Raw genomic sequence first — 72,089 nt, 5'->3', positions numbered from 1 at the left:
TGCTGCTGTGGTTGCTCCATTTTACTCTCTGTTTGCTGCTGTGGTTGCTCCATTTTACTCTCTGTTTGCTGCTGTGGTTGTTCCATTTTATTCTCTGTTTGCTGCTGTGGGTGCTCCATTTTACTCTCTGTTTGCTGCTGTGGTTGCTCCATTTTACTCTCTGTTTGCTGCTGTGGTTGTTCCATTTTATTCTCTGTTTGCTGCTGTGGTTGCTCCATTTTACTCTCTGTTTGCTGCTGTGGTTGCCTCATCTTACTCTCTGTTTGCTGCTGTGGTTGCTCCATTTTACTGTCTGTTTAATACTGTGTTTTCTCCATTTTACTCTCTGTTTGCTGCTGTGGTTGTTCCATTTTATTCTCTGTTTGCTGCTGTGGTTGCTCCATTTTACTCTCTGTTTGCTGCTGTGGTTGCTCCATTTTACTCAGCTTTCATTGTTTTCATTTATGAATGTTTATTTAGTTGAGTTCAGAAACTGCAAATGTTTATACATGCTTCCCAAAATACAGCACCACTTACATATCCAAAGAAGTTATGCATGCACTGATCTTGTGCATATATTTTCCATTGCAGGTGTTAGATCATTTTACAATTGTCTGTTGTATTAGCAGATTCACTTTGTTGACACAACCAAAATGACAGTCAGCTGTTATCCGTCTCTCCTTGAAGGAGAGCTGTGCTTGCATTATGTATAAACTATGTATAACTGCTTATGTGGTACTTGATACTGACAGCAGTTTCCACATTCTCTGGTGATATCGGTGGTTTTGTAGCATATATGTGTATCAGTGATGTTCACTTCCTTTGTGTTGTGCATATTTTTCCTGCTCAGCTGCTGGATAGGTGTCTGCCATCTCACTTTGTGAGGGATGGCGGAAGAACTGTAGCACTGTGTTGTGGTTGGGTTCTGCTGTTCTGTACATATACTTGGGTGCAGCTGTATGTGTGCTATTACAATTATCGGCATTGCATGCGTGTTTGCAAATAACTGCATCAAAGTGTACTTTGGTTGCGATTCCTGCACTATAATCTGCCCTATAAAACCCTACATGAGCATATGCTGTTTTATGCTGACAAACATATATGTGATGTGTAACTTGCATGTGCTGTCATTTCAACAATATGTATTTACATATGTTATGCACATATGGCTGAACATTGTTTTGAGATTATACACCATAATTATGTGTAAAGCTCTGACCACTACATTCTACGCTCAATGAGATGTAAAGACGGCGTCAGGATTTACATTACCCATAATACAGTGTTGTACTACTTTGCATACACATTGTTGTGCCCCCATTCTATGTATACATGCGAAGGTTTGCTTAATAACAGTCATCTAAACGGGGGTGTATCTATGTGCTTTACATGTCACTGTCACATTATTCTGTGATATTATACCTTCATAGTCTCTCTCTCTCTCTCTCTCTCTCTTTGGTAATGTCGAACTTTAAATTCTTTCTAAAAATTAACAATTATAAAAGTATATGCATTATTGTTGTATATAAACCCCTAGAAAGAGCATCTCTAATGTTGAAGATATCCTGTCCTGGGTATTTAATGATGTGATGATGTGAGGTATTGCCAGCTATGCCAGGAGAAGCACGACAGTGGATGTGTAACATGCCAGCACAGCTCATTGGAATTTTGTAAAGAATTATATGTCATTTTTATATCAAACTGAGTTTTTCAGATGCTTGTGTTGAAAAATGTATTTGTAAAGTTAACTGTGATGAAGATGTGCCAACAGTATGTCTTGCTGGACAGAAAGAAATATACATTTATATCAGACTGTACTGCTGTAACTGAGGAAATGTATATATGTTAACAGAGGATACTGGAAGAGAAGAGGTTAATCTCAGTGCAGCTAACTTTGAAAAATAGAAATTAAATTTCTTAATTTAGGGAATAAATATTTTATCTTACAGTTCTGACTGCAGCCAGAGACAAAATGCCTGTGCCAGAGAATGGTTTATTAGCTCCTGTAGGAAGAGTGGAAGTGTTTTATAACTTTCAGAAGCTGCAACAGATCTTAGCAAAGCTCTATGTGTGTGTATTATTGACACATATGTGTGACATTCTGGGCCAGTTGCTGGGGGGGGGGGTAGCATGGGAACCAGAAGTCAGATAACCAGATGTATGTGATGTCATTATGTAATCCATCAATGAAATGGTGTTTTTTTTAATACTAGATGAAACTGAAGTCTCAGAGATCTCTGTTTAGGAACCTGGCATAAAAGGATCTTTCACCCGCTTCATATTGCCTTGCTCTAGTAAGTAACCAGGGAATAGTAATTCTTTTAGATCAGTCAGGAAAATATAGTGAGATTAGTTAAGTACTGTTTTTCTGTATCTGTGTCAATGTTTTCATCGGTGCTATTTTAATATTTCCTGTCATTGAAACTCTGGTGTTTATTGCAAATAGATATTTAGTATTTTCATGTTCTTTTATTATTTATTATTAAATACATTTAAACTTTTCATTTTGGTTGGTAGTTTGGAGAATATTTTAACCTTTGAGAGTACTTATAGCTATTTGGTGACTCTGTGGCCACACCTGAAAGCCTTACTGCATTGGCCAAACACTATCATTTGTATTAATATTAACTTCACTCAATATAATTGGGTACTCTTGTAACAGCCTTAAAGTAGCTGGCTTTGGAGTATCTGGTGGCAGTGTAACTACTTTATAGTCTGGGCAGAAGAGGACATAACTAGTAAATCTGTGCCAGACTTCTTCCTAGGTGTGTGTGTGTGTGTGTGTGTGTGTGTGTGTGTGTGTGTGTGTGTGTGTGTTTATATGATAATCAAATCTCAAAGAGTGTGTCAGCTGCTTGGAGCAGGGACATAGGGCACTGGTTTTACAGAGAGAGTGGTGAAGGACTTGTCTCAGACAGTCGGATGAGGACTGAAATCTACAGTTGTGCCAGTGGGGAGTCTTACTGGGGACCTGGAGAGAGACAGACAGAGAAACCCAGACCCCAGACTGAGTGTGTTCCCTATGTGCTTTTAAGGGAAATTGTGCTTGGTGCAGAGAGCTGCATCTGGAAATATTGTGTGTATCTATTTTTGTTCCAAGTTAATGTCCCCCTCCAGTGTCAGTGGTGAGGATTCAGGCTCCTTGATTACTGGCTGAAAGAGGGGACATCATAACTAACATCCCCCAGGAGAACATCCTTTTTTTCTCAGTTTCCATTGGCATTCCATAAGGTTCATTTCTAGGTCACATTCTGTTCAACATGTTTATTACTGACTTACATTTAGCAACTACACAGACCCAAATTCTTCAATATGTAGATGACTCTGCATTCATATGCAATGCAAAAAAATACTCAAACTATAAGAGCAAACCCAGGAAGCATTCTCCTTTATTGCATCTTAATTAGATAACAATCACATGCTCTTAAATCCAAAAAAGCTAATCTGTCCTAAAACTGTCTCTGACATATAATCAGTTTTATTGCTATGAACAAAGTATTTTACATTGCAACAGTACAGCAAGTTGTCTTTGTTACATCAGAAATACCATTTTTCATGTAGTGTCATAATGGCTCATGTGAAAAAGAAATCTTGTCAGTCTGAGAAGCTTACTTAGCCATAGCTTAAAACTATTCTCAAATTTGCTCATATATTTTCCTTATCCATTCAACACTACTGATTTGAATCATCTATTCTGCCTGACCTAGCTGCCACACTGGGCATAAATCAGTGGATATGCAGTACAGTAGTCCAGACACAGACAGATGCCACCAATGCCATTTTTGGAGATGATTAGCATACTTTATGGCATACATGAAAGACATATGCAAGGGCATGCAACTGCAGATAGTATGGATTACATGGGCAGGAAACACTCCTGACTGATGTGGCTACTTAAGGGCCCCCTTTATAACTACTGCAGTCAGCATGGGGTATTGTGATGTTGGTGTCTATAGCCATCATACCATTGGCTACAGCTCCTTTGAATCCTCTGTAGATATGGTCCACAGGAGAGGTATGTTGAGGTCACGGATTGCCACTTTGTTGCTGCTATATACTATTGGCAAGTTGACAGTGGCACAAAGGGGCAGCCCTCATGCATGTCCCCCCTGTGGTATCTCTCTTCATCCCATGGTGAGGCAGTCATGATCCTGCAGTTCCACATCATCCCTGCTAACAGATGTTAATGATAGTGCCATTCCATGTAGGGGACAACCTTTTAGCTAGGGACATCCATAATCTACATCATAACCACCTGCAGAGATAAAACTCCAGTCATATGAGTGCCCAAGCAGCTCTCCGACATTTGCTGTGGCTGTGTCTTTCTGCTCCAGTATTGTGCAACCATGCTGCCCCCCTCAAACATCTCCACCCTCTCAGACAGTTCCATCCCACTCTATAGAGTATATCCAACTCCCTCAAACACAGAACCTTGTACTTCACTACTTTTCTACATACCCAGTCTATCCTCCTCCCACCTATGTAGCCATTGATGATCCCTGTCATTGTGACCTACCCACCTACCTGTGCAAAGAATGACAACACTGTATTAGAGGAGATAGGTAATGTCTGATGCACAGTGTGCCCACTCAGTGCCTTGTATTGCATAGCTGAAATATAAAATTGCATGCAGAAGTTTTATTGTTTATCTCCATTCTGGCCCATAGCTGTAGACCAGATGCATCTCTTTGTCAGTGCTGCTCCTTACTGCACACTGCTGCAGTCTTTCATGTGGTTCCAAACAGCTGGTTTTACCAACAGCTCTTCAATCAGCACCTCTTCGACTTCTGGCATTCCATGAGTAAACCCATGCTGCAGATGTTTGTGTAACACCATGTTGTGCAGCATTGCAGAGATGACAAACATCTTGCTAGAATGTCTTTGGAGCATACTGCCAATCACCACCAGCAGTATCTAAGCATTCAGCACTACAAACAGAGGCTCAGTGATGTTGCTGGCCTCTGCCAGTACATTGCTGTATGACATCTTGGCCATGCTCTGTGGGCTGCATATAGGTGTCACGAGCCATGACTAAAGGACATATCTGAAATCAGCTGCAACACATAAGACTGGGCACCTTTATCGGTGGTCAGCAGGCAGTACATGTTCTGACTTGTTTGTACAGAATGGTGGTGGGGATGAGTGCACTTATTGATTAAATGTCATGGTGGAAAATCATCCCACACAAATCTTTGGTTCAAGTCAGATATGTGTCAGATGTAGGAATTGTGGGAACTGCCCATAAGGTGTAGCAACACACTCTAAATGAAGTCTTTGCATTGCACCCCAAATGACAGTTGAAAGAGTGACAACCCTTCTGATTAACATACAGGAAGGGATGTGGCCCATCCAGGGATTTGACTGTGATATAGGTGCAATCAATGGCATTTAGAGCTTTAGGGAAATGGACTATTTCATAGCATGCCATATAGTGCTGTTTCTCTCCTCTGCAATGTGTGGAAACTGATTATGCTCCATCCTATACTACAGCAAGACAACAAGGAACTGGTATAGTATTCATAAGACAGTTACCTGTGAAACAGTATCCTTGTCCTCTGATGACTGCTAGAAGGTCCTGATAGCAAGGATAGTCAATGTTACAAAATACCTTGGTGCCCTAAGGGATGGGTATTCCATATGTCTGCAGTGATTCCATGTAAGGGCAGTACATCTGCTAGATCATATGTGGTGTCTCTGTCTGCATGATACTGTTCAATGGTGTCCCTGTTATGGTATATCAGCCTCAGACTAACTTGTTTACAATGCAGATGGTGAAAATATACACTATCATGGACACTGGCTGTAAGAATGGCTGCTACTAAATGTTTTTTGGCTAAAACAAATACTACTTCTATCATCTTACAGTAGATGGTTTCTCTCTTTGCTGCCCAAATTCTCTCAGCCCTGTTTTATACTTTTTTTGAATCACGATGACATGTTGTTTAATCTCAGTTGTAACAGCAATTACTCCAGTTTCTAAAGTGTCAATCATTCAGATAGCATTTTACAGTCAATCTGAGTGCAATGCCGATCACACTTATTTTCTTGGTAGGTTTTATTGTATGTCTCTGAATTGGCCCCACCTGCACATCATCACTCATTATGCTATTTAACGTAAGGCAGTGTGCTATCTTTTGGAATTCCAGGTTTTGTTTTAGCTACTGTGCTGCTGTAAAAGTGCTAGTATTAGTTACTATGGTCTTGGTTGTTATGTGTTTACATGCTTAATTTTTTGTGTGTTATTTTATTAGTGCTTAAGTTATTGATGATAGTTACACACACACACACACATATATATATATATATATATATATATATATATATATATATATATATATATATATATATATATAGTGTGCGTGTATATATATATATATATATGGTTCCACTTCATATCATCGAATTATCATTTCATTGAATTGCAAACCATCGAGACCAAATCGTCGAAAACCCATTTCATCGAAAACTCATTTCATCGAATCTCAAATCATTGAAAACTATGAAGCAACTACAAATAACATTCCACAATGTTTTTACTATGTTTATGCTCCGCCCCCCACACCCCCCATAATTAAATATACCAACTCCAAGGTCGCACTACAGTGGGGTTAGGAAATTACCTTTTTCCCCCACTGTAGTGCAACTTTGGAGTTGGTATATTATTTAATTACAGGTGGGTGTGGGGGGTGGAGCCCCCCACATGGGGGGTGCAGGGGGGCTTGCTCCCCTGCATACACATAGTACAAAGTGTCTGGGATGTTATTTGTAGTTGCTTCATAGTTTTCAATGATTTGAGATTCGATGAAATGAGTTTTCGATGAAATGTGTTTTCGACGATTTGGTCTCGATGGTTTGCAATTCAATGAAATGCTAATTCGATGATATGAAGTGGAACCATATATATATATATATATATATATATATATATATATATATATATATATATATATATACACCCCGGGATTCATGAAGCTTGCGCCAGACGCAGGCGTAGCATAGGCGGTATAATGCCAAATATGGCCACTGAGCGATTCAGGTACGATCCAATTCCACTTGCACTACCAGCGTACGCCAGATCTGCGCAGCTCTCGGTGCAGGTATGCAAATCACCCCATGCGCAATACTGCAGCATGCAAATGAAGGTACATAGTGATTCATGAAGTGGCGTAGGCATAGCGTAAGCCTACAGAAATGTAAACCAAAAAAAAATGGTTTACATTTTGCCAAACAGAACATCGGAGCCATGAAAGCGGACCAGACTCATGTATTACAAAGTTAACATATGCCAATGGCTAAATATACAGCCAATGGCATAAGAAAAGATGCACAACACATAAAAAATAACATTTAATGTCATGGCCACAGTAATGCAAAATACAACTGCAGGGCATGTGTGCGCAAACGGGAACACAAGGAAAATATATACAAATGTCATAAAATAGCAATGTAACACAAATCATGATTTCACCATAATATTCAATGGTATGCATGCTACACCACAACCAAGCTGTAAGGGTTGCTAAGGGCCTGTGACAGTGTTCAGCGCGGTAACTATGAATTAGTAGTCAATGGCATGCAAATGAGGCAAGTAATAGTGAATCGCAAACGTCCTGCCGGCCTAAGAATGTACCATACGGCTCAGCGCTACAACACCGAGGAGTGGTCTGGAGGAATACAAGACATCAGCAGTGGGGTGTCCATGTGTCTGTGTCTGCTATCACCACCCCATCGATTAACCAACTGTCCCTCTGTGGAGCAGAGCCAATTGTGGGATCCATGTGTGTAACCACTGTTCCCCACCTACTCTGCATGGATTTCCCGGTGTGTTAATGAGGGTCTCCATATAATGTAATCAGGGATGTAGTGCCAAAGCATGGGGAGTACCCATGACAGGTATCTGCCACCCCAGCATTCTCCAGTTATGGTTGTATCAAGGTGTAGCACATTACAGTGTATGGCTCACTGTGACATAGATTCCCAATGCTGGAGCACATCCATTAAACATCACTTGGACATACCATTAATTGGTATCATCCATATGTAAACTAACTGAGTTACACATTTGATTGCAGTATGGAGGAACAGCCATAGTACAGTCCACATACAAAACACCATAACACTTGTACAAATCCCAGATGACCAAGTGGTAAAGCCACTGACTGTGTCGTGCATGTTCCTGGTTCCACGTCCTGCAAGGTCCGTTACATAATCCCGATGGCACGAATAATGGATGTTGGATGCAGGTCATTAGAGCACGTTTAATCACATGTTACCTGGTTTATGCAGTGGCAAGTGACGGTAAGCGTCGTTTAAACATGACTACACGGATATGCGCAAAACAGGTCTAAGCTTTGCCGAATTCCACGTAGATCACGGTCAAAGATGTCCAGAACAGGTGAAACCAGCATTATTCACCCTTGTACTAATAGTGCCTGTTTTGAGAGGTAAAACGACCACTACCAGGAGTAGAACACGCAACCATGTACACAATCACCTACCACTAAGCTACCCGAGATGTACCAACGGCAGGTGTGTATTGTGACAGGTTAAAACACAAAAGGGCGGAGTTCAGGAAACAGTATACACCACCATGTACCCAACAAAAGGTTTGTACACTCTCTCTCTCCCTGTCTATATATATATATATATATATATATATATATATATATATATATATATATATAATAGGGATAGAAAGGGTGATAGATGTATGTCGATATATACGGATATACATATATCTGCAAATATATAAACAGGTTAACGACTTGTACACAACCATGGAGGTACAAATAAATAGGATACTGCCAACTACCGAATGCTTTACATACCAACACGTGTAATCATGAGGCTTAAAGACTGAAACACCACAGTACCGGAACACTATAACAGCAAATAATATTATCACGATGTTAGGGGACATTTAGTTATTGCTGCTGGTGCTGCGGTCCAGGTAGGTACTGTGTTGTTCCGATTGCTGTAGTGTGTGTACGTGCGTGTTGAGAGTGCGGTGTGTGTTTCCGTGGGACTGTAATGTGTGTGTGTGTGTGTGTGTGTGTGTGTGTGTTTGCATCGTGTGTCTGTTCGTGCTAACTCAGAGGTAGATTATTACAGTAGTTGTGGTCATAGCCAGCCTTAGGCATATGGTTACCACCTGCCCCACTTTGAGAGGGACAGTCCCTCTTTGAGCAGTTGTGTCCTGACAACAAATATTAAAAAGGGCAAATGTACCAAGATTGTAGGACATAATGATGTCCCATATATTATGTAATAGTTGCATTAAGTAGTTATTCCTGTATCTAAAATATGTAAATTGTACAACAAACATAATAAGCAACTAAAGTGCTACAAGAATAAGGTTTTATTTAGGACAAAAGTAAGTTCTATCCTTTGTACTGACAGTGGGTATGTGTCGGCCTCTAAACCCCGATGTGTATCCTGCAAATGTTCCACTATGGCCATTTGAAAAGGTGGCAACCCAAGCCAAAGAGGTTCAGTCACCAACACAACTGCAATGAGTGCAAATATCTGTGACAGAAATACACGAGACAGCTTTCATGTAGCAACATTTCATTACATATCGATGTATTTCGGAGGGATTGAAGGATCAACATCACCTGCATGCTATATAGGAACCAATTAACAATGGCTTAATGGATAAGCCTGCAATAACCATAGTATTAGTCTACTAAATGACAGGTCTTCAATTAGGGAAGGAGCCCACACACACATATGGAATATGTCTAAATGCAGTCCCCCACAAACCGTTCTCTGCTATGTACACCCACCTACATCTCCCCCACACCGACACAATTGCATTACAGACTGTAATAACATCACAAACATCCACTCACTCAATGACATCTGCAGAAGTGTTAACATACCTTGTGAAAGACACACTTGTAATGGTGCCATGTGAAATCATTGCTGTTGTACAATGGAACAGACGCCGATGTTACAGGTTTTGTTTGCAATAGTCTCGTATCAGACGGTTGAGATAACAGCTACATTCACATGAAGAACTATATACTCTAGCCATCACACACAATCCACAGGGGACATGAATTCAAAATATCTGTGTCTCTCCATATAGCAGTTGCTATTCATCATAATAAAACACATCCAGACCGTCTCCCTCGAAGGTAGGGCAAAAGGACAACGCCCAAGTGGAGTATTCAGTTATACCCCACTGTTGCCGTGTAATTGGCCAATGGAGTAGCTGCACAGCTGATGTGCATGTAATAATTTACTCCGGAACACCAATTGGTGGCAGGATACCACATGTTATAGGTATCTACGTATAAAACGATGGCTTGCCATACATTCAAACCGTATGCTCATACCATAGAACCGTTCAAAGAGGAAAGGAGTAACACAGATATTATCTTAAACTTGGACCACTAAGAAGGTATGTAAAGCACTCAGTATGTTAGTGTATGTAGTGCCTGTTCTGTATTAATGAAAGTGTATGCAATGCATACAGTGGGAAAAGGTATTATGTAGTGATGTCTTGTTGAGCATAGTAACACTTGTAGAAATTGTGTGTATTGCTATGGGCCACAAGGTAAACACCTCATACACCACAAGGGATGCTACATAAGGGCTTTAAACATAACAATTCCACTCCAGCCGCTGTCGGTGGTAGGGTTTGTCCAACAAGTACGTGCCATAACAGGGGATAGTATATGTTGATATACTGTAACAGTAGGCATATGTATGGGCGTATAACGAGAATAACATGCCTAAGGTGGTCCTGCTGGGCAATTATGCTTTGCATTATGGGATATGGTTTCAAAAATGTGAAATGTACAGTATTGTAGGTAGATATGTCAAATATTTTACATAGCATTACTGTTATATTATGCAAACATAAGGTATGCCTATTGGAATGTACAATACACAATAACAGGATACATATGGCTTGTAGTCACCAGACAGTGTAACAGCATGATAGCTAATTGAAATGGAAGAGCTACTCAATTATCCATGCACAAAGGACATGTGATAGCTTCATAGGTTCATAGTTAGGTACTATGTTGTCTGGCCAAGTCCATTTGTAAGCCCAAATACAGTGTTTTCACTGGCGGCACCTCCCTAGGTTAGTGTCCTGTGCCTGTGAACAGCAGAGCCATTTGTTTCCTGTACCTGTGTACAGTACAGCCACTGCAGTGATCCCTGGTGTACATGTCTGTTCCCCATCCACCCATCGAGGTATCTCATGAAGAGTGCTAGTGAGGGTCCCTGCCTGATGTACATAAGAATCATGTTCCAAAGCATGGTGAGTGTCCGTTTCAGGAATGTATCCCTCCAGCACGTGCTACTCATCGTTGCATTTGGGTACATATCCCAGAGCATGTTGCTTTCAGTGGCTTTTGCTTATGTTGCTTATGTGGAGCATATCCATCAATATTGTTGTGGACATGGGCCTTGTATGTTTAGCAGAGGTCACCTCTGAGTATGCAGTATGCAAATGAGTACAGTTGGGGTTTCTGTAGTTGTGCTGCATACGTCATCCTTCGGAGGTGAGTAATCCTGTTGGTGTGTTAATGTTGTGGTATTTAAAGCCGTTGCTGTTCCGTAAGGTACACCCCAAATGGGGTGTTGTATCCTTGAACGTGTTTCATAAGTCAGGAGTATAGAGGTACAATGGCAGCCTTTGTTCCGGCTACAAACCCATTACAGATTAGGGTGGCCATGTAGAAGGATATATCCACGCCACCTTGGCAATATGCTTATCAAAGGAGTGGGTGCTATCTACGTGCGTACTAAGATCCCTTATAATGTCTTATGTATGTAGGGGACTACCACCTATGTGATAGTCACTGGGTGATTGTTGTAATCCAAAGGGGATGTTTATGCACCTTGTGGCATGCTGCTTGAGGCCATGTTTCTGACACCAGGTATCCGTCACAGTGACACCCTTATGGAGGGTGTGTGTATTAGCTGGTGAATCAATCATGGCCCCTAGTTTGCAGTCGTTAGGAAACCTATTCAGGGAAAGTCCTTCTGTGCTAGACTGTATCTCAGGGAAGCATATAACGAACATGAGGGGCCCTATGACCGAGGACTGGGGTACGCCAATTGTAACTGATGTACAGTAGGAACTACGGTATGCTACCCTCACTACGTGTGTCCTGTCCGTGAGCCACTTTGCATAACATCTCGAGACGTATGGGTCGCTGTGCAGGTGGATGTGTATATTGACAATACCAGAATGGTGAATGGTGTTGAAAGCCAATGAGAGGACAAGGTAGGCTGTGTGGACCTCCTTGCCGTCATCTACTACCTTGGTAACTGTCTCAAAGGACTCCACCAGGTGTAGGAGCCATGGTGTGGCCCTAACAAATCCAACCTGGGTGGTATCAAAGGTTTGGAGGCCAACAATGTCTCTGTGAATGACTTCCATGATGATGTTCTCCATAGCCTTGCAGAACAGTCTAGTCAGGTGTATAGGGCAATAGTTCCTCTGGTCCATTGTGGCACCACCTGTGTGGAGTGTGATAACTGTTGCTGTGCGCCATTCAGGGTCCACAATGCCTGATACAAGGCTATTAGTGAATCTGGTGCCCAAGTGGGGAGCCATGTCGTTCTGAGGTTTGTGTAAATCGCAGCCTGGGATGTTGGAGAGTCACATGGAGTTTGTGTTCCAGGCTTTAGAGAGAGCAGGTTTGAACTGCGTAGTTGTGACCGCAGGGACTCTGCATTGTTCCTGTATATATTTGGGCCCTTTAGGGTGTGAGAGGGGTGTAAAGTTAGCTGCCAGGATGTTGCCAATATCAGTCGGTTCTGTAATGTTTCTGCCTAACTGTTGTATGTCAGAGCAGATGTGGGTAATGCCATCGAGAGTAGTGACATACCTCCATAACGCTTAGTGGTAGTCCTTGAAATGTGTCTCAGTAATGTTTATGTAGCTAGCTTTGGAGGATGTGATAAGGGATCCCAGATTCCTACTGAGGCTGACCAGGGAGCTACCCCACCCATGGGAGTGTACCCTACTTTGCAACAGTCTCCTCCTTCTGTCGTACATTATGTCCATGGCAGTGGACCCCCAGAGTGGCGTCCGTTATCTGGTGGGTACCGTCATGGCTCTGTTTGGGATAGCATGATCCATGCAGTCATGTAAGTGCTAATGAAGTGCAGTTGCGAATGCTTCAGCGTTTGTAACTATATTGTCCATCTGCACGGGTGTCATGGCGTTTACTACTTCTGTCATACTAAGCCTGAAGTTGGCTTTGTAGAAATATTGTAGTGTGTTTTCCATGAAGGGTGTGGTGCTGGGATGTGGATAACAAGGGTGATTAGCATACGTTCGGAACTGACCGATGGGATAACCCCAGGTGTGGAACACCAGTCACACATGTTGGTAATGTCCAGGTCTAGGATATTGTTGGCCTTGGTGGTGGTGTATATAGGTTGATCCAGCCGACTGGAGTTTATGAATCCCTGAACGTGTTGGTCTAATGTGTCGGTACATGAGTAGGTATCACAGTTAAGTGTGGGATAGTGTCAGTCTCACATCAGTAGTTCTTGTTTGAACCCTACTTTCCAGTACACCAAGAAATGAGGGCCGTTAACCGTGGGTATGGTGTGGAATCCGTAGCAAGCTACAATTTGTACAGCAGTTCTGGCCACAGTTAGTTGCACTTGGATTACCTCTGATGCATTGTGCTAAGCAACCAGCATGGAGGTGTGTACATCCTTGTGAAATATGGACACACCTCCGCCGTGGGTGTTCCGGTTCTGGTTACATGACTGAAAGGTGTGGTCTGCGTAATAGCCTGTCAGTGCAGGGGTGCTCTCTGGAGCCTAGAAGCAGGTCACAGTCACTGCAGAGATATCGAAGTGGTCCATTATAAGGAGTGCCTCGGCTGAGTGCATTTGAGATGAAGATGTCAAGCATTGAGTAACATTACCCTCAGGTTTTGCTTGCCTGTACCTGTTCTGGTGGTGAATATGTTATTTGAAATGTGTATAAAACAGGCAGTATAGGAGCAGCAAGAGCCTTAGATGTTATCCATAATCCCAGGGCTGACAGGTGCAAGTCATCTGTACCAAAGTATTGTGGTTTGTCGAGCATGTCATTCAAAGCAGACAGATACTGGATACCCTTGGAATGACACCAGAAGCATAGGCAACTGTTGAAGTTAATAATTCTGTCATTGTACTGTGTCATCAGTCTGGACTAATGCAGAATGCTTCTCAGGGCTTGGGCGATACCTTCCTGGGCTACAAGATCGGAGAGCTATTGCATGTCCCTGTACATGTAGTCCAGGAATTTACATCCCAGGGCATTCACACTAACGTGGAGAATGACAGTCATATTGTACCTGTTGAGGAGTGACCTGAGTGCATAGGTTATGTTGTGGATCCTGTTACCCGACAGCCAGATGATAGTGACTATCACCTTGTGTAGCCTGCTGAGTGGGACATCAGTGTGACCACCTACAGAGTCACCTATGACTAGTGTGTTGGGTATGTTATAACACTCTATTGGCTGTAGTTGATGGGCACACATGAGTCTGTGGGCTATAAGTAATTGGTGTTGTGTTTGGTGATGGGGGCTGCCTCTGTTGCCTACACAGAGTAGTATGGAGAGGTTCCGCAAATGTTGTAGTCTTACTATGTGTAGCCTGTGGTGGTGGAGATCTAATGAGACTATGTGATGAGTGGGGTTTACTGCAAATGTTTAACATCCCCACATGATTGTCAGGTCAAGTCTGGGTTGGAGAGAGCATTACCTCCAGCATGGCTACATATGTGCATCTCCCACAGGCTGTAGTATCGTATGTTAGGAGGTGAACATTGACTGTGTACATGAGCCAATTGCTATATTGCCTCATGTTGCCCATATTCATCATATAGACAGGCAATAACACTGGTAATTGACATTTGGACATGCCTGTATATTCAACCATTTCTCACAAGATATGTGAGGTGTTGTACTGTAAGCATGCTGGAAATGTTAAGACAAACAGTGTTTACCTGTAGGAAAGTGTTTTTTTTCCTGCTACTACCTGGGCAACTGTCCGATCTAGCTAAACTGCAAGTATTTCTGCTTCTTGAACTGTTTTAAACTGTTTAAAGTTGTTTTTGCACCTGCACTTTTAAAGTTTGTCCTGTTTGTTGCATTTATCTGTTGAGGCTACACACTCAAGTGTGCTAGCCTGTGTTACATATTTATTGCATTTTCCTGCTGTTTGTTGCAAAAAAGAAAAAAAAACAAAAAATTATCCTTGTTTCCCTTCTTTCCTGACCTAGAGTAGTTCAAATACAGGCTTTGCTGTATTCTGGACTTTTGGAAAGTTCCTGTGTTGCCCATTTCCTTTCTTGGATAAAGGGAGGCTTCTTTGTTCACCAGTGGCAGTGGGGAGCTTTGAGCAGCCTATCTATCCCTGGAGGAGTGTTCCCAGCACAAGAATCTGATAGTCTATTGGCCGTTTTGGGCCAATTTCTAGCTCTTTCAAGTCCCCCTGTATAAAACTGGCTTTGGCGCGGTTTTTGCGCTTGTTACTACTCAGCCAAGCTCCTTGTGGTCCTGCAGAGTGGTGCTAGCAGTAGAGAGGCTAAAAGAGCTACTGCTAACCTGATAAAAGTGTTTTTCTTTTCCTGCTACTACCTGGGTGACTGTCTGATCTAGCTAAACTGCAAGTATTTCTGCTTCTTGAACTGTTTTAAACTGTTTAAAGTTGTTTTTGCACCTGCACTTTTAAAGTTTGTCCTGTTTGTTGCATTTACCTGTTGAGGCTACACACTCAATTGTGCTAGCCTGTGTTACATATTTATTGCATTTTCCTGCTGTTTGTTGCAAAAAAGAAAAAAAAACAAAAAATTTATCCTTGTTTCCCGTCTTTCCTGACCTAGAGTAGTCCAAATACAGGCTTTGCTGTATTCTGGACTTTTGGAAAGTTCCTGTGTTGCCTATTTCCTTTCTTGGATAAAGGGAGGCTTCTTTGTTCACCAGTGGCAGTGGGGAGCTTAGAGCAGCCTATCTATCCCTGGAGGAGTGTTCCCAGCACAAGAATCTGGTAGTCTATTTTCCGTTTTGGGCCAATTTCTAGCTCTTTCAAGTCCCCCTGTATAAAACCGGCTTTGGCGCAGCTTTGCGCGATTTTGTGAATAGCGCAGCATTGGGCAGCTCTGCTTAATTGGGTTTAAACCATTCTCGGCTCCACAAAGTCTGCTCTTCACTTTTTCCCTTAGAACTGATCTAGTTCTCATAATAAACACCCTATTCATACTCTAAAGCCTGGCACTTGCTCACTAGAGCAATTATATAAGTCAGCACTAAAAAATTAAAAGCACTACACCCTCACAAACTCCCCTTGAGTACCTTGTTCCCCACTGGCCCTTTTTTTCAATTATAAAGGAATTCCCAATACTATTCTAGCATGTCCAAAGGTCAGTTGTCAATTTCCTCTTTGGTCCAGCTGGTGAATCTGGGAATCTTGAGGCAATGTTACAACTGCCTCATGTACACAGACAACCCTCTCCTCCTCCCAACAAATTCCAACACATGTGAGAGATGCAACCATATAGCCAAACTGGAGGCTAAGCTCTCTCAACTCAGTACTGGCGTAACCAGTCAGGAGGAGAAGGAAACCACACTCACTACAATTCCAGTCTTACATAGACCTACCACGACAGCAAACCAAACACATAAACACACAAAAACATACTCGGAGGCTCTAAATAAAAACCTGCCTAAGCAGCAGAGACCTCCAAAACAGACACCCAAGCAACCGCTACCCCAAAACAAAAGACGTGCAACGCATAGCTCAAAAAGCCAGTGTGCCAAACAGTCACAGCCCTTAAGGCTAAACAACACACCTGATACACTTGTAATAGGTGACTCTATCATCAGGCACACTGACGTCCCGCTCACCAGGCTGAACAAGGAGAAGGTCACGGTGAGTTGCCTGTCGGGCGCTAGGATCCGGCACATAACACAAGCACTCAGGTCACTCCAAGGCAAGTACAAATATGACTCAGTCATTGTCCATGCTGGTGTGAATGACCTGAGATGTACCTCCCTGGACTACATGAAAAGAGACATAGAGGAGCTCTCTGAGCATGTAACCCAGGCTGGTATGATCCTGACCTTGAGTAGCATCTTACCCTCACCAAGAATGATGCCAAGAATGATGCCACAATATGAAGACAATATGATCCAATTTCAACAACTGGTTTAAGTATTGGTGTCATTCAAAGGGGATCCAATGCCTGTCAGCCTGGGATGACATGCTCGACAAGCCACAATGCTTCACTAGGGACGGCTTGCACCTGTCAACCCTGGGCTTTCGGATATTGGCAAAGGCTCTTGCCACCCCCATAGTGCCTTTTTTAGGCAAGGCTCAAAAGACAAACCCACCTCCATAGGTATCACAAGGGATAAGAAACTAAGAGTAATGCTACTGAATGCCAGAAGTCTAAACCTCAAGATGCACGCACTCAAAACTCTCCTTAGCATGGAGAACATCGATATCTGTGCAGTAACAGAAACCTGGTTCAAGGCTCCCGAGTGCACCCCAGCACTACCAGGTTATACCTCATACCATGCCTTTTGGCCCCAAAACTTGGACCGAACCACAAAAGGAGGGGGAGTATCAATATTCGTCAAAGATACCCACACCTCCAGGTTGGTGGCACAGCACGAAGCATCAGAAACTATCTATGTGCAACTAACAGTGGGTAAAACTGCCTTCCAGTTTATAGCCTGCTACAGACCACCCTCCCAAACCCAGGAACCCCACTCGGCTTTCCTGAGAACACTGGAAAATATGAAGGTCTCTCCAAACACCATTATATTGGGCGACTTCAACTACCCAAACATAGACTGGGCGCATTACTCTAGCTCCAACACCCTAGCCCAAAGGTTCCTAGAATTTATAAACTCAAATGCTATGGAACAACTTGTTACCACTCCCACAAGAGGGGAAAACATACTGGACCTGATCATCACCAACATGGGGGCTCTATGCTCCAGACCAGAAGTGTATCCCTCACTGGTAAGATCAGACCATAAACTAATCTCACTGGATATTCACATCCTGACCCCAGCCCCTGTCCAGAAAACCACAGTGAAAAACTTCTCTAAAGCAAATTTCACACTCCTCAAAACCGAGGTGGAATCCTTCAAAGCCCCCGGGCCTGTGGAAAATACGGCCCAGACCGCAGAATCCTTTATAAACGCATTCTATGAACACCTTCAGGAATGCATGGATCATGCAATCCCAAATAAAACCAAGACCCAATCCTCCAAAGGCAGGCGTCCTGTCTGGTGGACCCCAGCCATAAACAAACTATACAATAGAAGGAGGAAGCTACTACGTGATAGAGCAAAATCCTAAAAAGGGAAGGCATCTCTGATCAGTATTAGCAAAGAACTATGGGCACACATAAAATCATCTAAGGCCAGCTTCGAGAGAAAAATTGCACAGGACACTAAGGATAATCACAAGGCTTTCTTTAGTTATGTTAGGAACCTGGGTGGGAATTCCCAGATATGCTCAGAATTAGTCCAAAATGACAAAAAATACACCGAACCCACAGACATTGCCAACATCCTAGCTGACAGGTTCAGCGCAAACTCCCCCCCTCCCCAACAAAAGGGCAAATATCTATCCCAGCAGAGTGCTGCCCCCCTGACATCTCAGATGCTCAGGTAAGAGCCGCCCTCTCCAAAGCAAAAAACACAGCATCAATGGGACTAGACGGTGTCCCGGGCTGCGTCCTACATGAACTCCAAGAAGAGCTAAACCCAAACATAAACCTACTGTTCAATCTCAGCCTTACTTACAGGATATGTACCCAAAGAGTGGCATACAGCAACAGTGGTCCCTCTCCACAAAGGTGGTGCCTCAACGGATCCTGGAAACTATCGCCCCATAAGCCTGACTAGCTTGGTCTGCAAAGCTATGGAAAGGATCATCATGGACCTCATAAATAAAGATATTGGGGACCTACAGACACTGGATCCTACCCAGTTCAGCTTTAAGGCCAGATTCTGCCTCTTAAACCTGGTTGATTTCTTTGAAACAGTCACCAAGGCCATTGACGAGGGGAAGGTGGTCCACACAGCCTACCTGGACCTCGCAAAAGCCTTCGATACAATACCCCACTCGGGCATTATAGATAAGCTCACCAGCTTAAATATAAACCCCTATGACACTAGATGGGTTGCAAACTGGCTCAAGGACAGAACCCACATGGTTAGAATTGCTGGAGCCATGTCAGACTCCAAACCAGTTACAAGTGGCATCTCACAAGGCTCAGTCCTGGGACCTCTCTTGTTCGGTATATATTTCTCGGAGGTACAAGCCAACAAGGAAGGACTGTGGCTGACCAAGTTTGCAGATGACTGCAAACTAGGCACCATAATCGACTCTCCAGCCGACACAAGCATCCTACAAAAGGGCCTCATAGAAACAGGCAACTGGTGCCAGAGCCATGGCCTCAAGCTAAATGCCAAAAAGTGTATAGTCATCCTCTTTGGCAAAAACAAAGTGCCCACAAATTACCACACAGGTGGTAATCCATTAAGTACTGAAGAAGTAATTAGGAACCTAGGGACCCAAGTTGACAGCAATCTCTCATTTGAAAACCACGTGGCCAAAGTGGTTAGAAAAACATTTTATATAGCCCACCTAATCATGAAGGAATTCACATCTAGATCAGGGGAGGTCATCATGCCTCTTTACTCATCCCTCATCAGGCCCATAATTGAGTACAATGTCCCTTTTGGGATGTACCTTACCAGACACCTGCAGCAACTGAAAAGACCCCAAAAGTACCTCACTAAGAGGATTAAAGGGCTCAAACAGATGCCATATGCTGCCCGGTTAAAGAAATTCCAGCTCTACTCAGTGGCATACCACCTGCTCAGAGGCGATCTGTGCCTGACGTATAAAGCCATGTCCAACCCGGAATTAATGGACATGCTGCACCTCAGAAAATGCAAATCCCATCGAGCTACGTGCTTGAGAGACTTGAACCTCAGCACTGAAATAAATAGGACATGCTGGAGGGACAGATTCGTAACCCAGAGACTCCCTTCACTCTGGAATAAAATCCCAGTCCAGGTTAGGCAGAGTCGCTCATTGACTCTCTCCAAGAGGAATCTTGATGAGTGGATGGGAGATTGTAGGTTTACCCCAGGTATCACTTCTGTGTCACTGTTAGACAGAGGCACAGTATACTAACCTCGAAAAAGGGCATAGCAAAATTCATTTAAAATGGGTGGCGAAAGCCAAACACACTCTGGCTAGGCTTATAAATGCCCTAGGGCAGATAGCCTAGTATGAACCTATGAACCTAAGGATTGAGTGAAATAGTAATTAGTAGCTCATGAAGTGCTTACATGTTCTAAACAAGTGCTGAGCATGAATAAGCAATACAGATAAGGTGTTGGATAACATAAACTCACTGCCTCCCCAACAGGTACACAATCACATATCCATGAACACTACAGAGCCCCTGTAACCATAACTATGATGGTACAAGGTGCACTCAGGCTGCATGTGACCTGTTCAAATCCCTGGTCGTATAATACACATATGGCAAAACAGTTTGCTCTACACATACACTTCCATGTAAAACATACGTTCATGGCAGTCTGTGAAAATACTGAATGGATCACACTAACAGTTATCACAACCCACAAAGTGGTGACGCCACTCATAATGGGAGGCACTGCACTATTACCCTACTGAGTATGGTCTGAAAGTCTATGAACCTTAATCAAAGTAGATGCTGTTAGCAGTACAGATGTAGATGACAGAACAGATGAATTCACACTGCATAGCATACCTGTGACAGGTCATAGGACATAATCACCCATACTGTGTTCCACCTACACTCAGTATACTACATGTACCTTCGTATGTCACAGGAGTGTTCTACCAGTGGCCTATTCACAGAAGCAACACTACAAAAGATGTCTGAGTGACACGTGCATATCACACCAGTGGCAGCTACAGTAAAACAGGGTTAATGTTTTGTACTTCCCCGTCATTGTAGCCCACACCACACAGATAAATGGGAGGCATCTGCATATGTGAGTATGTGAATGGCCATGACCTAGGAGCAATAGCTGACCCAGTGTTGTGGACAACATACAGAATGGGCTTTGTGGGTGAGGTGCGTGACATATGTGCACAATCTGACAGCTGCTTATTGCATTGTCACCGCTATGTTAATAACTCTGTACCCATTAACTACCACCTAGGCAGCGGTCAACATTATGGACACTGTGTGTAAGGGATGGTGCTGTGCAGTTTACCTCCCTGAGCTAGTGACATCATCAGGCCTATTAGGTAGTCATAAGAGGCAACCCAAGTCATGACAGGGTGCCATCCATGAGCATGGAGATCATTGGACAGCCATACTCAGCACTCAAGTGAATAATATTGGATCACATATCACCTTTAAGGGGTATTGGCCATGCTTGGATGGGTGACACCAGCCTTCACAATACTCATCTCCACTATGCAGCATGCTGCCTACTCTGCATAAAGACATGTGCAACACTGTGATGTTGGACATGTTACACGTACATATCCTGATCTGAAAGACATACGTCATGGACAGCCACCTTTGTAGTACAAGGGTCACCACATGCTGGACTGATCCGTGTGCCATACATGTTACATACTCCTGCCATACCATGCAACCCTGTCCAGCAAAGCTGCACATGTCATCTCTGTCATACATGGTGCGATGACCGCATGATAGATGTATCATTAACTGTCTGGATCAGTAATGTGGCACTGCTTCACCTGTCGGCGGGAACATGGCTGTCGGATACAGCTAGAAAACCTTACATCCTATGCCCATACATGGCCCAGGGCATACACACTACTACATGATCTTGGCTGTACATGCTGTAGTTGACAACCATCCCTGCGAATACCATCCGGCTACCCATTGTCCCATGTGTATCAATGTGCAACACAGGCAATACGTGGCAGGAAGTTGAACTGCTGTACAGTGCCGTGTAGATGTGTATGGCAAAACACATGCATGTAAAGGTTTCCGTGCGCATGTCTGCATTGTCACTGCCCATGTCCATTAAGGCAGTGTATGTGATGATATGTGACATATACACAGCATCAAGGTCAACAGCATTAATGTGCACACATCCAGGCATGTGCTGATAGGTAAGAACATCAGTACAGGCAAACAGACATGCCCACATCAAGACAGCATTCACATGGAGTATGAGCAATGTAATGAGGTGACACACATATATGGTGATAATATCCAATCCTCATCGGGTGTTACGTGTGTGTGAAACAAACATTTCAGTCATGTCAGTGTCATGATGATTTGCAAAGACAACTGTTCATAAGTACTAAATGTAATACACATGTATGTGCAGCTGTATCTCTGTGCATCTCTGAGATGCTGTGACCTGTCTCCATCATTATGTCTTCCAGATAATGCCTCGATCACGACTGCCGGCATATAGCTGCTTGGAGGATGATGCCCTCATACCATACCTCCAGGATAACTATGAGGTACTGTTCAGCCATGTGCCACAGCATGCCCAGCAGCATGATGACCTGTGGCAGGAACTTCGCAGGAGGGTTAATGATGTGGGTGGCCATAACCGCACCTACCAGCAGGTGCGCAGACACTGCATGGACCTGAGCCAACATGTGAAACAGCGTGCCAATGCAATCGCCAGGGAACAAGGTAAAACAGGTGGTGGGCCACCAACCCAGCCCCCACTTTCACCTACCAAGGAGCTACTGGCCAGCCTGGGGACCCCATCAGAACAGCATTCACAAACTCTAGCTGCCATCGTGGAGGTGGGTGTCTCCCAACCACAGAGCCTGGAGTTGCCTGGTAAGTCACTACTGCACATATAAATATTATATCCCATTTAGTCGCATGTGTCACTGTACACTATGTAATGTAATATCATATGCAAGGTATGTTTACACACATGCCGCATACTATAGTATGCTACCCTGTGTATGCACACATTTGCATACTCCACAGTATATGCTATTGTACTGGTGAATGTGTTAATATGCATATTGCACTCTGTAGCTGTCATACAGTCATGGATAATGATCAAACTGCTGTGTCACCCCTATATAGGTACCTCTGGCATGCCACAGAGACAGCAGGCCATTGCAAGTGAGACAGTTATCAGTATCAGGCATGTAAATGCACAGATCTATTTTCCATGTGGCCAGTTAACACATGTACACATAATGTATGGTCCAGTCATGATATACAGGTCGCAGCTTTCATCAATCACACTGGCTACCCATGTGCAATATATACAAACCAAATGAAACACCAACATGAAACCATAGTAACTGTCATTGCTAGATGTGTGGACAGCTGTGCATACAACAGTGGAGGTGTTGTTCAATGTAGGAATATGTACTATACATCAGAACAACACATGTGGGGTACACAAATAGTACTACACAGTGAGCTGGGATATGGGCAGCCCACATGATTCACCGTTGTGGAATGTGCCCCTGCAATGAGTGCAGACATTGTGATGTGCCATCTGACATGTCCCAGACATGTAGTGGTCTGGCTGCAACATTGTCACACTATTCCATAAAACATACCCAGCATACCAAACATACAACCCTTTGTCTGTATAACCCTGTAGACACTGGAGTATCTGACATCTATGGGTGTATGTCATATGGGACAACACAGACATGTGACATAGATGGCCATCACACACATCCGGCCAACACATGTTCACACATGGCCATGGAGGATGGCCAGAGACATGTAGTAACACACAGTAGATGTGATGTGTATGTGTGTACACCCTGTTGCACATTGTCTACACATGGTCTAACTATAGCCTTTGTTGAATGGTTATATAGTAGATGTGGAACACTGGACATCCTAACAGCTTGTGCACAGCTTGTGGAGGTGTCACCTAATTCGACCACATAAGATGTGTTGAACATCATGACTGTGTCACAGCATGAAAGTAGTTACCTGTACAGCTTCCACATACATACACAGACACCACATCAGGCCAGAGATACCGTACATTTCTCTTGCTGCTGTTGGACATCACTGTCAGCCATGCACCTCGTGTGTGTGGTAAATAAATGTCATGTGGGACATAGTGTATTGACCAGTCTGCCATGTGTGGACACAGTTGCCAGGCAGCTAAGAAATGTTAGCAGTTGTGCAGGTGTGTCATCCGTATGTCTTCCAGTGACCTGTCACACATGACACAGCATGGTTTAGTGTGTATACACCTCAGCGACGTGGGTCACAATCCACAGTATGTATGTATTGTGTATGCACGCAGTCATGGCTATGCACTGTATGTGCTTTCCACACTGTATAGCAATAGAGATGCCTCATGATTTCATGCAATGGCACTGTGTCTGTACTTCACACTGTATAGCAATATAGATGCCTCATACTACCCTCAATGGTCATGCACATCTGCTAAAAGTGCATTCTATCTGTAGGGCATACAGACAACACTGCAATGTGACACCATTACACCGCTGTACATGTGTCAGGACACCATTGTGTCAAACATGTATGCATGTCACTGCACACATCAGCAGATTACATGTCATACTACATGTTAATGTCAAGGACATATGCCTCACATCAGACATGTGTACTGTTAACCTGTGCTGGTCCACATGGTGTATCACAGGGATGCATGCTTACTACTATGATTGTGTGAAATGCATGGCTTCTGCTATGACACATGCTTGCTGTTGTGTGCCACCCATGGATGTAATCTAACTAACACTATTAATGTCTGAGCTGCATGCTGTCTGCTGTATCACATGCATGCTGCATGCCTTCTGTCATATCACATGCATGGTTGTCTGTATGTGTCTGCGTGTGTGTGTCTGTGTGTGTCTGTGTGTGTGTGCCTGTGTGTGTGTGTCTCTATTGTAATGTAGAGTCTTTGTTTGCCTTCACAGGTGATGTAGGTGCGTTGCCCTCCTGCGGTCTATCTGATGTTAGTGTCCCCACAGACTCTAGCAGTGATGAACATATGCTTGAGGTACAGGCAGGGTTGTCAGGGGCTGAATCTGTGCCATTGGTTGCCATCCCACCTATATCTCCCTCTTCCCCGCACACAGTTCTCATGCCAACACATACCCCATCACCAGTGGCCATAGAGGAAGGACAGTTACCATGTGTTAGCTTGGAACAGGAACGTGTGGTGGCTATGGAAGGTGTGTCTTCACACCATGGTGTCAATGAAATGACTGCAGATGTGCCAAACAGGCATGTCACCAGTGCTGCTCATAGGAGGACCTCTGGCCGACATGCACCTGCATGACAGAGCACAGCAGCTGGTGTCACCAGACACATGTTTCAGACTGTAATGGTGACACAGGCATGGGCTGAATGGCAGAACAGAGAAGGGCAGAGGCTTCAGAGGGCTGCTATCCATTCTTTAAATGAAAACATCCAGGCATTGGCAAATGCTCAACAGCAGATTGCTGACATTTTGGACAGGCGATTGGGTGACATGGTTGGAATCCTTGACCATGGCGTGGCAATCCATGAGTGTGAGCTGTCTGTGCTGGAACATCTGGTAGGAGTGAGGCGTAGGCCACGTGGACGTAGCTACACCACCTGGTGCAGGTTTACGCGAACGAGCTACCTCACATGCCTGCTCCCATAGTGCCGGTAGCAGCAGCAGTGCAGCTAGTGCTGTGCTGTCCACACCAGGATACAGCAGGCCATGTGGACATGGCCCTGGATGGTCCCAGTGGGGACATGGTTCCAGTGGACATGTGTCATCGGACAGTACCCAATCTGTACCTCTGTCTGGTAGTGCCCGTGCAACCCCTGGCAGGCACAGGTCACATGGCCGTGGCCGGACACAGTGAGCTGTAAATCCTGGCCTGTACAATCTGGAGCTGTCAATAATACCCCTGTGTAGGCCGGATACATGGCAGAACTGTGTGCACACATACACGCGCACACCAGAAACATCTGTAGGGCACCGCAACACACACATGCATAATAACCACACATGTCCAATTAGATCACAGGCCCTAACCCACACACATGATGTCATCCACTGGTGCAGCCTAGGCCCCTGGCAAACATTATCACCCTGTGCATATGATGATGCTTGTGCCACATCCCTGTCATCCACCCATCAGTGCAGGGACATGCTCATATGGTCTGATGCACAGGGTGAACAGAATAGTGAGATAGGTGTATATTACAATTGTTGTGTACTGTTGACACACAGCAGACATACCATGTAGTACATGATTAGAATGCATTGTTTTATGTTTACAGTATGTGTCTTGGTAACAACAGTAACAGCATGTTGGTAATAATGCCCTGTGTCCCTCCTTAAGGTATGATTGCATGTGCCATTACGTAACAGTGTTTGCAGTTAGAATGCATTGTTTTATGTTCACAGTATGTGTCTTGGTAACAACAGTAACAGCATGTTGGTAATGATGCCCTGCTTTCCTCCTTAAGGTCTAATTGCATGTGCCATTAAGTGCCAGTGTTTGCAGTTTCACATGTGTAAATGTGGAGTACTCACAGGCATGGATGGAAATACCAGCATGCTATATGTAGTCTCAACCTCACTGTTAGAAAGGCTGACATTCCATAGATCTCTACACATCTACTGATCCAGGAGCATGTGAGCTGTGTACAAGGCTACAGTGGCTAGAGATGTGACATCCATACTGGGTGACATCACAGGTACAGCTACATGGTGCGGGGGTTTACACAGCAGTCTAGCTGATGTCAAGGGTAGGGGCCAGTTGACAGCATGAGGCCTCACTCTGTAGCAGTAATACACTTTCACATTACAGGATGAGAACACACACAGACATACACAGACACACACAGTAACACGCCCACACTCACGGGGTCAACGACACTATAACCCACACTTGATAGTGTTGAGGTGAAGACCCCTGCCTATGTGGTAATCACTATTACAGTACTGTTCACCCACATGACGCAACACAGAGAATGAACATGTACAGGTAGTCAGTAATGCCTAAGACTGACGGCATCAACAGGGTAGAAGATTGCATCACCTTGAGGGGTTAGGGGCCCTATCTGTTCTCAATGGTAGCATACATCCTCACTCTATGCACCAGACAGCCATACACACACACACGCACACACTGGAGTCCACAAATGTCATACACATACAAATAGCTAACGTGTGTGATACACACACCACTCCTGCCTATGTCTTGCTTTCTACACTGCAGTATGTACAGATCTCTACAACAGTGTACAGGGGTGTGTAACAATTGGGATGTATTCCCCACCATACATGGCATATATGGTCACACAAGCAAACACACATGGCAGTACTGTGAATCAATCACCTACTATCTTATGATATGTCTGACAGACATGCAGCAGTATTGCCCGCATTACAATGTGTACCGACGCTACCTTCAGCAATTGTGCTGCTATATGCACACGGGAGGACTTACGTGTTACAGGTGTCAAGTGATTTACAGTCAGTGACACCCTGACCGCTGTGTAGGTTGTATGTCTTCACCTTCAATTACCAGAAACATAGCTTACTGTTTGCACATGTTATGGTAGGATGGCTTGTGACACACCTGTGAGCTGTCTTCAGCAAACATCCATCTGCAAAGGTGGCCCACCACTTTATGTACACAAATCCATCCATACCTGATATACATCTTACTGTACTGTCAGTATTTCACTATATACAGATGTCAATGATGGGGCTGCATTGCAACTGCATGTTGTAGTAAGACACAGATGAACTGCAAACATCAGCTACTGCTCATGCATGGTAGCTGAATGCACACCACTACATGTACATGTGTATAGGTCCTACATTCCTGTCATGTAGCCATGTTTGTATGCATTGCAATTGGTGAACAAGTGTGATGACATACATGACACATGGACTGTTGTATGATATGATAGTTGTCATGGGTAACCAGTACAGAGGGAATGTTAACTCAATCAACATTGCTACCTTATGTACTGTTAGCATTCAACAGCCATGGACCTACTGTCCATGTGCATGCGTGTAATCGCTGTAGCCACGTGTCTGCACGAAGGACAGCAATAGCTATGCTATGTACATATGTGTTGTGTGTGTGTGGGGCATGTACACATCCATGGCAGTTACATGTATGTCACATCCAATCATGTGTGTTGCCTGGTGTACAGCAACAGTTATCTGATACAGCTGTACAAGACCCAGGGTCCCTGTTATGTGTACAGCTGACCTGGTTATGAATAGTCATATCAGTGCATTGCATAACACATGATGGAACCATGTCAGTACATGGGTAGTCTGCACAGTTGCTGTAGAGCTAGGTACAGTCCACTGGTCATGAGTAAAATGGTGTTGTACTAATGTATAGATGTGTGTTGCTGGTCCAAGGACATGGTGATGTGTGAAGGCTACATACTAGAGTGCGGCATTTACCACTGTGATCTGCACCTGACACATCTGTGATGACTTTTGAGAGTGTACTGGTCAGTACATGTGAGTGGCCTTCATATACATGGGGACACTAACACCTGGTCTGTAATGGTCTTATGGCCCACATGTTTGTATCTGAGGTATACAGTGGTAGTGCTATTGTGCACAACTGAGCCTTATGCTACGTGTTCCTCACTGCACAGATGTCAGTATTCCCCATTGTTAGATCTAGATTGGCAGCTATGATTACAAATGCTACACATCTATCACTATTTAGCATACACATACAATGCAGTTGTCCTGTAGGTGTCAGGGTGTTTACCTGGTCTCAGGTTCTTCATCTATGTATGGTACTACATGTGCGAAGTACCCACTCCTTCCAGGACAACTCCATGGGTGGTATTAGTGTGCCAGTTTTAGATTGGTACAGCTAAGGTGATGGACAGCAGCAGACGTTGTGTAGAAGACCAGTGTCAGACATATGTAGTGCAGCGTTCATGCTAACAATGATGACTATCGACACACTGTGCCCTTCCGTGTTTAGAATCTGTGTGCATACAAGACAGCCCTTCGCTACTAAGTGTGTGAGCATGCCCAGTACGCCGTTGGGTAGATGGACACATAGTGCATTCCAAACTGACATGTCATACTAAGTGTGTGAGCATGCCCAGTGACACCTTATGTCGGTTGTGTGCCTCTGTGTATGGGCACGACCATTGTTATCCTGTATAGCGATAGTGGTCATCCAGGCAACAGATGGCCATACCCCACTTCAGGATGGATTCCTACATTTAACACACTGGTTCACAGGTATGTACACCGTAATTGCCAGCATCCATGTCGATGTCTGCATTCCTAGAAGGTCATATTGACTGTCTTGAAAGGTGTACTGTCTGTGGCGCGACTCATATCTATGTAGTGTTGTAATAGTGTTCCATCAATAGCCAGTTATCCTGCTCACTCCACTGCCGTGTGTTTGTCTCTGTCTGCCTTGGGACAGTAATATGCTTTTAGACTGATCACACTCCATACAATCCCTATCAGCGTCTTTGCCTTTGCTGATTATGTCACCCACCTAGAAGTATGCCTCTGGGAGTGCTGTGATCCAGTAATTTCAGTAGTGCATTCTGTAACTGCGTAATGCTGTAGTGTGATAAGGTAGTCAGGTCTATGTTCTAATCCCAGCCCTGCCGTGTGTATGTGTTTCCAGCTGCCTGGGGACACAGTAATGCTTTTAGACAGCTCACTCTCCATACAATCCCTATTGGCGTCTTTGCCTTTGCTGATGATGTCACCCACCTAGAAGTATGCCTCTGGGAGTGCTGCGATCCAGTAATCTCAGTAGCACGTTCTGTAAATGCATAATGCTGTAGTGGAATAAGGTAGTCGGGTCTATGTTCTAATCCCACCCCTGCCGTGTGTGTGTTTCCAGCTGCCTGGGGCAGAGTAATACTTTTAGACAGCTCACTCTCCATACAATCCCTATCGATGTCTTTGCTGATGATGTCACCCACCTAGAAGTATGCCTCTGGGAGTGCTGTGATCCAGTAATCTCGGTAGTGCGTTCTGTAACTACGTAATGCTGTAGTGTGATAGAATAAACAGGTAGGTGCTCAATACCAAGGCATGACAGATGTGTGTGTTTGCTAGTCATACCCTATGTGTTGATATCTGTGGGTGGCTAGCTTCAGGATGTGTTGAGTGTGTTTTGTTGCTTTCCTATATAGTATCCGCAAATCTCATAATCGCCCAAGACACTAGGTTGTCAACACATACATTCTCCAATAGGTCTGGTGAGTAAATATCAGCAGCCCTACTCTTACCCTTAATACAGTCTGACCTATATGATGCAACAAAACACACTTGCCTTGATAGTAACACCACTACATAATGCAGGTGGCACATGTGGTTTCCTTTTCATTCTTGTCTAATGCTTTGGTGTCATGTGGTCTGCTGTTGTGATATAAATGCAATATCTACGTGTGTGTGTGTATGTATGTATATATATATATATATATATATATATATATAAAATATACATAGATATAGATAGACAGACATAGATATATATGTATGTGGACATTAGCACTATTGAATGTTTGTGCTGGATGATCTGTACGTGATCACCTCAGATGTATGTATATCTGCCATGGCGTAGTGGTAAAGCACATCGTCTGTGGTATACAGGGTCCCGGGTTCTAGTCGTGTAGACACTGGTTATTTTGTTGCTGGGAAGACCAAGGGACATCGAATACGGTGATAGTAAGGCACCTTTAACCAGTTGTGTACAGATCTGAGCGACAGTATGCAGTGGTTATTAATTTGGAGGGTCAGTATGGGTCATATAACTATGCATTAGAAGACTATACTATGCAAATGAGGTTGACAATAGTGAATCCAGTTTATCCCCAGGGTGTGATGCAGATCCCAGGAGTGTATGTGTGTAGATAGCTGGGTGCAGGGCTCGAATATAGGTGAAAGCATGGGAGGGAGGTCAGGCATACTGTACGTACATTGGAGACCTGTGCCTCAGGATTGCTTCTGCTTTAGCATGCCTAAGCAAGGGGTGTGTCTATACCTGCCTGGTGAAATTGAGAGGGACAACAGCAGTAGTGGAGTAGTCAAGGAGAACAGGCTGCACAAACAGGTGATAATCAGCACAATCAGCAGATTACATGGCCAGCCCACCCCAGAACACTACGGTAATGTGAGCAAGCACCATACACACAGGTTTCTTCCACACTCTACACCACCGGTGTATACAAGCAGGGACATTTCTCAACACAGTCCAACCAAATGAGAAGGGCTGCAGCAGACAACATAGACCAATGTGTGCAGGAGGCTGAGGGTGGTGAGGATGTGTATGTTGCCGAACAACCCTTAGTAAGGTGACATAAGACTTTACAGACCCAGGGTAACTTACCAGGGGCTACATGAGCTGGAGATAGTGAAGCGCTATGGGGTGGACAGAGACCTCCTACAGCAGCTTGTAGAGCTGTGCCGGCCACACCTGACACATCGAACAGGCCTAGGGAAACCCATCCCAGTGGATACCAAGGTATGTATTGGCCTAGGTATACTAGCCACAGATACCTCCCAAAGCACAACTGGGGATATCTTGGGGATCTCACAGGCATTTGCATCCAGAGTATTGCACCAGTTCACAGACGCCATGTCACCACATGCCAGTGAGCACGTACATGTCCTCAACACACGTGATTTGTTGACCAGCAATATGCGTCTCTTCCACCAAATGGCTGACTACCCTGGGGGACTGGGTGCTATAGCCTGCATGCACATACACATCAAAGCACCACCCGGTGAGTGGGGTAGGGCCTATATTAACTGCAAGGGCATACCCTCCAACAGCTAGGCCATATGCGATGGCCAAGGCATTAAACTGAATGTGTGTGCTGTCTGCCCTGGAAGCTATGACGATTCCAATATATGGCATCTGACGCAGCTGTACCATACCTTTGCCAATATGGACATCCCCTACAGTCTCCTAGTGGGGGATGCTGGGTAACCACTAGATTTGTGGCTGATGACACCCATCAGCAATGCACACACACCTGAACAACCACACCATAATGAGGCAGACGCACAAACAAGACATATAATTGAGCATGTGTTTGGGATGCTCAGGTCATGGTTCTGGTGTCTGGAGTCATCCGGTGGAGCCCTGCAGTATTCATCAGCTACATGCACCCAAATTGTTATGGTATGTGCTATGCTACACAATCTGATCCTGCGGTAACAGTTGCAGCAGGAACAGCATGGGGCAGGGCCACACAGCCCCCCACCAATGCCAAAGCCTGTACAGGCACAGTGTGACTTGGAGGAGGAACTACCTGAGCTGGGCCCAGCAGGCGAAAGGGCCGTGCACAGTATGACCTGCCCTTGGCAAAGAGGCAATACATGGCATATGCACTGACACAGTAGGTACCCAGGGATTTCACCCTCTCTGACTCGCACAGACAGTACAATAGATGCCAAACATGACAATACCTGTGCTCAGCCATGTATAGAAAGTGCACTTTGTGCATCCGACATAGGCAGCCCTCCAGCACCATCCTCAGGTCTGGAACACCCCCAAGGTAAGTCAATTGACCTACCAATTGGCAGTTGTATTAGAATGTGTATTTACCCGTTGCTATGGTATGGATGTGAGCATACAAGGGAATTTGGTGGCCGACTGTTAGGGCAGCAGACAGTACATGTCCATAGTGGCACCATGACATCTGTAGCACATACCGGGATCACAATACTAGCCAGTAGTACACAGGGTGTCCTAACTCACTGCCGGTTATGGGCTGAACATCATGTGTGTCCATACAGCCCACACAAGTCTCATACAACTGGACAGGTGTAGACCAAAACAGACAAATGCTATACAATGGCCTCTGGATATGCCCAATGAATGACCCTAACCCCCACAGACACACACACAGACTACAGCAGGCCAGGCAGTTGGATGTAGGTTGTGAAGGCTAGGACATCTAAAACCACTATGCTGGTAATTAAAGCTAGGATCTGACGTACACTGGTATGCCTCCAACCAACAATTTAGGTAGGTCCACACACTGAAATGGAGTACCTGGCATACCAGTACAGTAGTAGCAAATGTGTACAACTGTCAGCTGTGCCCCCCTTCCAACGTACACATGTGAGAGTCATGTGCGCCACCCCTGGTGCTGTATAGGACTGTGGATACAGTTGGATGTCCCCCCACGCTGTGCAGAAATGTAGCAACAGTCAATGTCACATGACCATTAGCTACCCTGAAGACACAGCATGCCACCTGTCGGTGTACAACGCAGGGGTCGGCACCACAGTACTATCTGGACATGTGACACGTGATCCAGTTGACCATACTTGGCATGCTCAAACACATGAAAGTATGATGGTAATGTCAGTCGACAACATGCGTAACAGTCATACTGGGCATGCTCACACACTGAAACACAGGACGTCCAGGTTTGCAAACACCAGTGGTCTGGACATATCTGCCAGTACATTGCTATACTGCTGGATGACTGTGCTGTTTGGTATGTGTGTGGTACTGTCTATTGTCTGTACATATGCCATGGTGTATTGGTAATTCACATGAGCTGTGTGTGCAGGGTATTGCTACCAACATGTGCAAAGGACGGCTCTTTGTTTGCGGCCAGAACAACGCCTTTGGATACGGAGTGGGTAAGGCACATTCCAGCAGGAGGGAGCAGTTTGCACGGTGTTAAGCACTGCTGACCTCTGGTTACAGCTCCTTATACTTGTTTAGACTCCACATTTCTTTAACAGTGCAATACTGGCATACTGGTAAGACAAACATGCTTACACCCGCTCGCTCACTCACTTGCACCGACATTTGTGCTTACATTTGTCACTCATGCTGGGTAGGCGCAATCCCTTGTGATGCCTATTGCATCGGACTACATAATTACAGTGTCGGGTATGTCTAACCATTAGGCGATGGCAGGCATTCGACTGTACTGACTCGGCAGCCTGTCCAGTGACAATCATATTATATGCGTGTTCCTCATACAATCTGCTCCCATCTGGTTGATACATGGGAACCGATACTTTGCAATGCTGACATGTAAATGTGTTTGGGTAAACGCATCTCTCTCTGCCAGGTCATGCTACCGCATACCTATTGTAGGTTTTCCACCTTTAAGATTGGAGGACATGAGACTCTAGGAGTAACACCTTTCCCACTTTGCATGGGACAGTCCCTCATTAGGCATATGTGTCATGCGAGAATACTCTAGCCATTGCAACTGTCCTGATTAGAGGACATTATTTTATTCTACGTGTCTGTAATAGTTGCATGTAATGGTTATTGTATACATGACACGTCGATATGTTATGTGAAGTAGCATAAGCAACTTGACTGCTGCTAGACTAAGCTCCGATTTGTGCTAATATGTATATTTCTGTACTATGCATGGCTGTAGCTATGCTCTGCCCTGGTACGTCTGACATTTCTACAGAGCAGGTCCCACTTTGGCCATTCGGAATGGTGGCAGCCCTATAGGACCTATATGTAGAGCTGTCACATTTGGCAAGGCAACACATACCCAACAGCCAGTAGTAAACTGACTACTTCACCGGTTTGCATACGTTAAGGTTATTCTTGTAGCATTATAGTTGCTAATACTGTTTCCTATAACATGTAGCTGTTTCTGATACAACAAAATCATTTTATGACACCACTACACACAATATATGACCTCCTTTCCCGAAATCACAGGCCATGTGCCGTAACATTCATTTTGCAGGACACAACTGCCCAGAGGGGTGTGTCCCTCACAAAGGCGAACAGGTGGTAATCCAAATCTATTATGCTATCATCTACCTAAGGTGGTCAGCGGAATATGCACTTTCTGTCACTAGCAGACCTCACATACCAATGGGGGAGAATTAACACTGTATCAGGGACACTGCATAACACCCTGAGGGACACATTTAGATGACTGGTTCTATTAACCTGACGCATTGACAGTCACAGGGCATATGTATTTATTCACGTTTGTCGAGGTACATGCTGTTTATGACTCATACATGTCATCAGTCATTACCTGTATTCCACCACCTGTCCACCTAATATCACTAGTTCTGGAAGTGTTTAGTTGGACTTTGTTACATTCCGATTCATAAATATGGATGTCCATGCTAATCGGGTACACAGCACTGATATAGTCCCTATGTGTTCCCCCAATGGTTTACTGACTATCCAGATGTGCTCTTCAGGTTTGGGAGGTATAGGCGTGCTATGCCCACATAGGAATATTAATTACTTCCACTGGGCGGGCCTACTACATCTCTGCCAACCAGCACCTGCACACTTAGGCCCATTATTGCATACCCATGATTCACCTACCTGACACCCCTCTACAGCACTCATGACAAATACTTATTGTGAGCGCAGCTGCGGTATGAGCACACCCCTACACATTGCCCACTCTCCCCCATCTCGGGACAAATGTCGTACATTTTGTCAACCCATGTGTTATTACACTTGCACAACCTACTGTTCCATGTACACCTACATCCTGCTCACATCGATAACTAAGGGTTCACACGTAAAGTGAATTTTTGGTGTCCCGCAAGGGACCCCGTTATCCATGTTTAAAGTGTAGACCTTGCAGATCTCTCCCACTAGTACTTTCCTGCCGGTGGTTTGGAAAGCAGCAGTGTATTTATCTTTATTGCCTGTCTGTATGTCTGACTGGCCTAGCTGGGCAGTGTGGGAGGTAAACGTTTGTTTATTGGACCTCCCAGTAACATATGCCCGGTCTGAACATAGGTTACCTGTAATTGCTGTAAAGTAACCTAGTTATGTACATGTGTATATCTACAATAACATATATTTTTTTGTGTATATATTAACTAATAACTGTTGTATGTGTGTATAAATATATATATATATATATATATATATATATATATATATATATATACACACACACACACACATCTTTGTGTCCGTTAACCAATACATTTCCCAGACATACACACTTACACATGCGTATTGGGTTTTATCTCTGCTTCAACAGCATACTACTGTTAGTCATTATGACACCGACACTTTACTCCGGTTAACTTGTAATCAGTATACAGCATGTTATACAGTGGACAGATGTTGCACTTTGTTCATGTATGGAGTACCGCTGATAAGTGTGATGTGATAGTGTCATTTGACCTATTCCTCGTCTGCACAGCCTATTATTCCTGCTACTGTATTCGTTTGTGCACATTCATATTATTTATGTTAATAAATGGAGTGCATGTGTTACAGAGAACGTACGTCAACATATTGATGTCTGCATGTTGTGTCTTTTGGCTTTTCCCGGTTAGGGGTCACCACAGCAGAACTCCGGTCCGCTAAGGATTGGCAGATAGGTTTTACGTGCCAAGATGCCAGCCCTGACGCACAACCTTCAACGAAGGTATGCCCATTCACGCATGTCTCCACGCAGAAGATGCTCTAGCTGGGAATCGCACCTATGTACTAGCTGACCTGCACGGTCTGCTCCATTACAACCGGCACAACCAACCCTGGCACTCCTGTGTCCATAATTGCACAGCCATAGTTTCTCCAGCCCACCTGTGTTGCATTTCCACACGTAACAGCCATTATCCACCTGATATCGCAGCCATGACAAACCTTTACACATTGCCCTCTCCAGAGCGTTAGGGGCCCTACACATTTTGTACCACCTCATGTATTCACAGGGTCTCCCTCCATTTATATTTGCAAATACTTGCCTTTCCTGGTGTTATGGATTACGAACATTTTGCGGGTTACAAGTGTAGGTGGGGGGGTGTTTCCCTTCACATTTGACTATTTAATTCATATATACGATTAATATTATTCTGGACATCACTTATGAATTCACTACAGGTCAACAAATGTGACAGTTGGTGTACATATGTGTACTGACCTCTGTGATACTCCGGGACTAATTTCAACACTGACAGGGACAAGGCAATGACAAATCAGGGACAATCACGGACACTTCTACAATATTAGTGCTATTAACTTGAAACGTGTTGACAGATTCGGAGAGTTATTCTCATTCAACACCTTTCCTCCAAAGGTCACTGGTTTTGTGAGTGAGTGATTAAGAGGCTGGCCAGTTATTGTGAGAATGCTCTGACCTTTGGTAGGGTTGCCTCATTTTCATATGTACAGGATGGAATATATTCTGAAGACACCAGATTGTTTAGGCCAACACATACCCACGGTCAGTGCAGGGTTTAGAACATTCAGTATTTTCCTAGCTGAGAGCCTATTCCTTTAGCACTTTAGTTGCTTATTCCATTTCTTGTACGATTTACGTATTTTATATCCAGAAATAACTGCTTTAGGCAACTGTTACATGAAGTATGGTATATAGTTATTTCCTACAATCACAGGACATTTGCCATTGTATCATTCTTGGTCAGGACACACCCACCCAAACAGTGACTGTCCCTCACACAGTGGGTCAGGAGGTACCCTGTTTACATCAGCACCTTAATCACCTATTTCCAAGTGCCACTATGCGAATATGTACAATATATTCTCTTGATTGTTCATGTGGGGAGACGTGCATCACGGGCAGGTGTTTCATCCTGGGTAGTAGGTTCTGCATGACTGTCTAGAGGCTGAACAGTCTCGTGCACTACTGCACATACAACTTGTGTCCAGATGTCTACAGGACTGGACAGTGTCGTGATACCAAGTTTGATCTTTACACAGGATACTTATCCCATGAGGGATATCCAAAAATTGAACAAGCCAAATGCCGTCCTTTCTTTGGGATTTACGAAAATGTGTTAGGGTTTTACATGCAAGGGATACATAGTTTGCAATCGTGACACTGCCTACTCCATATGAGTAGAGGTCACTATGTGTAGAAATGGCTGTGCCAAGCTAGTAGCCCGAGTATGGCTGGATTTGGTGGACGTTCAGGTATGGGGGCAGGTTGTGTGCTGTGGAGGGGATGATGGGTATTCAATTATGCATCCAGGTGCATTGCATTTGGATGGGCCAGTTCCATCCAGACCACTCTGTGGGTATGTGCCGGTGACGTTTTTGTACATGTGTATCGCACATTTTAATATTCATATGTTTGTGTGATTGTGCTCTACAGTATGGCCTGTCAGGTTGTATTGCAGATGTGTATGCTTTTTCTTTGTGTTTTTCTGATTCACCCGCTGCTCCCTCATACACCCTCCAGTTCACCTATTGTGCATCCAACACAGTCTCACCTTTGTGGATTATACCATTACCCACCCCCCCCACACACATTCCTGACACTCCATCCCTTCTTTGGTTGATGGCCCATGACACGGTCAAGGGAACACATTGCATACACTACATATGTCAGGTACCTGTATGGTTATGAGGACTACCCTGGCATTTTTCACCTTCCACATGCTGTATATCACGCACATAGGTACACGCACATACTTATGACATGGTAGGTACACCCAGGTAATACTGTTCAACTGTGACATCCTGACAAGAACGGCTTGGACCGTATATGGGCAGATTTTGGCAGAATGCTCCAACCATTGGTAGGGTTGCCACCTTTTCATATGGCCTGGATGGGATATATTCCTGACAAATCAGGTTTTACAGGACAACACATATCCACGGTCAGTACTATGGATAATACTTTTGTTTTCTGCCTACATGTTAGCTTATTGTAGCAGTTTATATGCTCCTTCTGTTTCGTTTTCTTGCTTATTCTATTTCTTGTAACATGTGGTATGTTACATACGGACATAACTATTGTATGTGACTATTACATGCGATATAATTATGTCATACGGTCGTAGGATATTTTACATTTATAATGGTTTTGGTATGGACACAACTGCCCAGCTGTGTACTATCCCTCACAATGTGCGACAGGTGGCAACCCCTGACCATTGGGCTAGACATAGCTATTGGCGGCATGCTAACATGATGTATAACTATCTACACTGCGTTAGAATATGGGCACACTGTTTTAAATGTAATTTGTGAGATGTATGGAGACTCTATATTCGCTACCGTGCATTTGTTTGCTTCTTAATTTTGTATTCGCAAGAATCATCTTGCATGCTTTGCATACTTTTCAGTATCCACGGACACTGACAGGTGTGATTACTATTGCAGGCAGATTGTTATATTCAAGCATTTTAGGTTGTACGTAGACAGCTGACATTTCCACACCTCCGTGCGGCACCAACACGCCCTATGCACTCGTTTCCTATGCACGTGGCTGTGGCGCAGCGCGCCTTCATTAATATGCATATGGTGCTACTGCGCCATCTACATGCCGCACGGTCGGTGCAAGCCTAACACCGGCCTTGCGCCGAGCTTCATGAATCCCAGGGATAGTGTGTGTGTTTGTATGTGTGTGTATGTGTATACTATTAAAAAAGGAAGGAAGAAATAAAAAAAACTTACAAACTTCAACAGCTAGGAGGAAAAACAGAGGCAAAACCAGTATTTGAGTGCTTTCAAGAACTTCTTCAGAAATAAAGATATCCACACAAATACTTCAATATATAGGAAACCAGCAGCCAGTAAATATTCACGCAAACAAATATCAAAAACTCGTCAGCAATAACCAAGGAAATGTAGCAGCAATCAAGGAAATGGAGTAGTAATAAAAATGGAAAAAAAAGCAGCTCAGCTACTACTTAAGGATTCTGGATGTTTCAAAGACATTTTGTTAATGATTAAAGCTGAGTTACTAATGTAATATTTATCTAAGCCACCTAAGCATACATATTAAGGGACTCATTCAGACCAGGGAAAGATTCAGCTTTAAGGATCAGCTGCCCCCTGAAGTTCCAGCACCTTCAAAAGTATGTCATAATCGTCAAAGAAAATATCTATTTGTGCTAAAACAAAAAAAAAAAAAACTAAAAAATTCAAAGTAATTGCATAGCAGACCATGTTTTGCCAAGGCATTTTTAGTGCCCATGTTCCTTATGGTGGCACGCGCACACACACATACATATACACACATGACAAGTAGCATGAACAAAAATGTAGAACAGCACCACAGCAAGCCAATAAAAAGCAGATGGCAAAGAGCAATGTAAAACCCAGAATTTTATTCGAACACAGGTGATCGCTTTCGCGATAAAATCGCTTCTTCAGACCATACAAAAAAATCAGCATCTCAAATATTTAAAATACAATCAATTAAATATCTACCAATAAAAACATTCAAGTATAATAGCCATACAAAATTTAAAGGCACAGCTCTCAAGACAGAAACCATAAAAATCTATTGCCATAAAAACGCACATAGCAGTATAGCCGCCAGCAAAGGAAACCATTGTACATCTCTCCTTCATTGATCTAACCAAGACATTCAACTTGGTCAGGAGGAAAGGCCTCCTCACCCTGCTACAGAAGACTGAATGTTCCCTCAAACACCTGAGAATGATTGCATCCTTCCAGGAGGACATGCAAGGTATCATACAATATGATGGTTCTTCCTCAGATCCATTCCCAATCAGGAGTGGAGTGAAGCAAGGGTGTGTACCTCCTGCTTCAATACTCTTCAGCATCTTTTTCTCTCTGCTACTGTCCCAAGCTTTCAAGGAGTCTAAAAATGTTGTATACCCATCTTTTCAATCTCGTACACCTCCAAGCAAAGACCAAGGTGCGGACAGTATTGATTAGAGAGATGCTGTTTGCAGACAATGCTGCCCTGACAGCTCACACCGAGGAAGTACTACAAGGTCTCATAAGCTGCTTCTCTGGTGCTTGCAGAAGACCAACAATCATAAGGCAGGAGGTCAGCAGCACCCCCCCCAACATCTTCATTGGTGATCACACTCGAGGTGAAGAACTTCACTTACCTAGGCTCCACCATCACCAGCAACCTCTCCCTGAATGCTGAGCTGAATACCTGGATTGGTAAGGCATCAACAGCAATGGCTTGGGTAAGAGAAAAGTTCTGGCACACCTCTAAATTGAACACCAAGATGAAGGTGTACCAAGCATGTGTGCTCAGCACACTGCTCTATGGTAGTGAAACTTGGACCCTGTACTCCTGCTTAATGCACTTCAGCTATGCTGACTCAGAAGGATCCTGGGCATCACTTGGCAAGAGGCAAGACTTCACCCCAAGCGAGAACACCCTAGAGCAGATAGGGTTACCAAGCATGTTTTTTTTTTTTTCTGTTATCCCAAAGGGACTTATGCTGGCTTGATCATGTCAGCCATATGCAGCATGGTCCCATCCCCAAAGACCTTGTGTATGGTCAGCTAGTCACAGCAGGCACTGTAGTTCGACTGACTTTTTTCGTGATGTAAACGTCATAGTCTCTTGAGACAGAATGGCCAACTAACATAAAACCATAACACACACACCACGTTAGTCCACTGTATAAAATCTGCCTTGTTGACATTACTATTCCTGGGCATAGCATGCATTAATACGGTTATACTGCCTGTTTAATTACTCCAAAACGTCATAGTGTAGTGTATGACACTTTGGAATTCCACCCACTGTGAATTCACCTCTCATTTGCAAGGATGTTTCAAGTTAGATATCTGTACTCAAATGCATACAAAGTTGGAAAGTTGAAATGATGTAACAGAAGTACCAAAATGCATTTTTATTTCAAAAGTCTATTCAGACCTTAGTTTAGAATGCAATGAGCTTAAACAAATGCAAAAATATATACATTATAAAATATATATTTTCTGTACTGTTTATTGTTAGGGAAAAGCATGTTTAAGCTACACTGACAGCATGCTGTGTTGATGGCTTGCATTTTCTAGAGAAATGAAAGGGAATGCAGTGCTGTCTGTTGTCAGTGGTAGATTATTTTGTCAGCTGCAGACACCTTTTCTTCATTATTCAGACAGCTGGACAGGAAGTTCAAGTCTTTCAGTTAAAAGTAACCCAATTTGTCCTCATGGGTCTTTGATGTCTGGATGTCAGAGAGACTTACTTCTCCCCCGTAACAAGGAAGCTTCTGATGTATACGTGCATGTATACATTCACCACCACCAACATCAATCTAAAAGGTATAAACAAGTCCAAATCAGGAAAAGGAAACAAAGATACAACTTAAGTTAATCAGATGCATGCACACATTATGCAGCAGAAATGCTGTAAATGCTCTGTTTTATCCATCAGCCACCATATAAGGCTATCCAGGTACAAATGTAAAACTTCTACTAGGCAGAAAAAATAGACACTTTATTACATATTTTAAATACACTAAGACTAGTAGATATGGAAATCCCCTTAACACTGCAGAACGCATATTAAAGTTCAGATTTTCTGACAGGCTACCATTGTATAAATCATCAGCAGAGATGCTGTAAGCTAACCTTTCAAATGTGGGTGGAGGAAGAGTCTTTAATATTGACAATACAGTTACAAATAATAAAATGGTAACTGTACCAACTTTTTATCCATAGACGTACCAAGAAGAATGCAAAGGTGTAGGGGAAAATAAGGCAAATTGTATACAAGCTGCACACAGAATTGTCTCTCAAGCTAAGAAGGCAAGGATCTAAATGTTAACTATGTAAACATGTATACATTAATCTGTGCACATTACAATCTTTCTATGCTATTACATGTGCAATAGCTTGCCTTTCAGAAAGCGCAATGTCTACAGGCGCTGTTGAAATTCATTGCTATGGATAACCATTTAACACTATAAACATTACTCCTCTAGCTAGATCATTTGCTATACAGCCCCCCATCATGCTGAAACAAGATGAACTGTAACATGTTATGTGGAACTGTAATACGTTATGTTGCATTAACACCTGGGTAATGGATGAAAAGGCCTACCATAGACCTGCCCAGTTAACAAAACCACTTTCCCTAGAGTATATGCCATACATTAACACTTTGCTGGCACAACTAATGGCTGGTCACCCCAATTACCTACAGGTAGGAGAGGAGAAAATTTAGAAAACTAGTACTGAACAACTTTGACATGAAGTTCTCAGGAAAGTGAGCTCTTGAATCTTTATATGGTTAGCAACCACAACATATTAATTCCTAAAACATATTACAACATTCCCAAGTGAAAGACCAGTACAGGTAGAGTTTTAAATTGAATCCAGAACAAAAACTGCTGTTTAAAAAAGAAATAATTAGTAGAGCATACAAAATATTGCATGATAACTAGAGGAATCAATCTGTGGAGATTAGAAAGGATTGGGAAGGGATAGTGGATAAGCAATTCACAAAGAAACAATGGGAGAATATATGTATGGCTTCCAAATGTGCAAAAAAGTCTAGAAGTGTTTGCATAGGTATTTTTATATTCCAAGCAGACTCCAAAAAAAAAATCCTAGGCTAGATTGCAAATGTATGTGTGATGGGGAAGAGAGGTAACAGACCATATTTATGGGAATGTAATGAGTTAGCAGACTTAAAATCCCCTGCAAACCTCTGGATGAGCAAATTGGTGAACTATTGAGTTGCAATACAGGATCTGAACTGCCTAGACATAAGTAAGGCCTTGTTGAGTTTAACTTTGGTGCATGCCCAAAAAAAATACTAGAAAATGGAAATCAAAGTGTAAACCAAATGTATTAGAAGTGGTGAATATAGTAGCAAGAGATAAAGAACTACACATAGGATCTTCAGAAAGGGGTAGGAGCAAACTATGCTGGAGAAAAAAAAAAAAAAAAAAATAAAAAAAAAAGAGGGAAATGTGAGAATATTCAGTAGGCAGAATAATGTTTTGGAGGAATGAGGTTTAAGGGAAGGCAGGAATTGAATGAGCTGTGCAATGCTCAATTGGCAATGACTGTATAGAAGACTATGTGATGCATAATGTTTACAAATGAAAATACGTCAATATGGTTTGTTCTCATTTATATAAATGTTTGTCTAGGTCATAAGTAATAATTCAATAAAAATATGTTTGTTGTTTAAAAAAAACAATTACAAAATGTGAGTTAAAGCAATTAAAATCACCAATGGACAACTTGTGCAAGTAATCACAAAATATGGGTTAATGCAAATTAACACCAAGAAATTATAAGTTAATGCAATCAAACACCAATGGACTACAAGAAATAGTCATAAATTATGGGTTGTAATGCAAACTAAGATCAATGAGCAACCAAAATAACATATGGGCTAATGTAATCAAACACCACTGTGCAAACCAATCAAAATGATTTTTGGGTTGATGCAACTGAACAACAAAAGACAAGTGATCACAAAACAAGGGTTAATGCAAATGAACACCACAGAGCAAGTGATTATAAAAATGTGGGTTAATGCACATAATTGCTCTCACATGTACAACAGAGGTGCAAGGCCAAGATTCAAAACTCAAACCAAAAAACGGCCAGCACTCCACGCGGCAATAAAACACACTTTATTTGTAGTTGTTAAAAAGCTTGTAGAAACATAATTTAAGTAAGGCAAACCTGTTTCAGCCAAAAGTCTTCAGTGCAAAAAGCAATATACAAATAAATTAAAGCACATATACCCCAACTTACTCAACCCTTTGAAACAAATATGCTCAATGGCAGTAAATCTAAATGAAACAGTAGAATGTTTAAGGGTATGTTTATACAATGCACTAGATGTTCAACAATTCCTAATATCACTAAAATATTCAAATATACAAATTTTAAACTGTTTGGAAGTTTGTTTTATAAAAAGGCAGAACAACTACATTCAACTAAATACATAACCCATTTAGAAATACAGGTATTCATAAAATGAATGTCAAAAACATCAGCTGTATTAGGAGATGAAAACATGCTGGAGGATGCTTTTGTTGGAAAACAAGTTAGTACAGCTGTTACAACACATTGTACATTTTCTTATAGATGGGGAAAACCAACACATTGTACATTTTCTTATAGATGGGGAAAACTATTGTACAACAGTCTGTTGAACAGATGGGGAAAACTATTGGTAATTTTGGTTTTGTTTTGATCCAGTTGTACAACAGTTTATTGAATGGATGCAATTAGTGGGCAGTTTTCCTTCTCGACATTGCTCAGCTTGCAAGTTGGTTATGAAAATAATTTTCATCACCTAATACAGCTTGTATTTTTGACATTCATTATATGAATACTTGTGTTTCTGAATGGGTTATATATTTGGTTGAATGTAGCTGTTCTGTCTTTTATACAGGACAAACTTCCAGACTGTTTAAAATTCATATCTTTGAACATTTTAGTGATATTAGGAATTGTTGTATATCTAGTTGTATATAAACATAACCTTAAGCATCACAGTGCATTGATTTACTGCCACTGATCATATTTGTTTCAAAGGGTTGAATATATTGGGGTGGCATGAATTACTACATAAGAAGAGTTGGATTATTAAGATTAGGTGCTTTGTTTTCTCTGGGACTCAATCATGTGCTGTAATTGGTTATTTGAGGGTGGGGTGATGATAAAGTTATTTCACTGCTGATGCAGAGTGCTGGCTGTTTTTTTGGCTTGAGTTTTGATGCAAATGAACCCTAATCCAATCATCCAAAAGTAACTAACCCAATTAGAGAAAACACCAAAGTTGTGTGTGTGTGGCACAGCAAACCTTTTACCAGTCAACACTTGTTGGGGATTACTCCTTACACACACTGCCAGACAACTGATGTAATCAAATTACAGATCACCGTAGCTCAATTTCTGCCAGGATAGACCATCCCCAAGAGTTCTAGTCCAGTTCATAAAATCAGTTTTCAGCAGTATTTATTTTGATCGAGGACTTCAGCATGGACAACAGAGTATACCAGAAAACAAACCAAAGACTTTTACCACAAAGTAAAATTAACCTCAGGAAGGCAGACTGCAAATGGCACACTGCCTTGGAAACCCCTAGAAAAAAATATATGGATCAATTGGCTACATCCCACAACAACAAGCCTTTGTGAAAAAACAAGCATGCAGATCAAATGGCGATCACAATACATGAAGAAAATCATACAGTGTTAACGAATTACAGAGGAGGACAGCAAATGGAAACCAAAAGGGCACTCAGAAGAGTAATATCCAGTTTGAAGGATGGACAAATTCAGTCAGGAGATCAGATATTCTGCAACAGTAAGGGGGAGTAAAATGAACAAAACAGAAGAGGGGTGTGAAAAGAGGGATTATGAAGTATGCCTGCTAGATGGCATACTTTTTCCTCTACTTGTAAAGGAAGGGTTAAGGGTCAAGGTCTGGTGGTCAATAACCAGAGTGGGGTGCTATAGTTTTCTACTGAAAATGCCAATGGGTCAAAGTTCATCAACCAACAGGAGATAAAAAGAAGAGGGGATGGGGGAAGTTTGTGGAATGGCAGCTTGATGCCTATACTGCAAGCCGGATAAGGACTTTTCACACCAGGGTAGCACCTCTGTCCAGCACTGCCTTGTGTGCCATCTGAAGCTGGGCTAAGTGGGGGAGCAGTCACATTAGTGACTGCATTTCCTAGGTTTAGCCTAGGCAGCATCCCCCATCATGGAGTTTACTTTCTTGTGCATCAATTCCCTTCCCAGCTGGTTATCCAATCCTCCTCATAACTACTGTCCATCCTCTATCTGTATATCCATTGCAAACACCACTCCTTGTTCTCCCTTGTCTGTCTATATTCTCACTAAACCCCCTCCACCCTTTTATCAACATCTCCCCATTGGTCTTTGTGTTTTATGTTTGAGAGCCCCCATTTCCTTCTTTTCATCCTCTGCTTCTTCTGCCCTTCATGAAAAAAGGGCACCTGCCCCCCAATTACTGCCTTCCCACTCCAATGTTCCTTTCCTGTGTCCTGCTTATGTCCCTCTGCTTGCTCATCTCCCTTTCTGACTTTGCTATACTCCCACTTCAATGGTAAAAAACTTCACAGGAACATTGTTAGATGCCCATTATTGTCTTTCTGTAGCATCACCGATTGCATCTGTGCATGCACAAATCTGACGCACGTAACAAGCTTACTACTATTTGAAAACTCTAACCAGACTCATGAAAACATGTTTCTCCTCACTGGAACTGTCATCTCCCCATGCAGATTTCTTAAGTTACTTAAAGCTCATGGTGCAAAATTCCTTCTTCTAAATTGATAATTATCTTCAGGCTGCATCACTTCTCTCTGCAACTGAGGTAGTCCTTGCAAGGTCATGCAAGGTATGCTCATGAATCCCAACATTTATTACAGAAACAAAAAGAATTGCAGTAAAATAAACAAAGATAACATCAAATGGTAACATAAGAGGTGTAAAAAACAATATACACTGCTTTTGATAAGCAGAGGAGTTCAACATTAACTGATATAATTAAGTAGATGGGAGGCACAGTAAATAGATATCCAGGATAGATAAAGGGACTGGAAACAAAATGGTTATGTCCTAGAAGTAATCTGATATAAAGGCATAAAATAAAAATAAAGCAACTTTTAGACATGCATAAGGGTTCTGGAAGGGTTACAGATATCTGAAAAAGAACTACACAACCATAATGAGGCCTGTCTTAATAAGCTCAATGTAAGGTGAACAAAAATTCATATATATTTGCACTTACAGTGTGCAATGGTGGAAGGAAAGGGTAAACAGTATATCTAGCAAAGCTCATTACCCCCCTAGTTTTTCAGGCTTGCAATGATTATAGTTATACTCAGATACATTTTCAGCCAACTGATTTGTTATAGCTACTTCACAGCAAAGTAAAGGAAGCAATTATCCCAACCCCCCCCACACACACACTGACAACTGTCCAATATTCACCCTTTCCTAGACAGAAAGCTTCAGACCAACATGCATCTCAGCCTCCACATCTCTATGCACCCATCTTATTTACTCAAGTTTAAATTAATGCTGTTTTCTCCTTAACCAATTACCTTTGTGCAACATGAACCCATTAAAATGGAATGTCAGTGAGTTCCAAACCATGGTTTAGCTGGAAGCATTCAAGTGAACCTAAACTTTTTGCAATGGGTACCCCCTTGGGGGCCCCACCCCCTAAATTATATATACCAATTCCAACAAACACAACATTGGGGAAGGGCAAATATGGTTTCACAGAAAGTAGGTTTCCAGCTGAATCACTTGAGGATTGTCTCTTACAAAAATCATCTAACTGAAATATCATATTCCTATTCTAACAGCCATGGACTGAGGACTCCTATCTGGCCCGCACTTTACCATCACCTTCTCCTAACTCCTTACACTAACCCAGCTCTTCCCAAACTGGTTTCTGAGCTACTTATCCAACAAGTCTTTCTGGCAGACAGTGAACCCTCCCTTCACTCCGGCATTCCCCAGGACACTGTTCTTGGGCTGGGCATTTTATTTTTATTATTATTTTTTTATTTATTTATTTAATTTTTTTTTTTAACTCCCTGCCTTCAATGTCTCGCCAACATCTTTATCTGCGCTGATGGCCTAGTTTCACAAAATATGAAATCCTTCAGGATCTTTCCAAATTCCACACCTGTCTAGAGGAGAATAAACTCATTTTAAACCAGAGTAAAACAAAAAATAAATCTTTAGACCTTTTGCAAGACAGACTCCCCATTAAGATCTTTGACCCTTATCAGCATCACTCATTCCAAGTCACTCCCACCTTCAAATACTTGCGTCTTCAAATACTTTCATAAAAGTTCATCAAATCCAAAATCAGCCACTTTTGTTGCATGTAGAAAGATGTCAGATTTCTTATCCCTTACAGTTTTCTGCTACTGGTAAAGGGATGTTCATTCCAGAACTAGAACACAACCTTCCACTTTTCAACACCTTCTGTGCCTTCTAAGTGGCACACATCACAAAAGGTTTCTCGTCCATGGAAAAAAAGAAAAAAGGTCACTGTCCCCCTCATTAGTCACTCATTAGACCCATAATAGAGTACAATGCCCCTTTCGGTATGTACCTCACAAGACATCTACAACAACTGGAAAGGCCACAGAAATACCTCACAAAGAAGATTACTGGCCTCAAACAGATGTCCTATGCAGACAGTCTCAAAAAACTCCAGCTTTACTCCGTCACATATCGCTTACTTGGAGGCGATCTCTGCCTGACATACAAAGCTATGTCAAACACAGAGCTGTTGGACATGCTTCACTTAAGGAAATCCCAAGACCTCAGAGCTACACGCTCTGGGGACCTAAACGTTGTCACTGCAATAAACAAAACATGCTGGAGGGATAGGATTTATGTCCCAGAGACTTCCCATACTCTGGAACAAACTACCCATCTATATCAAACAAAGCTCCTCATAGCACTCAAGAAAATTCTTGATGACTGTATGGGAAATAGGAAATTCACCCCAGGGATCACTTCTGTGGCTCTGCTCGATAAGGGCACAGAAAAATAATTTTCTTGGGTGGTGAAAGCCAGGGTACCCTCTTGGCTAGGCTTATATAGGCCCTAGGGCCAATAGCCTAGTACCTACCTATGAAACTATGAACAAAGCCTCCAGCAAATATACCACATTGGTTGGATAAAGTCACTCTAAAAAAAAAATTGCCATTTTATCCTGCTATCACCACAACTACATCCATTCATGTGAATAGTGGCTGCCTATATAGGAAAGATCTGGTCACCTTCTATTTATTTTTTCATATTATTTTTAATCAGGTTAAACACCATCTGACACTTGTTTTTGAACTGTCCAAATCACCCTCTACTATGAAATTAAGGGATAAAATCCAGACTACAACCCATATGGCTCAAGTTGAAATAGTAGTTCTAGCACTGATGAGCAATGAAGGAGGGAGGGGTGGGAGAAGTCAACACTGGCTTGCCTATCTTGTAGTAAGGACTGAATGGTGAATTTGATAAGCTGGTTAACACCTGTCAGCACAGGCTTGGACAGCATCAAAAGGCCACAATTAAAGACATGGGCTTGGCAATCCCAAGCAAGTGAATGCAGCCCTCATTTGCTTGTGGGTGGAAGAAAGCATATGCATGGGGAGGGTGCACGATTCCCCACAGTAATGAAAATGCTCAGCTACAAATTTTACTCTTTAGCATTTACTACTACTACTTTTGGCTGTTCCTGTTAGGGGTTGCTACAGCAGATCATCTGCTTCCATTTTTTCCTGTCATCTGCATCTTGCTCAGTCACACAAACCACCTGCATGTCCTCTCTCACTACAGCCACACACCTTACCTTAGCCCTTCCCCTCTTATCTGGCAGCTCCATCCATGGCATCCTTCTACTAATATACCCAGCATTCCTCCTCAGCACATATCCAAACCAATGCAATCCCGTCTCTCTGGCCTTGTCTCCAAGCTATCCAACCTGAGCTGACCATATGATTCCTAATCCTGTCCATCCTCATCACACCCAATGCACATCTCAACATCCTTAACTCTGCCACCTCCAGCTATGAATCCTGTCTTTTCGTCAAAGCCACTGTCTCCAACCCATATAACACAGCTAGTCTCACTATCCTCTTGTAGTTCCCTGCCTGTACTCTATTCTTCACTGCTCTTCCACACTCACCATTACTCAACTGTTGAGCCCAAGTATTTAAACTCATCCACCTTCGCCAACTCTACCCCCTGCATCCTCACCATTCCTCTATCCTCCATCTCATTCACACACAATTCCATTTTAGTCCTGTTGACCTTCATTCCTCTCCTCTCTAGAGCACATCTCCACCTCTCCAAGGTCTCCTCAACGTGCTCCCTACACTCACTACAGATCACAATGTCATCGGCAAACATCATAGTCCATGGGGACTCCTGTCTGATCTCGTCTGTCAACCCATCACCGCTGCAAATAAGAAAGGCCTTAGAGCTAATTCTTGATTAATTCCACCTCCACCTTGAATGCACCTGCCACTCCTACTGCAGACCTCACCACTGTCCTACTTCTTCTGTACATATCCTGTACCACTCTTACATACTCCTCTGCAATCCTGACTTCCTCATACAATCCACAACTCCTCTCTAGGCACCCTGTCATATGCATTCTTTAAGTCCACAAAGACACAATGCAACTCCTTCGGACCCTCTGTATACTCCTCCATCAATACCCTCAGAGCAAACATCGCATCTGTAGTGGTCTTTCCCAGCATGAAACCATACTGCTGCTTACTACTACTCAGGTGTAGTTACAGTTCCTCCTTGATGGACATTCAGAAATGCCTACATGACAAAAGGTTTTAATCTGACATACAGGAGGCACCTATGGTGTCCGGTAATTTTGGGAACTTTCAGTTCCATCTGCAAACTACAGGCAGACTGAATAACTGCAGTGGCACTCCTGACCTACAGATGGAGCTGTGGTGATGGCCGGCTTTGGCTGAACTTGAAGGGCTACATGGAAGGGTTGTTAACCCTTTAAATTGTCAGAACATGCAATGCTGTGTCCAGCAATGCCGAGAAAGAATGAGCAAAAAATCAGGATTTCTATTCCCTTTTCCTCTAAGGTATGGCAGTCAGAGTGGATACATGCACGTTCAGGGTGCTGTGGGAACTTTCCTTCCACATCAGTATGCAGTGAAGCAAGTTTAAAAGGAGGAGACTGGTGACAGTTACTTGTATCCCATTTTTTATGTTTTTTTGTCAGTTCTGGAATCGGCATCACTAGTTCTGACATCTCAATAGGGAGTCAAACGGCTTAGCACTTGTTGAATTACACAAGTAATATGTAATGAGCTTTATTAACCTCCAATGTCATTGAACCTTATTCCCTACTTGTATAGAAAAATCAAAATAGTTAACTGCCTAACTTAGTTGATTAACCCTAGTGTAATCAAGGTATTTGGTGTTTAATAATTAGGAGATTTACCCAGAAGAAAAAAAAAAAAAAAAAAAAAAAAAAAATCAAACTAACATTTTGGTAAATTAGATCAATTAATTCAACAAAACATTCTTACTCATGGAAAAATGTAAAGTATCTCACTAAGAAAACAGTCTTTGTTTGTGGACAAATGTAAAATATCTCTCCAAAATTTCTACAATTATTACCAGCAAAACTAATGAATTAAACAGCCTGTTGTAACTGACCTACTTCCAGATCCAATCGTTCATCCAGAGATATATATATATATATATATATTTTTTTTTAACGGATTAATTTGTTACTAATTTGTTACTAGCTTGTGGGCTTAATTCTATAATATTTAGAGAAGTAAATCTACAAACTCAATGTACTTGATACTTCTATAGAACTCAAGTGATTTACTGGTGGAGGAGGTCCAGAGAGAGAAGAGATATTGCACAGAAAACATACTGTCATAACCTGCCTTAAAAAAAAAGAAAGTAGATTAAAAACAGAATTAAAGACTTATGGGCTGGAAACGAGGCAAGTATGACAGTATGGAGATGCAGGTTAAATAACTGTACAAATAATCTAACAGGTAAGGAAATGAAACAGACTAGGCAGACTAAGGGACCTTTCTCAACCACTAAAATTTAGGTATTCATGAACAGGCAGAAAGTTCAGGGAAACATGGCATGAATTCAAGAACTCATGCGACAGATAAGGTCATTTTATGAAGGGTGGGAATATGCTGGCTAATGCTCTGGACGTTCAACAGGTAGAGAAACAGGCAAAAAAAGTTGTGCCAAGCAGTTTTTAAATTCGGCTGGAAAGATAGTCATCTGCAAAATATCCATGTCTAGTCTTTCTACCTTAACAAAGTGGTTTGTTCCATTAACAACTTGATCGCAAAATGAAACTGCTTGAAAATGTGCAAAATTCTTCCCAGCTTTCTCTTCTGCAGCAGATCTGATCTACAAACAAAACAGAAAGTGTTGACAGTCACAGCAAATCAGACTAAGGTAATACATGGTTCATACATTTAGCATAACATGTTTCTTATTTATTAGCAAGTACATTACAATGTTTTGAATTCAAAAGATCAGAGATGTGCCCAGTGCACGAATCACAAAAACAGTTATGTTAGTTTTCATCAACAACGGACAACTGTGTCCTGCTCCCCAGTTACTCAACTGGAATCTTACAAAAGGACAAACTTTGAAATGCACAGATTACAACCAGGACTGTACAGTTTCATTCATAAAACTGTTACAAACTGCCTGTCCAGTTTCATGAACAGCAGAAAAGGGTTTGCTGCAAAATCATTTAGGAGTTTCAACCCAAGTGCGTCTTATTTCACTTTCATACCTTTAAGAGAGCATTAGTAAGACGCTGTCCGGTTCGATTCTCAGCTAGTGCGTCTTCTGCGTGGAGACATGCGTGAATGGGCGTACCTTCATTGAAGGTTGTGCGTCAGGGCTGGTAACTCGGCACATAAAAATCAACTACCAATCATTAGCGGACCGGAGTTCCGCTGTGGCGACCCCCAACCAGGAAAAAGCCGAAAGACACAACAACCTTTAAGAGAGAGCATTACTAAAGCAACATACTGTCATGAACAATAGCTCGACAGTGGTAACTCAAATCCAGGGACAGCATGCTTTGCTCACAAGGGTGTAGCAAAATTGATCATACAAAAATATCTACAGTCAATCTCTGCACTGCCAACACTCAACTGGTTTAGTAGTAATGCACAACGTTTAGTAACAGTTTCATCACTGCTTTTAAATATTAAAATGCTAGTCTACTTGAGTTCTAGTGCTGCCTTCCGGATCTGTCCTAATTATAACGGAAACAGTGAAAATAATATGGTTCCCTGCAGTGTGATGTAAACACTGAACTTTACATACCAATACAAAATGCAAACACAACCCCCAAAAACAATGTCTAAAAATGAAATTCATTCATACTAGAAACCAGCCAGACAGAAAACATTACTAAAAAAAAATCCAGTTCCTGACATGTAGATGTACTGTGATGTAGGGCTACCTAGAGGCTGCTGTGAGATCCATAGAGCTGTAAGGTCAGGGAATCACACATTCCTACAAGAGGAAGGGATGCAGAAACAGTGCAGCAGACACATTTGACCAAGAGTTATTTGACAGACTGAAGATTCCAGGGGGGGGGGGGGGGGGGCAGAAAAAGTGACTGGGTTTATGGAGACCGGAACTTAAACAAGAGATGTGCAGGCAAGTGGAAAGCCTTGAAATTTGTCAAATATATGTTAAGGCACAGTTGAAACTACAATACCAGACAATGTTAAAGAATCTATTCTGAAATATTAAAGTGAAGGTGAATATTTTATTTTACAAATGTACTGCGTTATACAACACTTGACAAATGTTAAAGATGTGAATTGTATCTCATTATGGGAGTTAGGCCAGAAAGATTTAACACATTGTGTTAAAATGGTGAACAATGTTATGATGACTTAAAAACACCAGAACACATTATGATAGGACATACGACATCAACCTTTATTAAAATTGTGGTATGTAAACATCTGCACTCTTCCTAGAGCTGTCAAAAGCCTTTGATATGGTGAACCACTCAAAACTGTTATACTCTCTACAAAACCTGGCCTTAGACAATCACTCTATTGCCTGGTTTAAAAACTACCTAGAGGGAAGACAACAAGCAGTTCAATGACAGAAAGGCCCATCCTCTACTCCCAGTATCCACAGGAGTTCCACAAGGCTCAATTCTAGGCCCCCTGCTATTGTCCATCTTCATCAATGACATGTACACTGCCAGTCTAGATGCCAGCATCGTTCAATATGTGGATGATTCTATACTCATCTGCTCTGCGCCCTCAATGGCTGAATTGCAGAAAATTACCCAATCCACCTTTACTTCAATTGAAAACTGGCTCATTAACAACTGCCTAATATTAAAAGTTGTTACTTTTCACCCCCACTCATATCAAATCTCTTCCAAACTTTAGTATCACTTCCAGCAATGGCACATTAATTGCCCCTGACTGCCATACTAAACTGCTAGGAGTGGAAATTGATAACCTAAAATATGACCTGTATGTAAATCAGATAATTAAAATTATAATAAAATAATTATTATAAAAAGTCAAATTAGAATCCCTATATAGGATCAAACCCTTTTTGACTTCACTAGCCAGGACCACCCACTGCCTGTACCCACTTAATCTTTACCCTTCTCTATGCCTTGCCTATATATACTAAACTATGTAAAAACAACCTGAACAAGCTTGCAATCTCCTACAATAATATTGCCAGATTTGCAACTGGGTCTGCCTTCAGAACCCATCATTGCAACAATCTTAAGCAGCTAGGATGACTAGAATTGCCAAATCTAATACTATTTAACCAGTTTAACGGTTGCCCACAAGATCCTGTACCAACCTACTAACACACCAATACTTAAACCTAATCACCCCCTATAAAAACCTCAAGACCCTATGCTCATCAAACTAATTGTACAAATAGGTAAAACTAAATTTGGTTGGTGACTCCTTGTTCGCTAATACTGTGGGCAAAACCATGCAACTCCCTCCCAAGAGACCTAACCTCCCTTTCCTCAACAACACTATTTAAAAGCAAATTGAAACCATACCTTAAATCACAGTGGTTATGCCCTTGCACTAACCCTGACTAACTCTGGGTACTATCACCATACCTGTTATAAGCTAGTTACTTTTCTGTTAACTGCAAAGAGAGCGTTCTCCTATATTTAAAAATATTATCAGTGATATCTGTGAATGGCTAACCATAGCTGAAATGTACCATGATTCTGTTTACAGAAATGCAACAAAATGTAATGAATGGCATAATTATCTGTAAATGTACCTGCATTTGTAAATGGCACATAGTATAATTGACTGTTTTGTGGAGCTTTTCTCCCAGGGCCTCTACTGAAAATGGACATATACCCAGTTGGACTAGCCCGGTCAACAAATGTAAAATAAAATAAATAAATAAAAATACATACAAGAAACTGGGCTGCCTTTAGAAGAAACAATCCTTCCTATCACATAATGCCAAAGCTACCATTGCTCGCACTAATCTCCTTTCAACTCTGTTATATGCATCCCCCATCCTAACTAACCTATCCAAGTCTGAACTAAAACTTTCTGCATGCTATAATAAAAATTGTAAGATTGACCACTACATCTGCCAATTGAACCCATCACTGTCTTTCTCTCAAAAAACTCAACTGGCTGGAATTTCCCCACCTCCTCCATTAAAACCAACTTGTACTTGCTCATAAAATACTAAAATCAACCAGACAGGATACCATCACTAAAAAAACATAATTATGCCTCAAACCACCTCAAGACCTCTCTGATCAAGTGACGAGCTTCTACTTAAGGTCCCCAAATCAAAACTCAGCTGGGGATTCTTTATTTTCTACTTATGTTGCTAAATCATGGAATGTTCTCCCAGCAGCCTTAACTCTTGAATCCTTTCACACAGCTTTCAAAAAAAGCTGTTAAGTCACACTTACTGGATCACTGGACCTGCCTCTGCTCATCCCCTGGCTGATCCTGCTTCCTCCTCACTTACCCTGCCAATAACATTGTTTACCTACCTTTAACTACCCTACTGTTTGATACTAATCTCTACCGTGTTAACTAGCTAGGAAATCTACCCAAGACTACTTATGTATTATATATCTTAATCTGGTTTATACTGTATAATGAACCTAATTGTTATTTTATGAAGAATTTCTACTTATACTATTGCAATGTATGTAACTATTTCATGTATAGCTGCAACTCCATGCATGTTCACTATGTTTTGATGTTGTCTGTGCCTTATCTTGTTATATGCATACTGATGCTGTTTGCCTTATCTTGTTATATGTATGCCTAGTTACTTATCAGCTGGAGCTTTTCTCCCCGGGCCTCTGCTGAAAATGGCTATTTATCCAGTTGGACTTTCCCAGTTAACAAATGTAAAATAAATAAAATAAATATGCATATTTCACCAATTTGTGCAACTTCGATACCTTTTTATTTTAGACCCTGAAGCCATACTCACCCCTTTGTAAATACAGTGCAGGTGCTTAAACACAAGGGAAAACTGTTACCTCACCTTCACTCTACTTGCTTTCTTCTTTGTTGATTTTCTCTATCAACTTGAATTAGAATAACAAACGCACGCAGAATGAACTGTACAGTGTCTAAAATTGTTCTGCAAAAAACACCTTGGTATGCAAAACTATAAAAATGTTCAGGTCTTCTATGCTTATCAATCTACATCTGTGTTCTTGTAGCTGGCTCATTAATGAAATGTTCCAAGGACCAGCCCACTTAACTGGTTAACAAATGCCACATAAAAATAAGTATAGAAAATACTCTGTGTATCATACATTAAGTGTGTGTGCATACATTTATGTAGATTTAACACACACACACCACACACACACCACCCATCTGTTAAAAAAGGTAGGTCCACTGGATGCCCAGCCCCTTCTAATTAAGCAACTTGCTCAAAGTCACACAGTAGGTAAATGAGGGCTGTGGAAATCAAACCTTGTATCACAGAAACTACACATCATAGCCTTAACCCTCTGTGGCAACTATATATAGATGTATAGATGTATAGATGTATAAATGTATAGATGTATAGATGTATAGATAGATACATATATAGATACATATATAGATACATATATAGATACATATATAGATACATATATATATATATATATATATATATATATATATATATATATATATATATAGATATATTCTCTCCTCACACACGTGTGCATTATGTAAATAAGTACATGTATATATTATAAACAAGTTTTAAAACATCTGCTTACCCCCATATATCAAATCATAAGTCAGGGCCAGTGTTAGCATTTTGGGGGCAGTAAATATCAAGTTAGGGTCCCCCCAAGATACTTCCATTTTAAGTTAATCATCCTGTCATTTCCAACTCTCAAGCTATCATCTCGCCTACCCATCACATTACGAGTCCCCCAGGGCTCGATACTAGAACCCCTTCTTTTCTCCATCAACTACCTGCATTCAGTCATCCCAGATGCTACCTACATTCAATATGCAGATGACTCCACCTTGATTGGTTCGGACACCCCACCAGCTGCTTTATTCACATTAACCCAAATTAACTTCAAAACGGTGGAAAATGGCTCTCCAACATCTGATCCTAAACCCCAACAAAATTAAGCTGCTCCTCTTCTCCCCCACATGCAGGACCCCTGCCAGCCTTCAACATAACTGCTAACAATGGCACCATCATCTCCCCAGAAGCCCAAACTAAACTACTGGGTGTCATAGTTGTTGATAACCTAAAGTTTGATGCGCATATCAGACTATCAAAACCATTAATAAAAAACTTGGCTCGCTTTACAGAATCAAACATTTCCTTACCCCACTTGCTAGAACTGCAGTTGCCCGTTCCCATCTGCTATCAACTCTTCTCTATGCCTCGTCTCTATTCTCCAACTTAAACAAAACAGATCTTAAACTATCATCCTGCTATAATCACATTGCCTGATTTGCTACTAGCACAGCCTACTGGACACACCACTGTCACAACCTAAATCGCCTAAAATGGCTTGAACTGCCAAGCCTACTGCAGTTCAACCAGCTAATAGTGGCACATAAAGTCCTTTAACAACCAGAAAATACACCTGCACTAAAAAAGATTATCAGCCCCTACACCAGCACCCAGCCACTGTGATCATCCACTAGACTCCTAGTTCAAACATACAAATCCAACTATTCAGCTGGGGATCCTCTGTTCATCTTGCTCATGTTCATTCACAGATTACTGGCTTTATCCTAACAGGGTCATAACTCAACCTCATTTCGATTAGAGTGGAATCAGAAAATGAATAATATTTTTTTCTCTCTCATTTTTCTCCAACCAGCAGCAACTTTTGTGAGGCCCAATGTCCACCAGTAGGATTTGCTACGTCAAGGGCATTATGGCAGTGATGGTGTGAATTTTAAAGAAATAAACTCTTGAGTACGGTTTGAAAAACAAGTTAAGATAACTTGCTGTGGTTGGGGGTACTCCAGGATCAGAGGCCCCAAGCAACCACAAGGTTTTCTGGTGCCTAAAGCCAACTATGCATGGGGTTTGAAAAACAATGATCACACACATCCACACCAACACATGACAAAAATATGCAAAGAGCAGAAAACTTTAAAGCTTTCTCTCACACACGCACTTTACACTCTTTCACATAGCCCAGTAACAACCTATGAACCTATCGACCCTATGGTCTATACAAAGCTAGCCATAACAATCCCCTAGCTATTTCTTCCCACACTATTTACTTCCCTGGTCCCCTGTCTAGCAGGGTGACTGACATGATCCCCAGGGTTAATTTTCTTTTTCCCATCCAATCGTCAAGGTGCCTTCTGAAGAGGGCCAAAGAGGCGCTCTGCTTAACATGTATGGACAGTCTATTCCAGAGTCTGGGGAGTCTCTGGGTCAGGAACCTAACCTATCCCTCCAGCATGTTTTGTTTATTGTGACGACAAGGTTTAGCTCCCTGGAGTGTGTGGCTCTGAGGGATTGGAATTTAAGTGTAGCATGTCCAACAGCTCTGGGTTTGACATGGCCTTGTATGTTAAGCAGAGACTGCCTCTGAGCAGACGATATGCGACAGAATATAGCTGAAGTTTTATAAGGCGGTCAGCATAGGACATCTGCTTTAGGCCTGTGATTCTTTTAGTGAGGTATTTCTGCGGCCTTTCCAGTTGTTGCAGATGTCTTGAGAGGTACATACCAAATGGGGCATTGTATTCTATAAAGGGTCTAATGAGGGATGAGTACAGTGGGACAATGACCTCCTTTTTTCTGGATGAAAAGCCCTTAGTGATGAGGTGTGCCACACAAGAATTTCCTGACTGTTGTGGTGATGTGGTTATCGAAGGTGAGACCACTGTCTACCTGTATCCCTAAGTCTCTTATCACACTTTCGGTGTTTAGTGTACTGCCACCTATGTGGTAATTCATGGATACATGTTTTTCCCAAAGGGGATAACTATACATTTCTTGACATTCAGCTTGAGCCCATGGCTCTGGCACCAAGCATCTGTTTCAGTAAGGCCATTTTGTAGAGTATCCACATCATTTGGGGATTCAATAATGGCTCCCAGTTTGCAGTCATCTATGAACTTTGTTAGCCTGAGTCCCTTAGTGTTGGTCTGTACTTCAGAGAAGTAGATGCCAAACAAGAGCGGTCCCAGGACTGAACCCTCAGGTACTCTACTTGTCACTTGTCTGGAGCTGGATTTGGAGTCGGCTACTTTTACAGTTTGGGTTCTGTCAGAGAGCCAGTTGGCAACCCATCGAGTGATGTAGGGATTAATGTCCAGCTTAGTAAGTTTATCTAGGATTCCAGAGTGGAGGATGGTGTCAAAGGCCTTGGAGAGGTCCAGATAGGCTGTGTGGACCACCTTACCCTCATCCATGGTTCTGGAGACTGATTCAAAGAAGTCAGTCTGGTTCAGGAGACAAGAATGGACCTTCACACAAACACACCATATACACAAACTAAAGTGTTGCCTTTTTGGGGGGGGGGGGCAAGCCCACAATCTCACTACTTTATATATACACCACTACCCAGATCACACAACACTGGGGAAAGGGCATGATCCCAGGCCTGGTAAATGCATGATCTCACACTTCTTAAAATCGGCACCTTTCAATCAGCTCTGTGGTAATATCTATGGTACATCAATTCAAGTGATCATGAGGCCGCTGGACAGGTTTAATGCCCTGGGTTTTTCAATCCACTGAATGGAACCTATACACATATGGTTCCCCTAGTACTGGTCAACAGTAACCAAAAGTCAAATCCTATATTGTCAACACATTTTGGTTAATGCAGACAGTCGACAGCTGTGCAAGAGAAGACAATCCAGATGTTGGGGAATATCCTCTACTCCCCGGGGCTATGAGACCTCAGAGTTAGTATAAATAATTGGCGGGGGGGGGGTAAAGGGAAGCTTGCCCTCTACAAAATCGCTTTTTTGTCCCGAGGATCAGCCTTGAGGCATGTGCAGTAGCATGTCAATCTTAAGTGTATTGAAGTAGCAACCATTTCATGTTCATGATCCTTTAGTTATGCAATAACCACTGATTCTCAGAGTGAGCATGCACACACTCACAGGTGCAGTTCTTAACCGTAATTAGTGGACTAATTAAAAGTGCTATGTTTACTGAAGGGCATTACCCCATATAACTGCAAACACAAGACGAGAGATGGCTATGAGAAGTCACTAGTCCACCACAGAACTATTTTTAGACAAGAGGACACTGCAGGTTTACTCCAAAGGAGCTTGGAGGATGGCTTACACTATACCTGTGCATGCCTGCAATTAGGCACCCCTTCCTCCACTCCCAAAATTTGAAATATTGAACCACTTCTGTACTATAGGAAATCTGGCACCCCACTAGGTACAACATGCAGTACCTGGTCACAAGCACACATGGATTTCTGTGCGTCTGAGAAGCCCATTAAGATAAAGAAGCTTCACACACAGAGAGACACACAGACACCCTCCATTGTCTTAGTTTTGTTGGTTTTATTTCCTAATGAATTAAGGAGGCTGGCTCTCACCAAAATTTCACAAGTGCCCAAATGGGCAATCGATACCTAATGGAGCCCATGAATTAATTTTTTTCATATGAATACAATTTAAATTGGTAAACTCATAGTAATTATTAATGTTTATTACTTAATATCTGTTCATGTATATAACAGAATGTTGTGTTTGTAGTATGCGGGAGCTTTTCTCCCCAGGCATCTGCTGAAAAAGGGAGTTGTGAATACACCCAGTCAGACAAACCTGATAAAAATAAAGACTTTCGGGAAGGGGGGGTGCACAATGGGGAGAGAATTTAAATTTTGTTTTTAAGTTGCTAGAATAACAGGTTTTGCATTATGAAGTTTAAAACAAGTGTCTGGACCATCAGCTAAAAAAGTATGTTACAGAATTATTCCCTGTCCTTCAAGGGAAAGGGTAGAATGTGCAAACAAGCTTGAGCTACTGCTACAAAAACAGTTTCTAAGTGCGATTCCCATCCCTCTGTATGGCAAAAGTGACCACACCCTACTGCTCACTCCTCTTACCCTGAGGAAAACCCTCAGACACAAGGAGAGGCATTACTCAAAAAATCTCTGCAAGGATAGACACCCTGGCCCCAAGCCAGAGCCTGTCTTACACAGGCTCTTCTGGGACAAGAGCGAAGAATACAGCATTGGTTCGCTAAGGTTATGCTTGTTTTATTCCTTGGTGGTTGGTTCCAGCTCATCCTGCCTAGTGGATTTTGTGTTGTACATTTGTAGTGTGTACTGAGAGTAGAAGAACTGCAGCAAATTATGCCTTTTCTTACTCTCTCCTAAAAGGGGTTTTGTAACATAATGGTTAGACACCAGCCCGGTACAGTCAAAATCGATTTCTGTATATAAAACAAAATACAGAAATGGCAAATGTCCTGAGATTTTAAGACAAAATTATTTCCAATATTTTATGTAACAGTTGCATAAAACAGTTATTCTGTATCTGAATCACCTAAATGTTATAAGAAACAGAAGCAACTAAAATGTTATAAGAATAAGCGGTACTTGTGTATTATCGCAACCAGATTTTCTCAGCTACGAAAATCACATGCTATAATAAGAGCTACTGCAGAAAACACCCTAAACTTTTTTTTTTTTACATGTTTACCAATGAATTGAAGAAGAATAACTAATGAATAATAACTTTTGATTCAAGTCTGGAAGGAAAACAATTGCACCAGTCTTCCCTCTGTTTTGCCATGTATTAGTTGCTTCAATTGTTAGGGCTGCTGCCTAAACTACCACTAACTCCTGAAGTACGGCAAAAAAGTTCAATGGGATTTGAAAGGGTTAGGCTGACATTTGATAGTAACTTATCAGGTGTAAACCTGCTTTAATTCCTAGAGAATGTTTCTATATTTCTTGAGGTTCACATATTCATCTTTACGTTTACAGTTAGTGCAGAAATGATTTAGCAGAACACATGCTGCCAGTAAAATGCATGTCAGATTAAAAAAAAAACTGTCAATGACAAAGTGCATACATGCCTGAATTCCACACAAAGAGTTGAAGGGGAATTGAAAGGGTATAGCTGACTTTGTACAAAAGGTTCAAATATATGATGATGAAGGGAAGAGAGCACCACTCGTGCTGGCAGTAAAGTGCATTTTCAATTTGGTTTGTTAACCCTTGCTAAAACATCCTTCATTGTAAAAGCAGATTTTCTGACATTTGTACGAAATGTCAACAGTGGGAAACAGTAACACTTGACTACTGGCCATGAACACAAGACATACTCCTGGTGAAGTTGCCTTTGCTGCGCTTGTGATCAGGAAGGCAGCATCTGTCATGGGCTGTTGCAGTGCGGAGCTCACCGGCCAAGTGAGACACGCCAGGTAGGAGTCGAATTGGCAGTTACTCCTCTCCCTGCCTCATACAGGGTGTGCCACAGTACTCCTTACTTGCATCCACTCCTGTTTCCAGCTTAACCCGTCTACTCATAAACAGGACAAATTTCGCAAACGCGAGTGGTTGCGATAATACGTACCGAACAAGCTTTTATTTAGGCAAGAAAGAAGTTCTGTCCTTGGTACTGGCCGTGGGTATGTTTCACACGGCAAACTCTGACATTTGTACAAAAATGTCCCACTTTGGGCATTTGAAAAGGTGGCAACCCTATCGAAAGTTAGGGTATTTACAAACTGTACAATGTTTACCTGGGCACAGGTGGGCTCTTATTTCCCGATGTTGGAGTACGACCTGTTAAATTTACAGCCTTTTTAAATAGCCGCTTCTCTGTATCAACTGAGAACGTCAAACTACTGTGCTTAAACAAAGTCAGTTATTACAAACCCAAAACTGACCCCTCGTAGGAAATGGAAACCTGTGCACAGCAATGTCTTAACAAACACCCTGCCCACCACAGAGTAGGAGGCTGAATACACATTTCACCAGCGCTAAGAGCTTCAACAGAGATCAAAAGTGCACTCACCTGATCGCACAACTTTTGAATTTCAGGAGTGGCAGGCTTGACCTGCGAAGCTCCTCCGCACATTTGGCCAGGCATGACGTGACAGGATTTTTTCATTACTTTTGATTAACACGCTTTATCACCAAACAACAAAATATAGAAATAATGCACCGAGGCACCCCTAACGTACGGCTTATATAGCATTCTGTCACGTGACTTCAGATTGGCGTCTTCCATCTCGGCTAACATGGAGGGGGGGGGGGGTACTACAGAGACAGGTTATGACAAGAGTGTTAGAACAGACTGAAATATTTCGCACACATCTACATCAGTATTTCAGTGCAGAGTACGTACCTCTCAACATCCTAGTGCAAGAAATCTGGACAAAGCCATAAATAAAAGTGGGACAAAGCCTTACACGTAGGGACATTTTTTAAACATCAGTCCTAGAAACTTACAACGTTGGTATAATAACAGGTGTTGCATTAGCATGGACGTTTAAGAGGGTATGAAGTCTGAAACTCAAATGTCTGTCATTATTTTCTAACTTAAACATTTAATGATTTACCACTAATTTGCCAGAAAAGCACAATTTTATGAAAAACGGACTAAAAATGCAAGACAAAAAGCTGGTCATTCTACTAAAGTCTGCACAGTGGTATGGCAGGGTACTGTGTTTCCAAACGTAAACTATCTTTACATTTTACCAGTTACGGTACTCTGAATGAATTCGAAAAGTCGGGAAACACGAACATGTTCTTGTGTGTATGCTGTGCAGACTGGTAAGTCTGTAAGAACTTGACTCTGTGGTGTCAAAGTTATTTTCTTAAATTTAGGACACTGGTTGAATAACTTATTTATTCCCTGCGTTTTTTGACATTTTTAACACACGTGAATAGTAGCAAACTGGAAAGTGAGAATTGTGGGAGAGCTGTATGATATCCCGTTTGAAATACGATGTTTTGTACGTGTTTTTCCCCCTCTGGTACTTTTAAATAGATCGCAAATATTTAGATGGGTGGGAAGGTCTGATGGCTGAGGTTATTTTTATTATTGTTTACTGTGGTTGCCTTATATATATATATATATATATATATATATATATATATATATATATATATATATATATATTTTTTTTTTTCCTTATAAGCCAGTTCAGTTACTGGTTGTTGTCGGTCTTTTCCCGGTTAGGGGTCGCCACAGTGGAACTCCGGTCCACTAATGATTGGCAATATTTTTTTTTATAGTGCCGAGTTGCCAGCCCGACGCCCAACTTTCAACGCGAAGGTGCGCACGTCTTTCGGAGGCCACTCGACCGCAGGGAGAACATGCAGACTCCACACAGAAGGTACTCCAGCTGTGAATCGGCCAGGAGAACCTCTTGCTATGAGGCAACAACGCTACCGCTGTACCATCAATTCAGTTACTGGTCGGAGTCCAAAAAGACTTGGTCAGGGGTAGGACCATCCTTAGCTGCAGTGGCACGCTAAGCGAAGGGCGCTCTGGCACCCCCCCCCTACACACTATTCAGTGCCCCCATATTCTCTCCGTCCCGGAGCACCCAAACAACCCAGATTACCGTTTTATTCTGTTCGTGTACTCATTCACCTTTTCATTGCATAATGTGGAGGAAATAACCCCATTAAATTATTAATCTGGGTTTGCTAGGACCCTTTAAACTAGGAGGTTCTAGATGCTGGGGTTCCGTTTTAGAGCATTTTAACCCTTTGAACTAATGGCAGCCTGAACAAAAATCATACTTGAAGACTAGTTTCGGTGTTATTCTTTGGCTTTGTTAATTTTACCTGCATCCTTTCAACAGAGCCAATGAAACTCTACACTTGGAGAAAATGACTACGTTAACCAGAGATCTGTCTGGGGCCACTAGGCCACCTGAAGACATTGGGTTATAGATACTCTGAAGTGCAGTTTAGAGTGGGGTTCCAGTTTTTTATACAATGATTATCTGAACAAAAAGCTTAAGGAAAGAAATTCAGTTCAGTTTTTTTTTTGTTTGTTTCGAGAAAGAAATACATTTTTACATATTTATCCATAGCCGGTTTTAGGCACCAGCAAACCCTGCAGTCACTGGGGGCCCCCTGTTCCATGGGGGCCCCCAACCACAGCAAGATTTCTTATCCTGATATTTTGTCACATCTGTAAAACCAACAAAAGCTAGTGCAGCAGTCTTGCATACTTAATAAACTATGAGGGTAATAACTCTTATTTATATCTCCTTTAAAATTCAAACATATTTCTGGTTGTAGTAATGGTGTTTTGTCAAGTAACAGGCAACAGAACACCATTAAATATTTTATTACTGACATAGTGCTCCTGACTTAGTTAAATCCTGCTTTTGGACATTTTCTCCACTAAAACTAACTACATAGCCAGCTTTTGGTCCCTGCGAAACCATGGCTGCAGGGGGCCACCTTAATCATCTTTGTCTGTGTGGGGGCCTCACAAAAGCTGCTGCTAGTTGGGGAAAAATGAGGAATGAAAAATGCATTAATATCCTAATTATGCTCATTAACATGAACAAGGCTGTGATATGACCCTGTTAGGATGAAGATGATAATGAACATGAACAATATAAGCACTAGAGGGATCAGCAGCCCAGAGTGACTTATCTCAGTGCAAACTTTGGATTTTAAGAAGAGCTGATGCATCCGATCATCAGGGATAGTTTTCTCTTTCAGGTAGTTTTATAACTAATACCAGAACACCAGATATTATAACTCAATTTCTTTGCTTAAGAATTCAGCACAATCCCAAAAATAATAGAATAAATGCTCAGAATCATAAATATGTTTAAACATTTCTCTAATTCACTTAAAAAGTTACTAGAATAACATATTTTGCATCAGCATATATTTTTGGACAATAAGTGTAAAACTCAGATGTCTGGATTGATTGACTGTAATCTTAAATGATTTACCAGCAAATCAGACTTTTTATGAAGGATAAAGAAAAAGTATGAACAAAATCAGGGAAGGTCTGTGAAAGTAGGGACAGTGACAAGTATGCATTACTCCTCGATGAAATAAATCTTACTGCTTCTGCTGTTTGACGACTGCTAAACAGCAGTGACTAATCTGGTGTGGCAGTACCAGTGTTGCACAAGGCATTGCTGTTTGCTGAAATAAGTACATAACTAGTACTGCTGTGGCTTATGCATGTGTGTGTGTGTGTGTGTGTGTGTGTGTGTGTGTGTGTGTAAAAAACATTACTGATTTTTATCTGTGCATGCACCCAATAATGCCAGGACACAGACATTATTCTTGTGTATCAGTAAAAAATGTACCTAACAAGTAATTATATTTCGAAAGTAAGACATGACATATATCACAGAACATTCAGACACTTACATATTCTTGGAGTCTGGCTGCCCCCACTCACCAGACTGTCTAAATGGATAATGGGGACTCCCTTTATCATCCTTGACTCTGCGGGGGCCCCCACCAAAGCTGTTGCTTGTTGGAGAAAAATGTATCAATTTTCTGAATACGCTGTTTAACCTGAATTGTGCTGAGATATGACCCTTTTAGGATAAAGCTAATAATAGCCTCTGTTTACAACCACACCCATTCTAAAACCAGCCCTGCTCAAATGTGTGTCTGTACATAAAGCTGCTACGGGTTATGAGGGGCTAGAGATTGTGTGAATATTACATCTTTCATTTTCATCACAGTCAAACCTTAGAGGTGCGCACATGAAGTAATTATAGCTTGTGTTTGAGCTGAGGGCAGTGTTTCTCACAGACCTCAGAGGTGTACAAAGAAGGTTATTATACCTTGTGTAAGAGAGGTGTACTGTCTAGGAGCAACAAATCTGAATATTACTGCAATCATTCTCACAATCACATACTAGGCACATATACATGTGGCTACCTTTGACGGCTGGGGTGAAGAATATGCTATGTATATGTATATCATCAGTCACTTGAAATATATGACAAAGGCAATTTAAATCTTTGCTTTCATCCCAGTCTAACACCAGAGGGATGCATAGGCAGTGATTTGTCTTTTTTAGAGGGTTAGGGAGGTAGGTATTTCCAGATAAGACTTAAATATTCTCACAACTACTGGCTTGTTAGTTTACTCTAAGCTACAATTTTGTCAGCTTTGAAAATTAAGTCTTGGGAACAAATTATGCCTTGAAAGAAAAAAATAAGACTGAAATTCTTTTTTTCTTCATAATTTTTATTTAGGCAACCATTAGAGTAAAATGTTGAGAAAATGCTCTAAAATGCATCCCAGACCATCTGTAAACCTGTGGCTTCTTGGGCCCTGATTTAAGTTATTTCCTAAATGGTTATTACTGGGCTGTCTTGTTCAGGAAAGGTGTGTTGAAGGATGCAAGGAAAACTAACGCTGAACCACAACAGTGAATTTCTTTCCTTAATCATAATTTCTGTTCAAGCTATTATTGGATGAAAAGGTTGTGTAAAATACATTTCAGAGCATATAGAAAGTTATGGCTTCTTGAAAAAGCTTAGAGTAATGCAAAATGTGAGAAAAGGAAGAAAAAAGTAACATGGATGGTATGGGGAGCCCAAAAGGAGAAGGACTCAGAGATGAGGACTGGAGGGTGTGTGTGTGTGTGTGTGGGGGGGGGTTGAAATGTAGATCCAGTCATCATTTCACTTTAAGTCCAGACCTGTACATAGACTTGTTGCAATGTATCACTGTTGCAACTAAGAGCCAGTAACTCTAACTGCCCCTTTGTTAGACAGCTCAACATAGTGATAGTGTGATACATAGGCCTGTTGTAATGTAAAAGCTTGTAGCTGCAGATCTGTCTGTGGATACTACTCCTAAAAGTTTGCAGCATGAAATAAAGGGTTGCTTAGCATGGATGGCATTGTTAAGATGATACATATACTGGAATTGCCTAGGGGGCCCTCAACTTGACATTTGCTGGGGGCCCCCAATATGCTAACACCAGCCTTGTATTTATTTGCTTCTGTTTACCCGGAAAGTCCGTCTGGGAACTGAAATGCCGATTTTCGGAGGAGAGCTGGGAGAAAATCTACAAGACGTGGATTAAAATACAATTTTGGCAATTCAAAAAAGAAGAAAAAAAAACAGTCATCAGACATTATTTGGAAAGCATTTCAAAACAAACTGTCAGCAAGCTGTCAAGGCTTAATGCTCTGAACTGACAAATCAGCAGCTCGCAACAAACTGAGAAGACAACTGTTTGCAAGAAAAATCGTATCTGAAAAACAAACCTGCCTCTTTCCCTACCCTGCTATAAAAAAAAAGAGAGAGAGAGAGAGAGAGAGATTTGGTTGAAATGTCCATAGCAGTTTCATTATTTCAAATTGATGTTGTCATATATATATATATATATATATATATATATATATATATATATATATATATATATATATCTATATACACACACACACACACACACACACACACACATACATACACACACACACACACACACACACACACACACACACACACACACACAGCATGATTCTTCACCCCTATCTCCAAAATATAGCCACCGCCTCTATACCTGCCTGATGTTAGACTTGACCAAACTTAAAAAAAAAAAAACAGAACCAAACAATAGTCATGCATAAAGTATTCCAAGTTGCTTCACGTTAATCTTGTAAATGCACACTATATATAGATCTGCAAAGCCAGAAAGTGAGTGTTTAAACTGAGGAAACAAGAGGGTCATTTTTTTTTCTATGCACAACTCCCACTCCCACCCAGCAACTATAGCTAAAGTGACAGGTAATTGCATTGTATTTCACTTTTGTTCCAATGGAACTGGCTACACACAGCAAATGCACACTAGCCCGGCAAACCAAATAGTGGCTGTTTGAACAGAAAACAAGAGGATCAGTTAATTTCTACAGGCAGCTCCCCCACCCAGCAGTTACAGCTAAAATAGCAGCTGTGTATCGTATTTTAGCTATGTTCCACTGAAAAAATATTCCGAGTGGCTTCACATAATTCTCAGTAATCATGCAAACGCATTAATCCTGCAAAGCAGACCATGACAGTTACAGGAAACAACAAATTAGCATTTACTTTCCTAGAAACAGTTCCTGCGCCCATCCAGCAGTTATAGCTACAAGTAACAACCATGTATTATACTTTGTTCCATGGAAACAGTAGCCACACATTAAAGTCTTCCACATTTCCTCATAGAAATCACAGTAAACTAACAAAGTCAGAATAATAAGCAAGGAATAGATCTTAGTTGTATTCCCACAGACAGGTCAGCATTTTTATGTTACTCAAATTCACTTAGTAGAACAACTGGGTTTGCATCAACAACCATTTTCTGAGGAATAAGAAGCCTGGGACTCCAGTTGATTTCATTTTTACTGTAATTTTCAGTGGTTTACCAGGAAATAAAAAAAAATTATGAGGGACGGGGTAACTGCGGTGGTGGTGCTGCGGTAGCATTGTCACCTCACAGTTAGACATTGCCCGTTCGATTCTCAGTTAGAGTGTCTTCTGTGTGGCGACATGCATGAACGGGTTTTCCTTCATTGAAGGTTGTGTGTTAGGCCCGGCAAGCCAGCAAGTAAAACTCTCCTGCCAATCATTAGTGGACCAGAGTTCTGCTGTGGCGACCCCTAACCAGGAAAAGCCGAAAGACACATGAGGGATGGGGTAAACATATTAAACAGAATCAAGCATGATCTGTAAAATCAGGGACAGCTGAGAACTAGGACAAGCTGCCTCCAAAAATATCTGATTGTCTGCCAATAACAATATTAAATATTTGATTATCTGCCAGTAACACTTTTAAAAAAATAACCTCATACTGTCACTGAGCTTTTTATTCATACTGGACTTAAGTTGTTCCTTTCAGTTTTAAATGTATTGCCTACTTGCTTCACCTCACACATAATCTCCCTGATTTGTTAACTAGGAAAGTCATTAGTGACATGAGCAGGAGGCCAACAAATCAAATCAAGAGGATTTCCTTCTTAGGGCACCACTCCCCAATATTTATTTATTTTATATATTAAAAAAGCCTCTTTACTGTACAAAATAAATAAATACAGGAAAAGTGACCTTACCAGAGCAGCAAGAGTGGTGTCCTAAGCAGCTGTGTAGTGGGCCTATGTGAAGGGCCGGACATGGTCTTGGTGTAACAAGCTACAGTGAGTAGTTACTCCATGCCTGAGTCACAAACCTTCAGCTCAATCATTTCCCATTTAATATATGTTAATTAAAAATTGCCAGAGCCCAATGCCTGATTCCAAATGGGGGGTTTTGCTTGCTATGCAAAAAACCTTCAGAGCTGTACATTGGCAGAGATCGCCAATGTACAACCACGAGACAGCAGAATAGCCCACTGATGTAAATGGTATGTTTTTGGAGAAACTATAATGCCATCTGCATGTGGGACTCAGTACTACTGACAGCATCTGGTGGGAAGCCAGACTGCTTGCAGTAGTAGATTCAGCACACATATAGAACTGTACTACTACTACTGTCTGGGGGCCATGGAGTGACAAGGACTATGATTCAAAGATTCAAAGAAACTTTATTGTCATTTAGGACCATGCAAATGCAGCCTAAATGAAATTACAAATGTCAGCTCATGAGAGAAATGCAGTGCAAATAATGTAGATGCAGCGGTATCAAAGAATAACATAGATACAGCGGTATCAAAGAATAACATAGATACAGCGGTATCAAAGAATAACATAGATACAGCGGTATCAAAGAATAACATAGATACAGCGGTATCAAAGAATAACATAGATACAGCGGTATCAAAGAATAACATAAGAAAGAAAATAACACTTATGACATGCAAGAGGTAGTTCACATTACATAAACACATTCAATACCCATTATCCAGTGATAAATAATAAACAAATACCCACCACCAAACCCCTACATTGTTAAGATAAAGAATAAATAGAGACTAGTGAATAGCAGCTGTTTAGTTACCATATTGCACTTGTTAACCTTAGACGTGACTCAGTATAGCCATCATATTACATAATAGTGATGTAATTGGTCTGAGTAGCAGGATTAAATGAAAAAAAAAAGAGGCTTCACTGTATCAGGTTTTATGGTTGGTGTCTATATTAATAAGTCTCCCAGCTGTAGGATATAAACTATTCCTGAATCTGGTAGCCCTACAGCAGAAGCTGTGGTACCTCCTTCCAGACGCAAGTTGTGAGAACCATTTGTGGGCCGGATGGGTCGAATCAGCAAGTATTTTATATGTTCTCTGTCTTGCTCTTGTAAAGAAAAGCTCCTGAATAGAAGGGAGGTTTGTGCTCAAGATTTTCTCAACCACCCTCTGTAGTTTTTTTTCTCAGTGGCTGTACAGTTGTTGAACAATGCTATGAAGCTGCTAGTGAGGATGCTCTCGATAGCTCCCCTGTAAAAAGTGGTAAGAGCGGACAGTGGGAGCCTGACCTT

The 72,089-nt window shown here is 42.0% G+C and overlaps 1 protein-coding gene across 1 annotated transcript; it reads right to left on the bottom strand.

Moving 5' to 3' along the window:
• Positions 1-41,518: 41,518 nt before the first annotated feature.
• LOC122804689 (cystatin-B-like) lies at positions 41,519-63,841 on the bottom strand. The gene is made up of 3 exons (XM_044074704.1): positions 63,688-63,841; positions 52,481-52,582; positions 41,519-41,941 (listed from the first exon to the last, which is right to left on the bottom strand). The coding sequence occupies exons 1-3, from the start codon at positions 63,781-63,783 to the stop codon at positions 41,813-41,815; spliced, it is 327 nt and encodes a 108-aa protein (XP_043930639.1). The 5' UTR covers positions 63,784-63,841; the 3' UTR covers positions 41,519-41,812.
• Positions 63,842-72,089: the final 8,248 nt, after the last annotated feature.

Source organism: Protopterus annectens, chromosome 6.part0, assembly GCF_019279795.1.
Source record: "Protopterus annectens isolate FY-2018-M chromosome 6.part0, PAN1.0, whole genome shotgun sequence".
Taxonomy (NCBI): domain Eukaryota; kingdom Metazoa; phylum Chordata; order Ceratodontiformes; family Protopteridae; genus Protopterus; species Protopterus annectens.
This window is presented reverse-complemented; position numbering and strand designations above follow the sequence as displayed.

Bases quoted from the DNA above. Each gene is read 5' to 3' on its own strand.
- LOC122804689 (XM_044074704.1), bottom strand. From the start codon at position 63,783: ATGAAAAAATCCTGTCACGTCATGCCTGGCCAAATGTGCGGAGGAGCT. The intron at 52,583-63,687 runs GTGAGTGCACTT...TTTTGTTTGTAG, and splicing joins TTCAAAAGTTGTGCGATCAG to ATCAGATCTGCTGCAGAAGA. The intron at 41,942-52,480 runs GTAGAAAGACTA...TATACCTTTTAG, and splicing joins GAACAAACCACTTTGTTAAG to ATTGATGTTGGTGGTGGTGA.